The sequence below is a fragment of the Sorex araneus genome, chromosome X (assembly GCF_027595985.1).
Source record: "Sorex araneus isolate mSorAra2 chromosome X, mSorAra2.pri, whole genome shotgun sequence".
NCBI classification, from domain to species: domain Eukaryota; kingdom Metazoa; phylum Chordata; class Mammalia; order Eulipotyphla; family Soricidae; genus Sorex; species Sorex araneus.
Window position 1 is genome coordinate 299,983,065 of NC_073313.1, and position 72,089 is coordinate 300,055,153.

Below are 72,089 nucleotides of genomic sequence, written 5' to 3' on the forward strand. Positions count from 1 at the left end.
ATATCTTAGAGTCAATTTGTTTTTCTTCTCTTAAGTGTCACTGAGTTTAAATTGTTTTCTGCCCATCCAGAAGATTTCTCTCCTTTAATGTTATAGGGGAAGATGAACTACTCATTGAGCTGACAGGAGTAAGAGTAGTCGGATTAGTTTGGTTTCGGAAATGATATACAGCTGCAGGGTATAAAATCAACAGAGATTCATATCCTGGAAGACTAGTTAGTCGATCACAGCTGCTGCCATTATTTTTCAGTCTACAAATCTGCAGGAAAACCATCAAGGTCAGCTACACCGATTTTTGAATCCTCTGGTTTTGTTATCTGCAAAATTGATTAGCACTGCATTACTTGCATGCTATTTTGAAAGAAAGTAGAGATAAGCAATGGTTAAGCAGAAAGATTTAAGGAGTTCAACTGATGTTAGGTGATGCCAATGAATAATAAAAGTATGTCTTATTATTTTGCCTAATTAGCCTCAAAGATATTCTGACACCTGGCCAAATAGAAAATTATTTTAAAAATGTTTCTTCTTCCAACTATTCTTGTTTTGTTTTGTTAGTCTTGTTTTTCTCTTCACAACAAGGCTTTACAACTCTAGAAATAATTTTAAGCCTCAAATATTTTATACTAACCTTCCTTCCTTTCTTTAATTGTAAGCAAAAAATCTATCTGGTGAGTAATTTGATGAACTGATGACTCTATTTGCCAGTAGTGGTGAAAATGTAATTTTAGTCATAAGCATTTTCTACCTCTCTATAAATGTTATACAAGAGCACATGGCTGAGGGAATGTGGAACCATTCTAGTGTCCTACAATATTCAGGATTCCATGAATTTTACTCTGCTTCATCAAAGATTGTGCTGTTTTGTTTAAGCATTGATCAAATTCAGACTAATAAGTTATCTCTTCTTCAGAGCATACAATTTTCTCTAGAATCATAATTGAAATAGTGTTATTCTCATTCTAATGAATCGGTATAAACATCACACCCTAAAGGTTAATGGTAATTGCATAATGGGTAAACCTTTAAATAATTCAAGGGTTCTGAATCAGATTATAAAATATCACAACAATTATTTCCGAAGATCTCTATAGCTCTTTAAGGATTATAAAGGGCTGCAAAAGTACATGATATTATTTAAAGTTCACCACAGACCTTGAAGATGAGAACAATGATATATTTTTCATAATACTATGAACTAGAACTACTAAATCCCAGTCCAATTCCTCTTCATTGCATCACTCTTATCATGGTCTCTATAATAGTAGGAAATTTTATTTCAACCACTGCAATGTTTAGGAATACCAAAGTTAAATGTATGTAATTCTGAGTAAAAATTCCTTACCAAGAACTTCTATGATTGCTGGTGATGACTACTTCAATTTTACATTGAAGATTACAACACACCCAAAACCTTAAAGACTGGTACTTTATTGTTTCTTATAACACTGCTATTGAGAATTCAAGCAGAATTCAGTGAAGGTCTTCTACAGCCTTTGAATTGTCAGGGTCTTTATCTTTGCTGCATTAATTCACAGTATGTTAGGGATGGAAGGTCCAAGGAAAATTTTCTGATACTTTTGCTACTTCAATACTTGTCCATATGGTCCTTGCCTCTACCTTCATGTTTTGTTTGCTGCAGTTTCTTATCATTTAATGATCGTTCCTCATTTTATCCTTTTATATTATACTAGTTCCCAGGGAGCACAAGAGGATGATGCTAGATTTTTTACATTTTTGAAAGAAACACATATCACTTCCACAATATTTTCATTGACTAAATCAAATCATAAGACTCATCCAGATTCAAGTGAAAGGAAAACAGATTCCATCTTTTGATGGTAGGATCAGAAGACATATAAAGATATGGGAGATCATGCTTGGTGGCACTCATCTTTGGAATGCACACAATGGTCCTCTTTAAAATACTACTCAGATCTAAAATTGTGTTTTATTTATTTGTCTCTCCATATATTTATGTTGGCTTAAAAGACAACACATATTATTTGAGCAGAAATTTACTTGTATTCCTCTACAAAATACACATTAATCCATCACACTCACTACCAGTATTCGTCTCTTGCAGTCTATTGATCCTCTATTCCAACTCTACTCTTTAATTATTTAATTAAGTCTTTGTTTTTTGGCTTTGGGGACACATCCAGTAGTGATCATAGCTTACCCCTGGCTCTGTGCTTAGGAATTGATCTTGACACTGTTCTAGAAGTAAAATGTGGTGCCCTGGATTGAACCCAAGTTGTCAGCTTGCAAGGCAAGCACCAGACCAGCTGCACCATCCCTCTGACCCCTCCTACCTTTAATCATTCTCTTTTTCTGTCTCTGATAATCTTAGTTTTTTGATCAGAGTCCAAGATACATTGAACTTTGTTTCCATTTGACTTTGGGAGTGCTACATTGTATTTTTCAGACACATAAACATTAGATACCTATTACAGAAGAATTTTTGTATGCTGTACATGTGTAGTTATAGATGAACAGATGTTTTCTGACTGTGGCAGTATATATAGCAGGTACCAACTAACTATAAATAAGTATCCCTTTAATTATGAATCATTATAAATTGATCCAGAACAGTGAAGATAACCGCAATGTACAAGAGCACAATATCCTACCTTAAATTTAGGTACTTGGAAAAGCATGTGAGCAAAAGATATTTATGTTGAGTGCTTTAACCTGCGTTGAAGTCAATCATTGAAAAGGGCTGGGGTAAAGGAGAAAAACAGTCCAGAAGCCACAACACATATGATGGCACTAAGATGTGTTACCAGCATAGAAATATCAGAGTGTTTGGGACATAAGGGCCCAGGGAGTACAACATACAAAAATCTAGAAGTAGATAGGAAGCATTTCTATTTTATTGTGGACATTCCTACTTCATCTGGATAGTAAAAAGACAGATCAATCCCCATGACTAGCCTCTGTTTATGCAATCTTTTTTACTCCTTCAGACACTAGATCTCTTTCAACCCTTTTGTTTTATTATTTTATCAAGTTGTTGTTTCCACAGTGCCTGCATGAATACATATATGTAGTAGTTGATCAATAATACACAGGTGAATGAATAAAGATAGGTCAAGGAAAATTAAAAAAAAAAAAAGATATTCATGCAACATGGACAAAGGTATCTGGTTATGTATGAGTGCTCAAAGATGTTCTACCATTTCTTTCTTCTTGTTAAGTTTTCACAGCCACAAACAGATTAGTTTAGATAGAAAAGGAAAGAGAAATATCAACTAGAATCAGAAATTTGTTTTTTTTTAAACAGTGTATTTCCCCCATCCCTAGCATCTGTAATTCCTAATGTTATTACTCTATGGCTTCTACCTGATTAAGTAAATCTGTGATCTTACCTGCAAATGCAATCTACAATAGGTCTACAAATACAGAATTATACAAATTAATATTTTAATTAAGTTGACAAAGTCCAAATGTAAATGACTACCTCTGAAATTTTAATTATGCATGCAGCACAAAGAGTTTATTCCAAATGTAATTTTTTTCTTTTAAAAGCAAAGCCCAAAAGTAAATGATAAATTCAAAGTCAAACAATTTGAACAGGCTCTAAATCACTGCAGATCTTGGATATCTCTGCTTAATACAGAAAGAAAAAAAATTGAAAAAGATATACTGCTTCCTGATAGAGGAAAGTAATCTCCTTGATAGTAATTTACACCAATTCACCACACATTTGCCACATATTTATTATGTATCTACTCCCATGCATTGCATGTGCAAATGAAACAAAAGATGTAGGATGCTATAGAACTCAGACTATCACTGATTGGACAGGAACAACCTAATCACAAAAGGAAAATGGCTAAATAACCTGACATGCAGAATGCAAAAACAAATATAATTATGAAATGGCCTAAAGTTATGTATAAAGACAAGTATAAATAACAAGATCCATTAAGGCATGATGAGTAGTCACTACAACCAGGCATTGTGATATCTGCCTTCCCAGCATCTACTCCTCTCTCCTCTCTTCCATTTATAGTTATGGGTATATACCCTAGGAAAAAATCAATCTGTACCTTATATTTTCATGGGTCAGTGATTAGAATGACTTTCAGCACATAGAACTGAAATGGAAATGTATATATTCAATCATGTAGGAATATAAGTGGAGAGGAAAGGGTAGGGAAGGGAAAGGAACAGAAGATGAAGGGAGGGAGAGGAGGGAAGGGAAATGAAGGGAAGAGGAAGGAAAGGAAGAGGGTGGAAGGGAAGGGAAGAGAAGGGAGGAGAAAGGAACAAAATGGAGGGAGGGGCAGGCCCTGAGATGTAATCCTGGGGGCTGCACGTGTGTGGCCTCTCTGCCGCTGCACAAGCATGACTCCAGAGGCCAACTAAACTACTTTTAGTATCGGCAGCTCCTCGCAGAATGTCTCCAGACTGAGAACTAAGCCTCGGCCCCATGCCTGCCCAAGAGAAAAAGGTATTTCTCTCTCTCGCCTCTTCTTTGCCAGGGATGAAGGCGTGGCGACCGCCATATTATGATGACTACAGATGAGAGTTACAAGCTTGCAATGATCCAATATCTGGAAGAAATCTCGCTAGACTTAGTTGCTAAAATACAGAAATCCCAAATCTCATATCTCTTCACAGCAGGTCTAACTCTAGTGGGGAACTCCTAACAATAATAGTGAGGTTTTTGTTGAAATATTGAATGTAACCAAAGTAAAGAGAAAGTATAGTGAAATTTATCAGTTGCAGGGTGGGGGGGGTGAATGGGAGGTGTACTGGGTTTTTTTTTTGGTGGTGGAATATGGGCACTGGTGAAAGGATGATTGTTTCAGCATTGTATACCTGAGACTTAAGCCTAAAAACATTGAAATTTTCCACATGGTGATTCAATAAAATAAAATTTTTATTAAAAAAAATGGAGGTCGGGTTCAAATCCCAGCATCCCATATGGTCCCCTGAGCACAGCCAGGGGTAATTCCTGAGTGCAGAGCCAGGAGTAACCCCTGTGCATCGCCAGGTGTGACCCAAAAAGCAAAAAAAAAAAAAAAAAAATGGAGGGAGGGTGAGGGGTGGGAGGGGCAGAAGAGGAAGGAAGGGGAGGGAAAGGAGTGAGGCACAGGAAAGGAAGGGTGGGGAAGTGAGAAGGAAGGAAAGGGGACGTAGGGAAAGAAAGGTGAGGTAGGGGAGTAAGGGGAGGGAAGCAGAAGGAAAAGAGATGAGGGGATGGGGGGGAAGAGAAGAATGGGAGGGGAGGGAAGGAAAGGGGAAGGAGTGTGAGAGAGGGGAAGGAATGTGAAGGAACATAAGGGCAGGGAAAGGGAAAAAGGGAAAGAAGGAAGGATGGAAATAAGGAAGGAAGGAAGGAAGGAAGGAAGGAAGGAAGGAAGGAAGGAAGGAAGGAAGGAAGGAAGGAAGGAAGGAAGGAAGGAAGGAAGGAAGGAAGGAAGGAAGGAAGGAAGGAAAGAAGGAAGGAAGGAAGGAGGGAAGGAAGGAAGGAAGGAAGGGAGGAGGGAGGGAGGAGGGAGGAAGGAAGAAGGAAGGAAGGAAGTTAATTTACTGGTTACATAATAAAGAACACTTACATACTCTCCCTTTCAATGTATTTATATAGACCCTAAAAAGTGTAACGAACAATGTATATATTATTACAATTCCTTAAAATAAACTGTACTTTGTTATTAATAGATTGCTCTTTGAAAGCAGAGTTAACATCATAGTTAACTGTGTATTGTCAAAGTCTACTGGTTCTAGTTAGAGAATTTTCTTAACATGTTATAAGTAAGTAGGCAATGGATGTCATTAACCTGTGTTTACTTTGATAAAAAGTCACAACATGCCCAATGGACATAAAATAAAATATATAATGCAAAAAGAATTGCTCTCATATAATAAGAGACAAAATACTATAACCTATTTCTTAAAAATATATCAGATAAACCTGGCTATTTCTATGGGGGAGTTAGTAACTATTAACATGTTCAAAAGTAATATTTCCCTTACTTTTGAAATTTTTTATTATCACAGTTGTTTTTTATTATTCTCTTGAGAGTCAAAATCAATTTAACAGTCAACTACATGACACTGCTATGATGCTCTCTATAAACTAACAGGGCTTCATGCAGCCTGGAAGATATTAAAACATATTTTTAAATACTTTCTAAAAAGTCATAGTTAAGTACTCTCTAAAAATGGTTTAAAAACTCATTTAAGTGCTACATTTGTCACACAATATTTTAAAATTAATGTATCACTTCACAGGTTACAAAGCACTATAAATGTTAATTATACTCACCACAAGGAAATGCCTCTAGTCACAATCTCTGCCGATGAGAAATATTCTGGGAGAACATGAACTCATTTGAGGCCAGCGTTTCTCAGTCAGGGAACATGTGGCCTTTTATGGACCCACAGTTTATTCTAAGGAGGCCATAGGTTAAAACTATATAAATAGGATGGGCACAGCACAAGATTATGGGGTGTGCTGGTAGGGTAGAGAAGGGAATAAGGTCAGAAGGGGGTCATGTAACAGTTTGGGGGTACACTGTTCAAGACAAGTAAGAATAATCATCTGTGTCCCTAAATTAGAACCAATTAAAATAACTGAATTGGTTGACATGATGAATTATTGTAATGGACACTTGACTCGAGGACTTCTAATTTATAAACTTGAGTTATCAACAAACTCAGCACCCTGTCAGTCTAACGACAAGCTAAATCTTAGTGCATGCGAAAATATGCCCCAAACAAATGGTAAAGTTTCTCTCTAGGAGTGAAACAACCAAATATAAACTCAGAATGAAACATCAATAAACCAAGTGAAAGCATACCCATGGAGAACAGAATGGTTAGGGGAGTGGAACATACTGAAAAGTAATTAATATGACAAGAATATATATATCCAACCTGGATGACACAAAAGCAGGTGGTAATTTAATCAATGTAATTCAAGTTTCCCTTGCCATAATTTGGTAATATGTTTCCATTGTTTACATTTTAATTGACAGACATCACAATGTTAGAAGCAAGAGACATAAAATTAATTCACATATGGCTGAGACTTTAGGAAAGTTGAAAGAAAGAAAGTGCAAATATATACACATATAATTATAGTTACCATGGTAAAAGAGTCATTGAAAAGTATATATAACATAGAGATAGAAACTCCCTCTACAACCAAAGACAGTCAAGAAGGGACATATTGGGGCGGGAGCAATAGCACAGTGGGTAGGGAGCTTGCCTTGCATGCAGTGGGTCTGGGTTTGATCCCCTGCACCCCTTTGTTCTTTTGAGTTGCAGAGCCAGGAGTAAGCTCTGAACATAGTCAACCAAGTGCGGCCAAAATAGAAAAGAGAAAATGACAGGAGTTTAGAGAATGTTCTGTTTGGGCTAGTTCTTCAAGCTGACTGTTGCAGGGTTCGCTAGAGTACTACCGTAATTATCAGGAATTTTGGTATACTTGTAGTGCCAAATTTATTTTATGAGTGAGGGGGGCATGCGTTGAGGTTTATAGGGCTTACTTCTGGCTCTGTGCTCAAAGGTCATTCCTGGGTGTTGCTTAGGAAACCAGATTCAGTGCTAAAGATAGAACCTGAGTCAATCACATACAAAGCAATCACCTTAACCTCTGTATTTACTCTCAGGTTCCATCTTTTAAAACCAAATTTCTTAACTGCACTCATTTTTAACATAAGGGTAACTTAGAGGTGATACTGCTGTCCAATCACACAGGAGGTCTCAGAGGTGTTGATTAGGTACAAAAAGTCCATATGATCGAAAAGAATCAAAAATAGTGAATTCTAATTTGGGTGGGAAGGATGATTGATTAAAGAGGAACATGAGCTACAGACTGCTAAATGACTGGGGGAGGCAATGGGCTGTTGCTATGCAAAAAAATCATAGTTGAGATGAAAATATGAGTGAAATATAGCAGAAAAATGAAATAGCAATCACTGGAGAAGATATAATGTTTGGAAAGTTGTAAGAAACAAGCTTGGTGTGTTGTTCTGCTGGAAGGTGAGTGGTATTTTGTTAAGTTGTTTGATGTTTTGCTAGTCAGGGATCCTGTTGTTCACAGAGGTATACCGGATATTAATATTATCCCTCCAAATATATTGTACCATATGTCTTGGCAGTTCTGAAAAGTCAAGATTTGGCAGTTTGAAATAGAATAATAGTGAGTCCTTTTATGGATGAGTAAAATAGAGAAAGAGGTACTTTACAAAGAAAGGATATAATGGGCTTGAAAGAATTTAAAATGCTTTTTTGATATCAAAGTTAAATAAATCTGTAATTCAAAGAAAAACATACTTGGGGCTGGAGTGATAGCACAGCGGGTAGGGCATTTGCCTTGCACGCGGCCGACCCGGGTTCAAATCCCAACATCCCATATGGTCCCCTGAGCACCGCCAGGGGTGATTCCTGAGTGCATGAGCCAGGAGTGACCTCTATGCATTGCTGGGTGTGACCCAAAAAGCAAAAAAAAAAAAAAAAAGAAGAAAATACTTTAAATATTTTGGGATGGTGGGAGACATTATGCAAGATCAAGATAGAACAAAGAAAGATCATAAAGTTTATAAAGAGAGTACTAATACAGCAGATGGTACACAAGAACAGACTAGTATATCTCTGGATGGTAAATTAAGGAGGAGAGATGAGTCAAGGGAAGGTTTTAATGAAACTAATATTTACATAAATATTTAAGTTAATCTAGATATGGAAATAGAAAGACATAGTGAAGATGACAGAGACAACTCTCACTGTCCACTGGAAGAGAAAAGAGAAAAAATAGTCGTGTAGGATTTTAATGAGAGAAGGAGCCATCATAGAGAAAATGCTTATCACAGAATTGGTAATGCTGGTGATATTAGACACCAAAATTTGGAGAAAATTGAAATAGAATGTCCTGATCTTTCTTCCTACTGGGAGTCAAGAATTGGCCCCTCCTACTGACTGTGATCAATTAATAGCTAACTAGAAGGGATGATCAGGAATATCATTCCAGATGGATGAGACCCTGGAGCACAAACCTAAGGATTCGATTAGCCAATACATGTCTTTCGGACACAAGTACAATTTATCTCCTACTGTCAATAGTATATCAGCAACTGACTCATCCATTAATCTTCTGTAAAATTGGTTACCAAGCATCATTCTTTAAGAGCTCGGTCACCACATGCAATGTAATTGCTGTAACCTCTGTATTATCTCTGTCCCCAAAGATTATTTTATATTTACCTTATTATTATTTTCTTTTTGGTTGTGTAGGGGGCACACCTGGTTGTGCTTATAGCATACTCCTGGCTCTGTGCTCAGGAATCATTCTTGGCAGTGCTCAAGGGACCCTCTATTGTGCTGGCAATCAAGGTTGGGTCACCCATGTGCAAGGCAAACAACTTACCCTTTGTATTATCTTTCTAGCCATTAAAAATACATTTTATCTTAAAAGATCTACCTTTTGTAAGGGTTATCAATATTTTTAAATTTACCGGAAGCAGCTTTCTTTATCAAATTAGTCCTTCAACTTTAGCAACAGAGAATGTCAATGAATTTATAGCTGTTCATTGTCAATAGTTGCATTAATAGTAAAGATGCTACCTTGAGTATCCCCATAGTCTCTTTAACTTACAAATTAAATAGTGTAGTTTGCTTCCTTAGATGCTGGGATAACATTTTGGAGAGCTTTCCTCTATTTCACCTTCTTAGTCATTTTGCCCTGTTAGATCTAGAGTTTCTGCTGGAAGGCAGCTTGCTAATTTTTAATTTAAGTACACATAAAATAAAAATCATTCCGTATTTCTTATACAGTGCCATCTGTGTTCAGAGTAGATATTGTTTTTACTTATTTGAGACAAATCTAGCATGGTTAGGATAAAAGGACATTTCCTGAGTTTGTATTGCCTAAAGTAATTATGTATCACCTTTATAACCATTAAATCTTCACCAAGAAAGTCAATTATGACTAAGTATTATTTTAAATTGCATAAAAGCCAGCTCAAATTAACTTTATTCCCGGTAAAAGACTCTAGTTGCTGAATCACAATAATGGGATCTCAGCAAGTTAGTCAAAGAAACTCCTATTACTGCTTGCCAAGAATTGCCCTATAGCTAGTAGAGGTCAAACCATAAAACTATCTTCTAAACACACCGCAGCATTCTTATACTTCATGTAGATCATTTCTCTGTGAAAAGGAGATTCAGACAGTGTTTGGATCCTGGGAACTTGAATGAACAATGGACTGGGATAAGGACTGGGATAAGTTTTATCATTGAACAAAAAAGTTCTATTTTGAAAGTTTGAAAGTTTTAACTTTTTTAAAAGTTCTCCCTTTTTAAAGAGTTTTATAGAACAGCGGGTAGGGTGTTTGCCTTGCATATGCCCAACCCGGGTTCGATTTCCCCATCCCTCTCGGAGAGCCCAGCAAGCTACCAAGAGTATCCTGCCTGCATGGCAGAGCCTGGCAAGTTACCTGTGGCGTATTCAATATGCCAAAAACAGTAACAACAAATCTCACAATGGAGACATTACTGGTGCCTGCTTGAGCAAATCGATGAGCAATGGGAAGACAATGCTACAGTGCTACAGATGTATCCTAAATTTTTCTCCCCTTTAATTTAATATTATTTTGATAGCTATATTTATTGTAATGTGAGTCAAACTTTACTGCATATTTTCTGACCTCTATTCTATGGAATCTATTTTAGCCTCCTCATCAAATCCTTCAGAGAACTAAGAAAGAAAGTTCAGACAGATGAGGTGTCCCGCTACATGTGTGCTCTGGAAAGAATTCAGAATCGCTGCTATTGCTATCTAGGTCAGGAGGGAGCCCCACCCGTGGGGAGGGGAATGCTGCCGAATCTGATGCTGCCCCACACAGCCTGAGGTCCCTGAGAACTAAGCAAGAAAGGCTACATAGGCCAGGTGGAACATGTAGCATCAGAAGTGCTGGAGCAAACTCATCACATCATTCAAGTCATAATTTAGGAATTCCTTAGGAGTGCTTTACTTAGGAGTCCTCCACTTTGATAACAGATTTGTTTGTTGGTTTATATTGGGGCTCCTGATTCTGTGCTCAGGGATCATTCCTGGTAGGGTGTAAGGAACCATAAGGGGTTCTGGGATCAAGGGCAGGCTGGCAGTTTTGGAAGCAGCCTACTGGTGGTACTATCTCTACAGTCCCTGGTTTCCAATTATTAACTAATAAATTTCATAATCAACTATTAATTTCCTGGCACAAAATTTTTAGCAGCGCCATTATTTAAATAAATATTATGCAATTCAGTATTCAGTGTCTCTTTCTGACAGACCTTAGTCATTTAACTCCTGCAGCTATGAAGACTAGCATGTTACATGACTCAGGACACATTCAGTGTTTGTGAATTTGCCTGTTCTCTATAAAATCAATATTAATTCTATCAACAGTTGAATTGATAGTCATTTACAATCAAACATAAAGTGGCAAAATTAAGTCATGCTATACGTTGCCCATACATTACCAACTAAGGATGAACAAAGCAAAACTGCATTTGTTTGGGTTTCTGAAACAATGCTGATCGTCCAGCCCATGGAGACCTTAAAGATCAGAGCTGATGGAACCAGACAGTCTGGCTCCTGGCCACTTGAATTGGGATTGAGTCACAGCACTGGCATGTGATGGCGGGGTGTCTCAGATGAGTCAGTGAACACTTTTGGACCTTATGTTCCTCGTTTGAACAGTTGTAAAGTAAGAATCTGCCTAGGTGAGATGTTCCTAAGATTGCTATTATAATTGCAGTAAGGTACCCTTGTTTTGTTCTGTCTACCCAATCTCTCCCTTAGGATCGATGGCTTGATACTAAATGAAATGCCATGTTGACAGTTACTTTGAAGTGCATAACTACTATAAATTATAAAAACATACTGGACTTTTATCTACATGAAATCTAATCAAAACTAGTAAAGACTATTTTCAACCTGGAGAAGAGTGTCATCTCAGCAACAGGGATGAGAAAAGTCAGTATTTTAGGATACTAAATATATTGATGAGGTGGTTAGGTAAAATACTATTAATATACAAAATGAACATTCCATATAAACACCAATAGTATATTCTAAAATGTGTCTAGTCAGTAATTATCAGGTTAGTTCAGAAAACAACAGTAGCTCTGAATGAGTAGAGGCATTTCTCTTGCGTGAAAGAAGCCAGTCATCGACACCCTGAAACCTACCCAGCAATTCTTACAAATTTAAATGATAAATAATAAGAAGCTTTTAGATTTAGTCATATGAACACTAAAAACTAGTAACAAAGGTCACTGTCACCTACCATGGTTCATTGATCTGTTCGAGCAGACACCAGTAACGTTTCCATTGTGAGACTTGTTGTTACTGTTTTTGGTATATCAAATATGCCATGGGTAGCTTGCCAGGCTCTGCCGTGCGGGCGGGATACTCTCGGTAGTTTGCTGGGCTCTCCAAGTGGGGAAGAGCAATTGAACCCAGGTCGACCGCGTGTAAGGTGAATGCCTTACCCGCTGCGCTATTGCTCCAGCCTAATAACAAAGGTATGAACAAAAACAGTAATGTGTCTCTTGTCCACCAAGACCAAGAGCAAAGAAACAGATGATAACAGCATGTAGTGGCTGGGATTGCCAGTTCCTGAGGAACTTTAGCTCACAAGATTTATAGTTTGTGCAGCTGCTCTATAAAAATTAGTATAAAGGAAAACAATCTTCGTATATCACCAGAACCCAGAAGTGGATGAAAGGCCTATGAGACCATCTCTAAGAAACAGGTAAGTAAGAAATGGCCTCAACTGCTTGCAAGAATCCAGTTCTCTTGAAAGACATGCAGCAGAGGTCAGCTGCGGTTAAGCCTTCCTTACACCAACCGTCAGAGCAGTGGAAGATATCAGGGCCTGGGTCTGGAGAGATCCTGTTATCGTATTAACTACATGGTGTTGAACAATGAAATTAGGCCTTAGAACAAGTTTTGGCATACATACAAATATTAACTAGCAATTCAAAAAAACCTTTTATGTTTCTACTTTTATTTGGTCAAAGCGAAGACAGACTTTGCCTATTTGACTCAAAAGTTTCTCACTGATGTAGCACTGTAGCACTGTCATCCCGTTGTTCATTGATTTACTCGAGTGGGCACCAGTAATGTCTCCATTGTGAGACTTGTTGTTACTGTTTTTGGCATACTGAGTACAGCACGGTAGGTAGCTTGACAGGCTCTCCCGTGCAGGAGGGATACTCTCAGTAGCTTGCCAGACTTTCCAAGAGGGACAGAGGAATTGAACTCGGGTCAGCTGCGTGTAAGGCAAATGCCTTACCTGTTGTACTATCATTCCAGCCCTTACTATAAAATGAAATATTCATGAAAGTGTCAGCCTTTGGATGTTCCACAGAGAGCTATTTCCATTAAGGTAAAACATCACAAAGTGAACAGAGCTTCTCATCTCAGATACTGTTATACTGTTATAAAGCTTTGAGAAACTTGACTTGCTATATTTAGAATTTTTTTGTATCACTTGTATTAAGACAGTGGGTCCATTTGAATTGTAAATACTAATAAGCCACTGACAACTGAAGATTCAATTTAACTACATCAAACCTTTCCTCCACCATTTATTTTGTGTGGGAGAAGGGACACACCCTGAGGGTGCAGAATCAATTTAACTGCACCACACCATCTCCAAGGTCTCTACATAAGTTTCCTTTTAGGGAACCACACCACAAGGTGCTCAGGGTTATATGTGGCTCTTCACTCAGGGATCAACTCCTGGCAAAGCTTGGGGAACCATTTGGGGTACCAGGGGTCAAACTGGGGTTGGCCACGTGCAAGGCAAGTGTCTTGTACCCTATGTACTATCTCTCCTGCCCTACACATTTCTACTTGAATATGCTAACAGAAAAGAATGATAATAATAGAAAGACAATGTGAAAGTAAAGATATCATTTAGCATGTCAGTCTTAAAAAAATGAACAAACTACCCATGAATGTACTTTGAAAAAGTGGACAAGTCCTAAGTAAAGAAACATATTCAGATAATGTTGAAGGACTTAAGCAGAGTCTTGAAAAAAAAATGTATAACGATTTATTTTGAAGTTAATTTTATCTACTTTTATCAACACATAATTTCATTTTTGTGTGTTTTAACATTTCAAAAATCATCAAACCAGAATTTCTTTTCCTTTAAAGGTAAATTATGTCTTTTTGTTAACACGATTAATGGATAGTCTCAAATTCAGGAGTGGTACCAAAGCTCAGAAATAGAAGCAAAGGAAATTGCAATTTTGTATATAATAAAACTGATATTTGAATTTTTAATGTCACAGATTAAAAAGTAGATGATTAATTGGAGCAAGTGGTTAACCAAGTAGAAATGCCTTTTCTTAATATATACAAAAACAAATTCCATACACATTGAATATTCAAATGTGAAAAATATAACCTAAAATGCAAGAAGAAATTGGGAAAACCTGTTTTATGTTGGAATGGGAAAATTCATTATAATTATGGAGAAAAAGAAAATTAAAAGAGAAGATTATGATTTTAAATATATAATTTAAAAAATTCACATAAAGCACTACAAAAGTAAGAAGCATAGTAAAAAATATAATTGGAACAACAGGGGATGCACTGATTTTCTTTTTTGTGGCTATGTCATACTATTTCCTTTTATTTATGTTTTAAGACAAGGTACCAATTTTATTTATTTATTATTATTTTATTTTATGTTTATAATGTTCACAATGATTGATGACATTTAATATTAAAACACCAATCTGACCACCACTACACCTTCCCACCACCACAATTTGTATGTTTCCATCCCGAACCCCAAACGCTGTCCCCAAAGCAGAATCAAAATAATTTATTGTATTGCTAGCATTGATTTTCTTTACAGTTTCCATCTTCCATAAGACAGTAATCATAAATAATGGCAACAAAAGTTAAAATGAGAAAATTATCTACATAGGATAATTTTTATTTGTGCAGAATATACAAAGAAATGTGAATATCAATGAATCTTAAGCATCTGTAAATGTTTCCAAACTCAAGTTCAATGTGTGGTAAGAGAAATGAAAATTATGATAAAATAATTTTATTTCTATTAGCAAATATTAAAATGTTTGTAAATGCATTGTGCTGGTAAGGGTATGGTAAATAGGCACCCATTTTTTTTTCTGGGAATACAGAGACGTTTTGGCAATATCTATGGAAATTTTATGCAGAAACAGCAATTCCACTTCTAGGAATTTATTCTAAGGACGTGCTTGCATAAATATGCACATAAATTCATTGCAGCATTGTCTGTAATAGCACAACACAGATGACATACTAAAGATTAGGGCTGAGTAAGAGATGGTATTTCTATATAATAGAAAAGTTTGCTATAAAAAAGAATGAGGGAGATCATTATCTATACATATAGAACAACCTTCAGAAAATACACCGAGTGACAAAAGCAAAGTACAAAGAAATGTACTGTATACTTTTCACAAAGGGAAAATGAAGTACACGTGAATATCTACTTGTCTACGTGTAGAATAGATTCTGCAGAAGAGCATGTGTATTAGACTCTAGTGGCGCCTCCCAAAGAAGGAAACTTGATGCACTTGAGAGGACGTATGATGATGTAGCTGTGGGTGATGATATAGACAGAAATATGATCTAGATTTACCTTAAAATCTAGATATAAACATAGAGATCAGCATAGTTAGTGAGACAGAGTAAGAAATAGAAGTATAGTTGAAGAATCAGGGCTGTTCTGGAAGGCACCACAAGCCAGAGATTGCCCCGGACCCCAGACCAGGCCAACAACACCGGGGAGCCAGACAGAGAAGGTACAGCCAGCACACCTTCTCCAGACGGAGCCCCAGCGACACTGAACTTCTACACCCACAGCTCCGGTATGCGGGACTGGGACATTTACAAACTGCGCCACCACTTAAGCCTTTCCTGATATACAAAATATATGCTCAGGAATGGCTCCGCCACCCCTGAGCGTCCATTATCCCAGAGGCACAGAAATCAATCTCAGAATGCAGCGGCTGCTGGCAGATATACTCCTGGACTCTGAACTAAGCTATGGCTCCGTGCAGCCCCTGGAGGGGAAGGTTTTCTGTCCCTCGGCCTTTTCCCCTCTGGACAGCAAGGCGACTGCCACCATTCAGAAACAACTGGACAGAGAGGTAGGAGTTTGCAGTGATGGGATGGGATGCATGGGGAATCTTGCAATGGGGGAGGCAGAACCAGCCCTGCCTCCTGCCCAAATGAGACCCCGAGTGGTCGCCCATGGACAGCAACTCTGCTCCTGAACAGCCATGATCCCAGCTCCACAGAAACCAATTCGGAATGCAGCAGCTGCTGGCAGAAGTACCTCTGGACTTAATACCAGAATTCCAAATCTGGGTGGCCTCTTCCCCAACCGTGCAACATCATATGCTCTTTGTTACCAACAATAGAAAACATACAATCTAATGATGTCATTCTGACAGGTCTGACTGTTGGGGGAAAAACTCCAAATAATGATAGTGAGTTTCCTGTTGAAAATTGAGTGTAACCAAAGTAAGAAAAGAGTAAAGTGAAAATCATCTGCCACACAGGCAGAAGGGGAATAGGAATAGGAGGGGGTATGCTAGGGTTATTGGTGGTGGAACATGTGCACTGATGAAGGGATGGGTGTTTGAGCATAGTGTGACTGAGACTCGATCAGAAAAGCCCTATAACTGTTTTCACAGTGACTCAATTAAAAAATAATTTAAAAAAAAGGAAAAGGAGAGAGAGCGAGAGCAAGAAGGAAAGTGCCTTCTGTAGTTCCATAGAGGGATGCTGGGGTGGGGGTTGTTGGGAGATGGTGGGAGGGAAACAGGGGACATTGGTGGTGGGAAGTGTGCACTGGTGGAGGGATGGGTGCTGGATCATTGTGTGACTGAAACTCAGTTATGAACAACTTTGTAATGGTCCATCTCATGGATATTCAATTAAAAAATTTAATAAAAATAAGAAATAGAGGTATAGATACATTCTTTGGTATATACATACGTATAGACATATAGAGATGCAGATGTCATCATCCATTGATTATCAAATTTCTCGAGCCGTCTCAGTAATGTCTCCATTTGTCCTAGCCCTGAGATTTTAGAAGGCTCTCTTTACTCATCCTTCTCAACGATGCTGCGTTGGAGGCTCTTTCAGGGTCAGAAAAATGAGACCCAGCATTGTTACTGGTTTTGGCATATAAATACACCATGGGGAGTTAGTGAGGCTTTCCCATGTGGACAGGGAATTCTCAGTAGCTTTCCAGGCTCTCCCAGAGGGAGAGTAGGCTACAAGACCAGGCTTGGAGGTCTCAGCCCTGGTTCCCACACACATGGGTTCCTCTGCCGGTACCATCATGCGTGAGGCTCTTCTGAACATGTGGAGAGGGGCCTTGAGCATGGCTGTGGCTAGGTTCCAGAGGTCTTTGGCCGTGGGAGCTCTGCTCCAGGTGGGGAGGGAAGCTGGAGCCCATACCCTCCGAGGGGCCCCAGGAAAGACAGCCAGGCATGCAGGCAAGAGACTCTCAGCATCACTCTCTTCCGGGAGCTTGGTTTTAAGTCTCTGGATGTTGGCCATTGGTGGGATTACACGGTGCCGGGGGCAGTCCCTGGGTGTGACTGCCTAGCTACTAAAAAGTGGGAAATCTGGGTGGAAAGAGGCCCAGTTCCAATCTGAGCAGGCTTGGAGGTCTCAGCCCTGGGTCCCACACACCTGGATTCCTCTGCCGGTACCTTCATGCATGAGGCTCATCTGAACGTGTGGAGAGAGGCCTTGAGCATGGCTGTGGCTAGGCTCCGGAGGTGATGCAGATGTATAGTTATGATTTAAATCATGTTTTTGTTATAATACATGCAGTCAGTAATAAGAACATTTATTTTAGAGATATTCATATAATTTCTGAAGATTTGTTAGGCTTTTGTAATGGAAACAAGGTGCCAGGAGTGTTGGAATATAGCTCTAAAAGATTTAGGCTTAACATTGGTTTGTCCTTTCTCCCTTGCCATAGGGAGTTTAGGTTTATTGGGTTACACCCATCACAGTGCCCCCGAGTCACTCCCATTCCTCTGTGCTTATCTGTAACTTCTCTGTGCTCTCTTCCCCAACCAGTTTATCACCATTTTCCCCTAATCAGATTCTGTTAACTTGTAAGGTCAGATCCTTCTAAGGACACTGAACATGTATTGTAAGGTATATATTGCCTTTCTCCTCTCCTTATGTCTTTTGAATAGTTTACTTTAAAGCAGTGTCCTTTTTGTATAGACATAGTAAGACAGTTAATATTATGCTTTTGTAACTTGGAAGTCAATTGACTCTGAATAATATTCACTCCTGGATGTCTGCTTTCTCGACATAAGCCTCAGTAGTCCTTAGTTCCCAGCACCCCCAAAGCAGGATCCCAACAAGGGATTTAATGAACCCAGTACAAGTTGTGAGCTACCCTGGCATCAAAAAGTGCTACAGTACTTAACTATAAGTTAAAAACATGGTCATGGACAAATTCTGTCCTGATCCAAAAAGTAACGACGAGACTAGGATCCTGCTAGCGTTAAAAAAGACTGATCTTGCCTGAGCACTGTAGTTCGAGATCTATAGTGAGATGATCCCGGAAGAGCAATCCTATAAGCTTAATGCATCTCTTACTGTAGTACTGTGGCACTGTCCTCCCATTGTTCATCAATTTGCTTGAGCGGGCACCAGTAACGTCTCCATTGTGAGACTTGTGCGATAGCACAGCCTTACCCGTGGCTGACCCGGGTTTGGTTCCTCCATCCCTCTCGGAGAGCCTGGTAAGCTACTGAGAGTATCCCGCCAGCACGGCAGAGCCTGGCAAGCTACCATGGTGTATTGAATATGCCAAAAACAGTAACAACAAGTCTCTCACAAAACCTTACTGTATCCATCCAGAATGACTAATATTATAAATATATAATATATAACATATACATAACTTATACAGTTTGTTGGACTAAGGGAAGGAGAATCACACCCATAATTAAAATTTCACTTTTGGGAGTGTCCTCTTACTGAACGAGAATTTGTCCTAGAAGAAGCTTCCCCTGAGGGTAGGACTTTCTCTCTGTTGATTATGTGACCACACCTATGTGTAAACCCCAACCCCTTAAGCTTTCGGATTTAACTAAGACTGTAAGAGTGGGCTGGGGGGTCTTAGAAGGAGAATGAAATAGAGGGGGGAAGGGGCGAGACAGTAACAGGAAGGAGAAATATGATGAAGCAGGATGATGAAGGGGCTCGTGGGAGGCAGAAGAAAAAGAGGATCAGAGAATGGATATGAGATTGGAATAAACTGCATTTGATACCAACCAGCCTGGTCCTTGTTCCCCCCTTCTTTTGCCCATTGCCATTGGCCACCCTAGGGTGGGGGAAACGGTTCTAGATTGCTGAATGCAGGCAGTGAGAGAGAGAGACACCGCGGTCCTTTTGTATTTTATTTTTTGAATACACACAGGGGAAAGAACTACATTTGAAATTGAGAGAAACAAGGTGTTTAGCGAAGTAACTACCAATCAGGAGTAGAGCCAGAATACTGAGCAAAAAAAGAAAGTTTAAGAGCTAAATCAAGGAATACCAACTGTCTACTCCAGCATCAGGCAGTCGTATTTTTGGGAACATATATGGCTGTCTCCAGAGTGTGACTCAGCCTTCTTGTCAATTCAAAAATTATCTTAATAATCTCCTTAAAATTTAAGCGCTAAAATCAATCGTGTTTACTGTATCTGATTAATCCATTTTCACTCACCATCCACTAGCACAGATGTTTTAAAACTAATTTTAGCATTAGACCTTTTTCAAAAAAACAAATATTGTATGGCATCTCAATATCTATATAAAAAAAGAAACAAGTTTGCTTGAGTAAGGGAATAACGGTGTAGGCAATCAATGTATTTGTTCAAACATCCTTGTCCAAATACACTTTGTAGCAGTCCACAGGTATTTATCTCATTGGATTCAGCTTAAAATCTAATATATGCAGTGAAATTAAGAAAAGTGAAATATATCAATAGATAATGTTGATATTGGTAAAATAAGTAACTTCTAGTAAACTTGTTTTTAAAGGTAACTAGTGGGGCCATGGATGGTTTTGGTTTAGCTAGTAGAGAAGTGACAAATAGGACCAAGTTGCTAAGCTCTAGAGGTTCTTCTTGAAACTATCTCTATTCTGAAGTGCCTAATTAGCATACCGAGAGATTATGCACTCTGGTTTAACACTGAAAACTAGAGAATTATGTTGTCTCACCCATTATTGGCAGACATGGTTTGCTCTCCACACTCCCTCCCACACATTATTTGCAACATGCTTTTTCACACATCCCCCATACTCTTCCCTTCAGTATTAACAAACCATTAACCTAAACATTAGATTTCCAAGCTCTCTTAAATATCTTCCCTGATACCCAACCTGTGTTTGTGTGTGTTTATAGATATATGTATAAATTCATACACAAATGTCTTCCTAGTTATTAGTCTTCACAGATTGTGTTAATATTCCTAAATAATATACCCATTCCATTTCTGTGTCAGAAGTTTATAGTATGAGCTCCCATGGTTAGATATCGGGGTAAAGGAGTCTCAAGGAACTTCCATTTTCTACTACACTGGAAAATTTGAGCATGTGATTTGAACTTCAGAAACCAATCTCAAAAAAGTGGAATGTACACGTTCTTACTTAGTAGTGTTTCTATGAATGTACTGTAAATTCATATATTAAGGACACTCGCATATAGAAACTATTCACTAACATATAAACTAGATGCTGATTAAAGAATGTCAACTAAATTAGGGAACATAAAACATTGTGTTTTTCAACAGAAAGCGGATACTGGTATCATTTAGTGTTCGGCTAACAAATGAAAATGAGAGAAAAAATCAAATATATAAAGGTGATCAACATCAAATCTATTAGTTATTTGTATTTTTAGGGAGTCATACATACTTCACTGCCAGTTTAACAGCTGATTTGTTATATCACACGTGTCATTTAATTATTTAGTATATGTTTTTTAAATGCTACTTATTTTCCTGGTTTTTTTTTGGGGGGGGCACACCTAGAAATAGTAAGGGTTACTCCTAGCTCTGCACTCAGGATTTCTCCTCATGGTGCTCAGGGACTATATGGGATGCCCAAGACCAAACTCAGATTGTCCGTGTGTGAGGCAAATGCCCAACCGATTGTACTATAGCTCTGGTCTCATATTACTTTTTCTTATCAGAAAGTAAGCACTGAACACACATAGTGACAGACCACATTGTATGATATTTTATTAGCTTCACTGACTTTTTCCAACACAGCCTAGATTTTCAATGTCCCTTCCCACCTTTGACCTTTCTTTTTATTTTTAAGTCAAATATTTAATCTTGCCTACAATTCAGTTACCTCACATCTATTTTATCTAATGAAATTTGGGCAGGAGTGAGGGGAAAGGTATAGAAGAATGGAGGGCTAATTAGTGCCAAGGACTATGCAATTAGAATCATGAAAGGTCATGTTCATTACCATATTCCAGCCTAGTAGTATTTTTACTGTTACTTCTTCTTTTTTTTTTTTTGAGGGGGTGTCTCCCACGTAGGGCTCAGAAGACCTGTGGGCTACTTCTGACAATATTCAGCCCAGCTGTGTGTGCTTGGTCATTTAGATCTTGGATCTGGAATAGTGATGCTACATAGGTCCTAGGATTCTGGGGAAAATAAGTGCCATATTCCATAGCCATGCTCTGGGGACCATGGGATACTGACGATAGAACTTAGAAACTAGTACTTGCAAGGTATCTGCTATGGCCCTTTGAGCAACCCCTTGCCCTCCAGAATTGTTAGTCTTATCATGTGGGACTTATGACTGGCACATTGGTTGCATCCTATTTGGCCTGGTAAGAAGAGTTTCCATACAACATTCTGAATAAATGGATTTTGATTGTATTTACCTAAGTGGTTGCTTAATTTTGTTATAGTCATGTTTTTATATACTTTTAAAGTTGGGTTTTCTATCTTTCTAACAGGAATTCTCAATACTTTCCATTAGGACTTTAGCGACAAACTATGCGGTCAGTTCAGGGATTTTAAAAAGGTTCATCATACATATAGATGTTCTTAGAATCACATTTAAATAACACAATTTCTTTTCTTTTCTGTAGTGTAGTGTAATAGATACCCTGGGTGGCATTTTTGGTGAAAATAAACTGCCGTCTGGGATGTGGCTCAAATGACAAGCACAGGCTTTGCATTTCCAACACTCTATTTTTTATCCCTCACTACATGATTCTCTGAGTGCTGCTAGGTAGAGTCACCACAACAAAAAGTGAAATATCACTGTATCACTGCCATCTTGTTGTTCGAGAGGACGCCAGTAACGTCTCCACTCATCCTAGCCCTGATATTTTAGCAGCTTCTCTTTACTCGTTCTTCCCAATGGTACTGCATTGGAGGCTCTTTCAGGGTCAGGGAAATGAGACCCATCATTGTTACTGTTTTTGGCATATCTAATAATCCACAGGGAGCTTGCCAGGCTTTGCCATGCAGTCAGGATGCTCTTGGTAGCTTGCCGGGCTCTCTGAGAGGGAGTACTAGACAATAAGAGGTTATGCAGCCACAAGTGTGGCTGCATGCTTGGGAGCTTTGTTTTAATCTCTGGATCTTGGCCGCTGATGGGATTACATGGCGCTAGAGGCAGTTTGTGGGTGTGGCTGCCAAACTACTGGAAGAAGGGGGCTCTGGGTGGAGGCGGCCCAGAGCAGGCTTGGAGATCTCAGCCCTAGATTCTGCACACCTGGGTTCCTCTGTGGGTTCCTTCATGCTTGAGGCTTGCCCTAGTGTGTGTAGAGTTATCTTGAGCATGGTAAAATAAAGTAAGCAATAGACATTCATCCTGTTTAGCAGACTCAATTAAAAAATGAGTTATATAGTTTGTGTCACATATTTACTATAGTGTTATGGTTTTGGTGTGAATAGTTATCTAATCTTTACATCACTAACATGTCCAAGGCTGTTGAACAGTGCCCTTAGGTTATTATCTGATTGATTCATCATTCCCCCACCTCACCCTTCTTTCTTGGAACTTAAATTCAAGGCCAAAGTTTTGCCATTGTAGAAGTCTAGATGAAATAAATACAAGAGTATGAGAAAGCCAGATTTTGTGTAATAACCCAGAACATCTACTTCTTTTGTTATTTCAATAGCTACTTGATGTACAAGAGTCTAAAGATAAATAATAATGATGTAAATCTGGTAAGATAATTGGAAAAACTAAATTTAAGGTACAAAATTAAAATTTCAAGTATTAAGTACACAGCAAAAACATAGCTTTTCTTGTGCTTGAAGAACTGAAGGGGCTATAAAAGGTGGAATCTCTTTTATGTAGATTTATAGTCTGAACATAGCATGACAAGTGAATGTAATTTAAAAAGAAGTTCAATAATATTATTTATTGAAAGTGATAAGTTGGTGACTGCAGATAACTAGTAAAATTCATGTTAGCAAATAGAAATCCTCTTAGATAGACACAATATTGTTTAAAAGTTACCACAATTGTCAAAGAATGTGAGTACAGAGTTAAAAAAATAAAACAAGACAGAAAAACAACATTCACAGCATGGAAACCAATGGGGAATGATGACTGGAAGGCAGTGGGGGAGGGGAAAAGCAGTATGATCACTTATATCACTTGTCATCTCGTTGATCTTTGATTTGCTTGAGAGGGCGCCAGTCATATCTCCATTTGTCCCTGTCGCGTTCAAGTGTAGCCCAATGATATCTGCTCCCACCAGGAACAGGAAGAGTCTCAAATCATTCATTCAGGGTTTTGATGAAGAAGTCTGACCATCTCATTGGTGGGCGGCCACGATGTCTTTTGATGTTCCGTAGAATCCAGTCAGTAACAGCTCTAGTTCAGCGGTCGCCTCTGAATCGCATTATGTGTCCAGTCCATCTGATTTTTGACGCAAATGAGACAGTATCCCTGATTCTTGACCATTGACGAAGATCGGAACTCCAGATTCCTTCTCTCACTTGAGTGAAATGTGACACTCCTAGCATAGCTGTTTTGATTCCTCTTTGGGATACCTGAATAGCGTTCTCATCCTGTTTGCGTAGGGCCCAGGTCTCTGAGAAGTATGTTAGTGCAGGAAGAATGGTGGGGTTGAAAAGATGTGCCCGGAGCCAGAGGTTCTTCATCCTCTTAACCACTTCTTCAATGCTCTTGTAGGCATTCCACACTGCTCTCTTTCTCCTGCGCAGTTCTGGCACCAAGTTGTTCCTCATGCTGATTTCTTGACCCAGGTACACATAGATGCTGCATTCGGAGATGATCGTTCCATTGAGAGCAAATGGAACATCAGGGACAAGTTTGTTTTTCATAAACATTGTTTGGCTGAGATTCAGCTGCAGTCCAACCTTTACACACTTGTGGACGAAGTCAGTCAACACTTGTGCCAGTTGGCTAATGTTTGTTGTTATGAGAAGGATGTCATCAGCGAAGCGGAGGTGGTGTAGTTGCCAACCATGTATCTTCACTCCCATTCCTTCCCATTCCAGTCATCGCATGATGTTCTTGAGGATGGCACTGAAGAGTTTCAGTGAAATGGTATCACCCTGCTGAAACCCTCTCTTTACATCAATGATCACTTCCTTGTAGAATGGTGAGATCTGGGTGATGAATCCATAATACAGCTCTGGGAGGATCTTAATGTATTGAGTTTGAATGCCCTGTTTAGCTAGGGCTTCAATGACCGCTTCAGTCTCAACAGAATCGAAGGCCTTCTTTAAATTGATAAAGAAATCAAATGTTTGGTGGAAATACTTTATATTTTAATTTTGGTGGAGACACATGACTGAATATATTTGTTAAAAACTTACTGAATTCTAAGCCTATCTATATGAGTAAATTTATAAAGTGGATCTCAAACAAGTCAATGAATGAATTCCATAAAAATATTTAAAAGAATAAGAAAAACTGTGTGAAACAATTAATCGATAAAAGGATATTCATAGTTTTAAACGCTTTTAGTTTTAAAGAAGGAAATCCCAAAGTAAAAGCACAGTATTTAGACAATAGTAAATAAATAAAATCTAAAGTGCATAGTAGTGAGAAATAATCAAATATATGCTTATATTAATAAAACAGAAAATATTCAGTAATGAGTTGAGACTAGAAGACAAAGTTTATTTTTGGAAAAATAATTCAGTTCTCCCAGGAAAAATTTCATCTTTGAACTCTGTGAAACACCATCCAATGAATGACAACTGCTTTACTTACTATACTTCCTAATATCTATGCACTAGCAATACCTACACCACGCTAATACTAGCCTACCACAAGACCTTTGCACTGCATTGATGGTAGCAATCTTGCCACTCTCTCTGCTTGTCAAGCCTTTTATAAATGTTCTCTGTTTGCTCAGAGAAATTTTTATAAAATAACCATTTTAGGCACTCTTTTGTAATGCTTTCACTTGTTATTACATGCCTCTAGAAGGTTTTCAGTGAGTTCAAGTCTTCACAAATATATATATATATATATATATATATATATATATATATATATATATAGTAGTTCTTTTGCCTAGAGAAGGCCCTATCACTATATAACAGACCCTGTTTTGCTGTTCTGCTTTTTCCATTAACTGCTGACTGGAGATTTCAGAGATAATCATTTGAAATCTGATCTCACTGTAACCCCCTATAATCTTTATCTGTATCCGCTATCTAGTACAAATACTCAGTCTCACAGGTGGGAAACTGGGTTTCTTTCTTTTCTTTCTTTTCTTTTTTTACTGAATCACTGTGAGATACAGTTACAAAGCTTTCATATTTGAGTTTCAGTCAAACAATGATCAAACACCCATCCCTCCACCAGTGCACATTTTCTACCACCAATATCCCGAGTGAGTATTCCCCCACACATCCCAACAATTCCCCTGCCTCCATGGCAGACAATTTTACCCGTACTCTTTCTCTACTTTTGGGCATTATGGTTTGATAGAATTTTCCCACCACCATTTAAGCCTGCCTGCCAAAGGCAGATGCTAGATAATTTATTTTCTATTGCTTATTATGAATAACATGAGAGGTCTCACAGCTGCTTTTGTGGTTGTGCACTCTGGAATTCTAAAATTGTAAATGGTTCAGGTAGAGAGTCATCTCTGTAGGGCATTAATCCATTTTGAGATTCGTTTGGGAGTCTCTGGATCAAGGCCATTGATGGGCTGAGATGGTGCCCGGAGGCAGATCATGGGCATGATAGCCAGAACTCCAAGGGGGCCAGGAGACAGGAAGGGCAGATTCACCTCCGCTGCCTGCGCCTTGTGGCCTGGAGTTTTTATCCATGAACCTGCATGTAAAAAACTAAAGAGCGCCGAGGGGTCACGTGCACTCGCGGGCTCTCAGGGCGGCTCTGTCTCACCGCCTGTGTCCAGTGCCCCAGAACCGCTGTGTGTGCCGTCAGTCGAGGGCAGGCGACGGAAGGAAGAAGGAAGAAGGCCAAACTGGTTGCTCGATCCGTTTATTTCATTCTCTCCCTCCGCTTCTCTCCCGCTCTCCTGGATCTTTCCCCGTGGATCTGCCCCGTGGATCTGGCTCGTGGATCTGGCCCCCCAACCCACTCTCACAGCCTAGTTAAATCTCCACAGCATCAGGGGGTTGGGGCCTACACGTAGGTGTGGTCACCATCAATAGGGTAAGGTTCCTTTTCCTTAGGGGATGCTTCTCCTAGGACTTAATTCTCTTTCAGCAAGAGGATCCACCCAAGGGCGGAGTCCCATGAATGTGTTTCTCTTCTCCTCAGCCAGCAAACATATAAGAATTCATAATATTAATTATTTTGTATGGACACAATAAGAGATGCATTAAAGCTTATAGAATTGCTCTCCTGGGGCCATCTCAATCTCAGACTACAGTGCTCAGGCCAGATCAGTCTTTCCTATCCCTGGCAGGGTCCCAGTCTCATAATTACTACTGGATCATGACAGCATTTGTCTATGATCAAGCTCTTAACTTATAGTTAAGAATTAGGCACTCTGGCCAGGCCCATCTCGATGCCAGGGTAGCACATAACTCACCGCTTGCCCTGGATCCTTCCTGTCCCACGTCGGGGACCCTACTTTGGGGTGCTAGGAACTGAGGGCAACTGAGGCTTAAGTGGAGAAAGCAGAGGCCCGGGAGGGAATATTCGAGGCCAATTAATTCCCAAGTTATAAAAACATAATATTGTCTTCTTGTGTCCATACAAAACAGTCATTGCTTTAAAGTAAATTATTCAAAAGGCACAAGAAGAAGAGAAAGGCAATATTAACTTATATAATATAAATTCAGTATCCTAGGAAGGTCTGACCTTGCAAATTAGCAGTCAGATTAAGGGAAAGCCGAGGATTAACTCTTTTGGGGAAGAGAGCATGGAGAAGTGATTATAGCTAAACAAAGGGATGGGAAAGATTCGGGAACACCTTGATGGGTGTGACTGGGGTAAGCCTAAACTCTGGGTAAAACCGGGACAAGCTACTTGTGGCAAGGAGGGAAAGGACAAAGTAATGTCATCCTACATCTGCACACCTGGGTTTTGCTTCTGGAAGCCCATGGCCTCCAGGGCAGAAACTGCATTTCATCCTTAACATCTGTCTCTGGGATGTCCTATACCAATCACACAAATATGCAAATTTTACTTTCTCAAGGAGTCTCTTTTCTAGAGTTCACAACTTTGGTTTGCACACAGGAGTACAGAATACAGCTTTTAAAACAACTGAGGCTTCATCTTAAATTTTGTTTAAGGGGCCAGAGCGATAGCACAGTGGGTAGGGCATTTGCCTTGCACACGGCTGACCTGGGTTCAATCCCCAGCATCCCATATGGTTCCCCAAGCACTGCCAGGAGTAATTCCTGAGTGCACAGCCAGGAGTAACCCCTGAGCATCACTGGGTGTGACCCACAGAGCAAAAAAATAAAATAAAATAAAATTTGTTTAAATAGTCTGAAGTAATGATTCTTGGGTTGGGCAGTTACAAGTCAAACCTCAACCTCTAGACACCATAGGCTTCTGATCAGTCTTTTTATTTCTTGGACTGTTACCACTCTAGCACCCCAAACTGGTTGAAGAGAGAGCTCCTAGTCACTATATGATGCCTGAGTGTCAGAACGAATACTTTTTAATGAAATCCTCACCATCAGAATTAAATTATGGTTGTATCCAAAGACTTCTAGTACAGTTCTATAGGTCAACAGGATCTTGAGTTGACAATGAGTGTAGATCCTCAACCTTTAAAGGTTAAGTCCAGGAGCTGGAGCTATAGTGGGTAGGGTGTTTGCCTTGCACATGGCTGACCCGGGTTCGATTGCCAGGATCCCATATGGTCCCCTGAGCACTGCCAGCGATAACTCCTGAGTGCAGATGCACGGAGTGACCCCTTTGCATCACCAGGTGTGACCCCCAAAAAGCAAAAATATAATGATAATAATAATTAATAATAAAGGTTACATCCACATGAAAACCTATATCCCTGGCCATATTGAGCAACAAGACCATATTTTCCACCTTTCAACCCTTACATTATAGAAGTTCTTGTACCACTACACTATGCTGATTCTTGAGTTGTATGTTTCTGTTTGGAGAAAAAAAAATTAGCCCAAATAATACCAGAAATTTCTACTCTTAAGGCAACACCCAAGGCCATTACTCTATGGACTGTTGCCTCAGGGCTGAGAAGGGAAGCTGTTTTGTCCACTTTACAGAAGCAAACAGAGAGCACTAACCATAATTAGGAGACAAAGGAATTCTCCCCAACTGATGGATTCTTACAAAAATTCTAGGAAAAATCCCTACTGTAAAAGAACTATGTAGCTTACTTGAAAATTTCAACAAGACAACACTAATTATGCTCATAAATGAGTATATCAATGGGAAATAATTTTAACACGATCAAATGAGAGATATATATAAATAAAAATATATGGTAGAAATAAAAGAGGCTCAAACACAGAATGGAGAAAACAGAGCGTCAAATTATAGATATTCAAAGAAAGAATAGAAAGCATTCAGAAAGACCTGATTTGAAAGTTGGGAAACTTTCAGTTTTTCAACATTGAGTATGGTATCAGCTGTAAGTTTATTTTATTGGACTTTTCATATTTTAAGGTGTGTTGTTTCTATTCGTGTTTTGCCAGAAAGTTCATTATAAATCAAACTTGAAGCTTTCAAATGTTTCTTGCATATGTCAATATAATCAAGTAATTTCTATTTTTTCTTTTGTCCATGTTATATATTACATTAAATGCTTTTCATATATCAAAAAAATTCTTTTGTCTCTGGAATAAATCCCACTTGTTCAAATGTATGATCCATTTAACATATTGTTGAATTCAGTTGACTTAGGTTTTGACTGAGAATGTTCATCATTAAAGATAATCATTATTTGTGTCTGACATGATATTACACTTAGAAAATCCTAAAGACTCCACTAACAGTAGGTTTGTATAGTAAAGTGCTGGGTACAAAATCAAGACCCAAAAGTACATGGATTTCCTATACACAAATAATGAAAGAGAAGAAAGAGATACTTAAAAAGAAAAAATCCCATTCACAATAGTGCCTCAGAAAATCAAGTATCTTGGAGTCAGCTTAACAAAAGAGATGAAGGAACTATACAAAGAAGAGGACACTAGGAAATGGAGACACCTCCCCTGCTCATGGATCGGGAAGATCAACATTGTCAAAATGGTAATACTTGGTAATACTCCCCAAAGCATTATACAGATTCAATTCAGTCCCTATAAGGAGACCCATGACATTTTCCCAAGAAATAGACAAAGCACTCCTGAAATTCTTATGGAACAATAAATCCCCATGGATATTTAAAGCAATCCTTGGGAAACATAAGGTAAGTGGGATCACCCTCCCCAACTTCAAACTGTAATACAAAGCAGTAGTAATTAAAACATCATGGTATTGGGCTAGAAACAGACCTGTAGACCAATGGAGCAGAGTTGAACATTCTGTCACAGACTCTGAAATATGTGATCACTTAATCTTTGATAAGACATTTTATTATAAATTTTAAACTTATATTTAACTTATCACTACAATTTTTTTTTTGTTTTGACCACACCTAGCAGTGTTTGGAAACCTCTGTAGTCTCCATGCTTGGGTGACCACACAGTACTGGGATCAAGCCTTACACATGCAAAACATGTGTTCCAGACCTTTGAGCTATCTTCATGGAACAGTTTTCATTTTTAAAAAGTAGGAGACACATTCAGTGATTCTTGGGGAATATAGGGTTATTCCCAATGATGTGAATCTGCCATGTCCAGTGGAACACCAGAGCCATACTCAGAAGTACTCACCGGCCACGTGGGCTAGACCTCGGCCTTCTGTTTGGGGGCATCAATCCACAGCCTCTAAAATGGTAGTCATGTGCTTGCCATTTAAATATATCCTCAACTCACTGCTTTAATTTTTATTATTTTACTGATTTTAGATTCTTTTTAAAAAAAATTACCAGTTTCATTCAATTTAATGTTAGAGCATTATTTGATATTTTTCTTGTTTCAGTTGTAGGTTTATATTGCTGAGAATTTCCCTTGCTACTGCCTATGCTCTGCCTCTTTACAAGCAGAGACCCTGCTATGAAAAGTAAAGTAGTCAGTTTATGGGAAGGATACTTGGTTGAAATATCTTGTGTGTAAAAATTCTCCATAATGTTTGTAACTTCTCTAGTTACCACTTACTTAATGAACATAAAACTATGAATAATAATCATTGACTCTAAACTATAATATGAGCAGATAGGGGAGAATGGCATTTTTGCAATTATTTTTTTCTTCTTGTTTTGGTGAAATGATATTGCCCTGCCGAACACCTCTCTTTATGTTGATGATCACTTCCTTATAGAAGGGTGAGATTCTGGTGGTGAATCCGTAATACAGCTCACAGAGGATCCTGATGAGTTTGAATGCCCTGATTACCTAGGGCTTCAATGACCACTTCAGTCTCAACAGATTTAAAGGACTTCTTTAAATTGATGAACGTTAGACAGAGCAGCATCTTGAACTATTGCAAAACCTCAATGAGCTTGGTCACAGTGTGGATATGGTCGATCGTTCTGAATCCTTTTTGGAACCTGGTTTGTTCGCATAGTTGTCCATCTAGTGTTCTGTCATTTCTATTCATGACTTGAGTGAACAACTTGTAGACGATGGACAACAGGCAGATTGGGCAATAGTTGCCAATGTTGTGGATGTTTCCCTTCTTGTGCAACAGGATGGCCCTGCTGGCTTTCCATTGGGATGAAAACTTGCATTTAGACAGGTAGTGTGTGAAGAGCTGAGCCAGTGTATTGATGAGTACTGGTGGCAGATTCTTCAGGTGTTCAGGTCTGACCTTGTCTGAACAAGGTGCTGTACACTTCTTTACCAACAAAATTGCATGGCTGACTTCAGAAGGGAGAATGCTGGGAATGACATACCCATCCCGTGGAGTTTGGTATGTGGGCAGGTGGATGTGGCTGTCAAAGAGATCTGAGTAGAAGTCATAGATAACCTTTTCCATTGCCCCTCTGGAAGATGTACTAGATCCATCAGGACATTGGAGGGCAGTCATCTTGGTTTTGTAGTTGGCGAAGGACAGGTGGGTGTTGCTAATACTTTTCCCGGCATCTGTTGCATCGACCAACACTGCAGCTGTTCTCTCTTTGAGGTCTTCCTTTATCGCTTCCTTGCACAGCTTTGCAAGCTCAGACATTACCTTGTGATTACCTGAGGCTTGCACCAAAACATGTTGGCAAATGAGCTCAAGAGTTTCTGAAGACAGGCATCTTTTTGTGACTTTATCTCTCTTGGCATTCCATGGAGGTGCTGAACCAGTAAATCATATTCCTCATTGATGTTGTCGAAGACAGCATCTTCCAAGATTGCAGCAATAGTGCCAAAGAGCTCCAAGTTGATAGTCATTCTGGGAATTTTTTCTTAACTTTGCAGCCTTTACTCCCCATTCTTGAAGTAGAATTTCGCAGGAAGGAGACAGTGGTCTGATGTCCTTTGGGATTTTGGGACAACAGTGATATCGGTCAGGCAAAACTGTTGATTGAATATGATATGGTTAGTCACATTGTGGAACTGTCCACCGGGGGACTCCCATGTACAACATTCAGATTCAGCCTTCTGGTACTGTGATTTACCATGCACTTTCACCAAAACTCTTCAGTGCCATCCAGGAGAACGTCATGCGATGACTGGAATGGGAAGGAATGGGAATGAAGATACACAAGTGGCACGAATGCTGGCTGACTTCAACCATGAGTGTGGAAATGTTTGACTACAGCTGAATCTTACAAACACAATGTTGATGAGAAATAGACTAGATCCTGACGTTCCATTTGCTTTCAATGGAACAATCATCTCCAAATGCAGCAGTTATGTGTACCTAGGTCAAGAACTCAACATGATGAAAGACCTGGCATCTGAACTGTGCAGGAGGAAGATAGAGGCATGGAACACCTTCAAGAGTGTTGAAGAAGTTGTTAAGAGGATGAAGAACCTCTGGCTCCAGGCACATCTTTTCAACTCCACTATTCTTCCTGCACTAACGTATGCCTCAGGATCCCTATGAAAACAGGATGAGAACACTATTCGGGTCTCCCAAAGAGGAATCAAAAGAGTTATGCTTAAAGTATCACGGTTTACTCAAGTGAGAGAAGGAATCCGGAGTTTCGACCTCCATCAATGATTGAGAATCAGGGATGCTGTCTCGTTTGTCAAGGTCTTAAAAATTAGATGGGCTGGACACATAATGCAATGTGGAGATGACCGCTGGACTAGAGCTGTTACTGACTCGATTCCACGGGACATCAAAAGAATGTATGGCTTCCCATCTACGAGATGGTCAGACTTCTTCATTAAGACCCTAAACAAACATTTTGAGGCTCTTCTTTTTCCTGGGGTAAGCAAACACCACTGGGCTACACTAGCATGAGACAGGGATAAATGGAGATGTTACTGGTGCCCACTCAAGTAAATCAATGAGAAAAGTGATGACAAGTGATACAAGTGATTTTTTCTGGTTATTGTTCTGCTCAGATTGGTATTGCGTCTCCTCTACGCAGATCCCTCATTTTCCAGTAGCTAGGCAGTCACACTCACAAAGTGCCCCTGGCGCCATGTATAACCATCAACTGCCAAGACCTAGATACTATAAAACCAAGCTCCTGGAAGAGAGCAACGCAGAGTCTCCTGCCCCCGAGCCAGGCTTTCTTCACTGGGGCCCCTCGGAAGGGGGCAGGTTGAGTTTCCCTCCCTGCCTTGAGCAGAGCCCCAGCAGCCAAAGACCTCTGGAACCCATCCACAACCATGCTCAAGGTCCCTCTCCACACTCTTGGATGAGCCTCATGCATGAAGACACCGGCAGAGGAACCCTGATGTGCAGGACCCAGGGCTGAGATCTCCCTGCCTGTTTGGATTAGGTCTGGGCCTCCTCCACCCAGATCCCCAATTTTCCAGTAGCTAGGCAGTCACACCCACAAACTGCCCCCGTGCCATGTAATCCCATCAATGGCCAAGATCCAGAGACTATAAAACCAAGCTCCTGGAAGCGCAAGGCTGTATTTTTGGCCTTACGAACTCTTATAGTCTAGTTCATCCCTCTTGGAGAGCCCAGAAGCCACCAAGTGCATCCTGTCCTCAAGGGAGAGCCTGGCAAGCTTCCTGTGGCATTTTCGATATGCCAAAAACAGTAACAATGATGGGTTTCACTTCCCTGATCCTGAAACAGCCTCCAATGTGGCACCGTTGGGAAGAATGAGAAAAGCGATGCTGCTCAAATCTCAGGGCTAGGACGAATGGACACATTACTGGTGCCAGCTTGAGCTAATCGATGAACAACAGGATGGCAGTGATGCAGTCATACAGTGATCACCCTGCTAATTGTTTGCAATTATTGCTAAAATTTCCCTTTATATTATACATTGATAAAAATCTTCAAGCATCCCAGCCACTGACGACCTGCAATTTCAAAGTTCTGAACAAAATTACCAAGTCAGAGTATTCAATAAATTTGGAGATAAACTGATAACAGTCATTTGTGCTTAACCAATTCAGATTTCTACTTCAACAAATCTTTTTCTTAAATATCCTGTAATTGGCAGAATTGTAGGTTTAGTATACTGGAAATAGTGTATAGAAAAAATTTATTATCACAAAATTAAAAAAAATAATTTGGCTGACTGATGTTTTTTATATAACATAAATCGTGAAAAAAATCAAAACATGAAGTATATGATACTGTATTTTCAGAGAAAATTTACTTAAAATTATTTTCTTGAGTATAATTTGATATTTAAAGTTAGCATTAACTCTTTCAGGATTCAACAATACATTAATAATATAGGGCAAGATTTAGTGCACTGAGCAGTTATCATATCATGCATTTTTCCTCTCAAATGTTTTTGCCTAATGTGTCATGTAATCTTACATAATCTTTGTTAATGTGTACTGTGAGATATTTTGGCATGAAAATATTTCACTATTTTTTTGCATTGTACAAATCAAACATTTCTTGATGATTAATCATACAGAACTGTATTTTAAAAACAAATTTTTACAAAGATATGATACCCCATAAATTTGGAGAGGTCTTGACTTAAGAAATTAGGCTCTATAATAAGTGTAAATGCAGATGTATTCAAATAAGCACATGACAGGACTTTCCCAAAATAACAGAATTATTATGAAATGAACATATACATAGAATTAGAGGGCTTTAGCTTAGACAATATTGAAGAATGCATTCTGTGTGAGAAAACTCAAGTTAGAAATGTTAAATTACCCAATTTTGACTATGTGGAAAAATCACAATAATCTCAAATGTAACTCCCTCCAAAGTTTCACACTTGATTAAAAAAATGATTTTCTAAAATGGTTAACCGAATTGTTCCATTGGCATTTTTGTCTCAGCTTTAAGAACTGCTAACCAAATTAATTTAATTGGCCCTGTCTTAATTTCATTTTATTTCTTCCTGGGAATCTTCTAAGACTGTTTCCTTTCCTTTCCTTGCCGATGAGGATGTAGAACAAAGGGAACTATGTAAGTACACTGGAGATGTAAACTGGTTCAGCTTCTCTTTTAAGAAATACTTTGTTTTCTTCCTCAACACCTTTACCTTTTAATGTAATAAAGCTTCCAAAGGGAGGGGAAAAAACCCAAGTCCCCTATTCTGACCCATTAGTCTAATAATAACATAGTTATACTACAATTATATTCAGAAATATAATGTTAGTCAAGACAGGAACAGTTTTTCCTCTGTGATGAAATTTATATTTATCTATCTGCTCTCTATATCTCATCATTTTTGTTACTCTTTGTACATACACTCCTAAGACTATCAATTTCAGAATTGGTTTATTATTTTCTTATTAAACATTCCACAGATTACAATACTTCTTATAGATGAAAAAATCCAAGAAATGAAAACAGTCCTGAGCATTTAGCACAGAATTCTTGGGGATAAGCACTATCTTCCAGGGGATTACACTTTGAAACCTGTTCATATCACCAGAGGCTCACACCTGAATGTGGTTTAATCAATACAAGTTGTACAGTTGGTGTCAATATGTTAAAAACAGAAATAAATACATATGTGTAACTCCATGTAGTAGTATAGAAGCATAAACTAACTCACAAGAAGATTGTTTCTCAAACCAATGAGATTGTCCTTTACTAAAACATGTTAGAGTCCTGGGTATTTTTGGTAATGTCAATAAGTCAATATTTATAAACTTTAGCACCATTATATCAGCTATACTTAAAAACAATAAAGACCGGAAGCAGTAAGTGCCGATGAGGATGTAGAGCAAAGGGAACTCAGTAAGTACACTGGAGATGTAAACTGGTTCAGCTTCTCTAGAAAACAGTTTGGAGGTTCCTTGACAAACTGAAAACAGACTTTGGGAATAACCAGAGTAAGAGAGCTAATGTCTGATATGTGCCAAGCCCTGAATCTGATACTTGGAGCAACATGAATCCCCTACCATACTGAGTATGTCCACTATTAAAAAAAAAATACAAATAACCATATAATTCAGTACCATCATTCCTATGAAAAGAATATTAAAACAACATTATATATTCAGTCCTCACTCATTAACATTCAGCTCCACATTTATACACAACTGCTAAGATATGGAAACAACCTAAAGACCCATCCACAGATGAAGAAGTTATGCCATATACCCTCAACTGAAGTTGTGCTTTTTATAAAAACACAGACAGTTTTCACTTGGAGTGATTAAGCCAAATGAAATGAGACCAAAGTGAAAGACAATTGCTGATTTCTTTTTCTCACAGTAGCACATAAATAGCCAAGGCAAGTAAAGTAACAAAATAGAAAAAATAACTTTCATATTCTGTTAAAATATAATAAGTATTAGAGGGAAGTGGAAAGTTGGAGGTGGCCAGGGTAATGGGAATCAATTTATGTTAATGTCTCTATAGCTTCGGTGGTGAATATAGTCAGGTTTAAATGCATATAAAGGTATAAAATTGCACTCCCTACACTTATATTGCATTGTAAATGAATGCTAAATACAAAAAATTTTATTTTGAAAATGAAAGAGGACCTGGAAAGATTGTATAGAGGGTAAGGTCTTACTTGAAGCTGATCCACGTTGTTTGATTCCCACTATCTTCTGTGGTCTACCAGATATTGCCAGGAGTGACTCATGAACACAGATCAGAGGATAAGCCCTGAGAACCACTGGGTTTGACTCAGAAACCACCCGCCCCCCAAAAAAGGGGGGGAAACAAGTAAATTAAAAATCTCCAGATCCCAGATTAGCGGAATATCTTAAGTGCACAAGTATAATTTATTTCTTTTATTTTCTTAATAGTGATAAAAAGAAAATAACTGTTATGTTTTGTATTTTGTCTTTTATAAGACATTACTTTATAACTTCTTCAAATCAATTGTATCAAAATTTTAATACTTGGTAGCTAAGAGTTGATTATTTTTCTTAATAGAACAGGAATGAAATGTAGAAGTATTTGGTACATAATCTGTGATACTTCCCAGGGCTTAAAATTTGCCCCTCTGTCTTCAATTGTTTACTATGAACTTAAATTGTGTAACATCTTCAGAACTCTGAGTTTAGATACAATTCTAGTGCATTGAGGAGTGTTGTGGATTATAATTCAAGTATATTGTAGTTACATTGCAAGCTACTTTTATTTACTTTTTCACCATGATTCCCTCAAATATTTTATTACACTGGCTTGATGGGTGGGGTTTCAAATTTTCTCAGGATAGTAATAGAAACAGTGTGTTGTCAAACTTAAGTTCCCTCTTGAAGTCTTTACATATGTATCACATTTATTCAAAAGCTACTTTGGAAGACATGGAACACTTGAGGCCAAAAGGAAATATATGTAAACATTTCATGCATTTAATAAGTGCAGTACTACATTTTAAAGTCATGAGTTCCTATTTTTAAATCCAACATGCTCTTAGGAAAAGCTTCAATACTGGTTCTGTTATTTACCAGTTGACCTAATGTTTGTTAACATTGTCCTCTTTATTCTGCAGTGTCAGTACAATGTTGTTGGTGATGCTAAAGACAATATAGAATTCTGAAAAATACAAGCACTTCCCAAACCATATGTCTATTTAATTTTATCTTCTATTAACTTAGCCATTAATTTGAGTTGGGGGTAAGGGAAGAAAACTGAACAAAGTGCAAATTTTGCTAAGACTTGCATGCACTTAATGATGTACCCTAAGAGAAAGTAGAAGGTAGAGAGCAAAAACATGAATAATACATTCATTGAGGATGAATTCTCAAGTACTCAAAATGTTGATCTGTAAGTGTGAATAGTATTCCAAGTACTGTTTATCCTTCACAAGTGACTGTCTAGTTTTTTAACTTCTATGAACAATTATGTAAAATTTTCATGTGTTGTAAAGACACATTAGAGGGGCTACAGAGATATTACAACAGGTAGGGCACTTGCTTTTACCACAGCCAAATTGTATTTAATCCCTGACACCCCTTATGGTACTCCAAGCTCTGCCATGAGTGATCTTTGAACTGAGAGCCAGGTGTAAACTTTGAGCACCACAATTCCAGGGAAAAAAATAAAATTAGGAGATGCATTAATAGCTTAATAGATGGAGCATATGCATTGTACAAGAGAACTTTGGGTTTGAGCAGAGTTGGAAGTAGCACTAAAGCATCACTGGGTATGAGCAAAGAACAAAACACCTAATAAATAAAGTCATGCTATTTATAATTTGCCACAATGTAAATTTTACAATTTGATGTTAATTAGACAAAATATTACTTTTTTTTCTAGATTAATTTCTTCCTCACATCTATTTTGTGCTTTCTTCTTATTTTATGGAAATGAGAAACCTCCAGTATACTTTTATATTGAGTTCAATTCCTGACTTTCTTAATGAAAGCTAATTGAACTAAAAAATGAAGATAACTTTGGTCATATAATGAGTGTTGCCTGAGTTACATCAGTATCCTCAATTTGGTGAGCAAAAAGAAGCAGAGATGGGAAGTGATAAGTTTAATAAACACACTTTGATAAAACTGCAGTATTCAGCTTTACTGTGAAACCACGGGGTTGTGAGGGGCAAAGGAAGATACGAAAAGGAACTCTTGTCATACAGATATTGCATAAAGACTCCACCAGGATGAACTTGTCAGTTCCTATGCTTTGAAAACACAAGCACAAGAGCAAATTTTTCAGAATCCCCTGTTCTAGGCAATTTTATTGATCCAGTATAATTTTAAATCAGTGTTTATTGATGAACAGTGACCAAGTGTTTTCATCTTTTTTGAATTGCCCTTCATCATGAGGAAGATAAGCATCTGCCTTTATTATCACTGTATTGCTGAATTTTACTACAAAGCAATCTCTCTATGGGTTTTAGTGCACTAAAATAAAGGTCTTTAGATATTTGGAACTTTGTTACATCAGTGGATAAAGAAGAAGTCAAGAAAGTTTTCCTACTTTAGGGAATGGAGCAATAGCACAGTGGGTAGGGCATTTGCCTTGCATGCAGCCAACCCGGGTTCAATTCCCAGCATCCCATATGGTCCCCTGAGCACTGCCAGGAGTAATTTCTGAGTGCATGAGTAACCAGGAGTAAGCCCTGTGAATCCCTGGGTGTGACACTCCCCCTCAAAAAAAAAAATAAAGAGAAAGTTTTCCTACTTTTAAAAGGGGAAAAAATCAATAGAAAAAGGAGTTAGCCTTTCAAAAATTCAGATATGCCATAGATGTAGCATTATCTGACATAATTTTATATATCAATGCTAAATGTCATAAGGAATGTAGTGGAAAATTTTGTTTATATGTATGAGCAAATAGAAACATCATAAAAGAGATTAAAAAACTCCAAAAAAAGAAATTCTAGAAATAAAAGACAGTATCATAAATGGAAAATGCATTTCAAGATTCATCAGTAGCCTTGGTACAACTGAACAAGTAATCAAATATTTTGATGTTGTACCAATAATTACATAAAAAATGAAAACTTGAAGAAGCAAATGGTAGAGGAGGAAACAGATTAGAACATCTAAAAGCCATGAGCAATATAAAAACATCCAAAATCCACATCAAAATATCATCAGAAGAGACAAAAGTACAAAATGAAATGTGAAAATAACCTGAATATTCCCAAAAGAAAGAAAGTCTCCAAATAGATCCTAGAAAATTTCAGAAACCAAACTGAATGAAACTCAGGAAAAAAATTACATTGGCATATTGTATTCAAATTGATTACAATGATAAGGAAAATCTTGAAGTAAGCTAGAGAGCAAAATAATAAGGAAATACAGGTACTTTTCTCTGTAATTTGAATGAACCTCAAAAGCATTAGACTAAGTGAAGTAAGGCAGACTTGAATTGATTCTTGATTCTATTTATCTTCAATGTGATTCTATTTATATGGATCTTTGCAATTTATGCAAAACTTTAGTACAGAAAATATATCAGTGGTTTCTAGAGTCTAGAATAGAGAATAGTATTGAGTAGAAAGGGTCCCAGTGGAATTTATGTGTTGATGGACTTGGCATATATATAAATTGTAGTGATGATTGCCTAACAATACATACTTATGGAAAGTTGCATAAGTGTACACTGTCACTGTTATCCCATTGCTCATCGATTTGCTTGAGTGGGCACCAGTAACGTCTCCAGTGTGAGACATGTTACTGTTTTTGGCATATTGAATAGGGCATGCCAGTAGCTTGCCAGGCTATGCCGTGCAGGTGAGATACTCTCAGTAGTTTGCCAGGCTCTCCGAGAGGGGGGGAGGAATCGAACCCGGGTTGGCACGTACAAGAGGAACACTCTACCCAGTTCGCTATTCCTCTAGCCCAACTGTACATTGGTCACTGTCACTGTCATCCCATTGCTCATCGATTTGTTCGAGCGGGCACCAGTAACGTCTCTCACTGTGAGACTTCTTGTTACTGGTTTTGGCATATCCAATATGCCACAGGTAGCTTGCCAGGCTCTGCCATGCAGGCACAATTCTCTTGGTAGTTTGCTGGGCTATCTAAGAGTGGCAGAGGAATAGAACACGGGTCGGCCATGTGAAAGGCGAACACCCTACTCCTGTGCTATTACTCCAGCCCCAACTTTACACTAAGAAAGATAATATTATTAAATGTATAAACTATACTTCAATAAACAGTAGGTGTATTTGAAAAAACTATATGGTTAATATAAGTTCTTTGACTTTTTTTAAAGAAGGAATTCGGAATTCTGACCTCCGTCGACAGTCAAAAATCAGGGATGCTGTCTCGTTTGCCAAGGCATCAAAAATCAGATGGGCCGGTCATGTAATGCGATTCAGAGACGACTACTGGACTTGATCTGTTACAGACTGGATTCCACGGGACATCAGAAGTTCTCATGGCCGCCCACCAACTAGATGGTCAGATTTCTTCGTCAAATCTCTAAATGAATGATTTGAGGCTCTTCCTGTTCCTGCAGGAAGCAGATGTCATTGGGCTGCACTAGCTTGCGACAGGGACAAATGGAAATGTTACTGGCACCCGCTCGAGCAAATAGAAGATCAACGGGACTACAAGTGATACAAGTGACATTTTTTATTTATCCATGACTTACAATTGGTTTAAATGTTATAGAATATCAAATATTTTGCTTAATACCTCTATAAGTGTGTCATTGTCCAATTCCGTCCACTAAACATTCATTGTCATCTCACCACTATAAAGAGTCCTCCCTTCCCACTTTCTCCTTTCTTTGGCAATTATCATAGTTTTGTCACTCTTGGAGTTAGTTTTGTCATTCCCTGCAAGTTTATATTTTTTAGAGGTGGTATGCAGAGTACTTAGAGATGACTTTAATAAAATCTCACTATTTTTACTTAAATATCTGTAAATGAGTAACAATAAAAAGTCAAGGAATTTCAAATTATTATTTTGAAGAAAGAGAGAGAGAAGTTATGAAGAGTTTAAAGGACTTCCTTAGTAAATGTATAAGTGGAGATCAAGAGCTAAAATTCCACCTTGAAATTTTTTACTTCATCATCATCGAATTGATTGTTGATTTTCTCAAGCAGTCTCAGAAATGTCTCCATTTGTCCTAGCCCTGAGATTTTAGAAAACTCTCTTTACATATCCTTCCCAATGGTGCTGCATTGGAGGCTCTTTCAGGGTCAGGGGAATGAGACCCATCATTGTTACGGGTTTTGGCATATGAATACACCACTGGGAGCTTGCCCGGCTCTCCTATGTGGGCAGGAAATTCTCGGTAGCTTGCCAGGTTTTCTGAGAAGGAGAACTAGGCTATATAATGTCGTCTGGGAGCTTGGTTTTATAGTCTCTGGATGTTGGCTATTGGTGGGATTACACAGCTCTGGGGGCAGTTTCTGGGTGTGAACGCCTAGCTACTGAGTGCATGAGCGTGAGGCTCATCGGAACATGTGGAGATGGGCCTTGAGCATGGCTGTTGCTGGGTCCCAGAGGTCTTTGGTTACCGGGGCTCTGCTCTGGGTGGGGAGGAAAACTCAACTCACCCCGTCTGAGAGGCCTCGGTGAAGACAGCCAGGCTCAGGGGCAAGAGACTCTGCATTGCTCTCAGGAGCTTGGTTTTATAGTCTCTGAATGTTGGCCATTGATGGGATTGTACAGTGCTGAGGGCAGTTTCTGACTTCATCATGTTAAATTAAGTAGTTAAATTTTATATACAAGACTTCTAAATATAAAGAATATAAAGTCCTAGATTTTTTTTAAAATTTTGGTTTCTACATTTGTCATCTACCTCTTTTAAGAATATGGCATTTATAATTCTAATGCAGATATGCCTAGGAAGTAGTCAAAGCAAGAACTAAAGCGCTTCATTTATGATAGTCATGCTTTTGACTTACTTTAATGTAATTAGCAATATAAATGCAGATTTTGATAGATTCTTCACGTAAAATCACTAGAGCTTAGCACACTGTCAGTAGAAAGTAGAAATTTACCTTGCATAGTAGTGGAATGGTTTAGCATTCTAAACCTCATATGATTCTTTTCATTATGAGTAGAGGAAACAGAAAAAAATACATATGAAGATTTGAAAGGAATGGAAATCTATTTGATTGTTTTAATAGTATCTTTGAAATCCATCCCAGGCACTCACTGTACTTCTAAGAATGAGAGTGCTCTGTGAATAATGTTTGTGTCAATGTTATTTGCTTTCTTCACAGGAGGATGCAGAATCTCCTGCCCCTGCACAAAGCTGTCTTCACCAGGGCCCCCATGGAGGGGGGCAGGCTGAGTTTCCCTCCCCACCCCAAGCAGAGCCCAGCAGCCAAAATCCCCCAGAACCCTGCCACAGCCATGCTTAAGGCCACTCTCCACATGCTCAGATAAGAATTACCCATGAAGGAACTGACAGAGGAACCCAGGTATGCGGAGCCTGTAGCTGAGATCCCCAAGCCTGCTCGGATTGGGACTGGACCTCCTTCACCCGGATCCCCAGTTTTCCAGTAGCTTGGCAGTCACACTCACAAACTCTCCCTGGCGCTATATAATCTCATCAATGGCCAAGATCCAGAGACTATTAAAAAAAAAAAAAGCTCCCAGAAGAGAACAACACAATTTAGCCTGGAGCGACCTTTTTAATTTTATTTTAATTAATTTATTTATTTTCCCGCATGGCAGAGCCTAGCAAACTATCCGTGACATATTTCATATGCCAAAAACAGTAACAACAGCAAGCAGATGCCATTGGGCTACACTAGCACACAACAGTAACAAATGAAGATACTACTGGTGCCCACTCGAGCAAATGGATGCACAACGGGATGATAGTGATACAGTGATAGAGGAAGATGATGATAAATAATTTTTGTCATCTTTTCTACTTTTTCTTTCATTCTAGAGTTGGTGAGTCCTAAAAATCTAAGTTGCTTTCTGGACACTTGATTTTCAATTTGTTCTGAATGCCAGTTACCTGATGTTCTCTGAGTCTAGCTCACTCCCTTCTATTTGAACAAAAGAGTGACTTTAAAAGCTGTTTAAACCTCACTTTATGTTGTTACATGGATAAAATATTAAAATGGTGTGAAATGGGATAGTTGTATTGATAAAACTACATTGAGGGTTTATTATATAAGAATGCAGTCATTTAACATGGAGTAGGATCTCTAGATGTTATATGTCTTGTTTTGAGTTTATACACTTAGACTACCTTTGTATTTCTGGTTCTGTATTCATGTTCTAAACATCTTCCATTTGCTCCTCTGGTCAGTTGCTACACTTGTCTACCATGCTGCAGATTCTAGGACATTCACTAAAAAGTCATTTTGTACTTCCACTCTGCATCCATTTTCCAGTGGGAGACTATAGTAGTGGACTGGAGGTTTGGAATGAATAGAAGGTCAGATTTTTGTCCCTCAGCCTTTTTCTTAAAAAATCACAGTTAATTAATTGAATGTGTTTTGATAAAGGACAGAATTCTTATTAAAAGACTCTCAGACCACAAAATGGAATACTGTGCAGCTGTTAGGAGAGATGAAGTAATGAAATTTGCTTGTAAATGGGTAGACATGGAGACTATCATCCTAAGTGAAATGAATCAGAAAGACAGGGACAGACTTAGAAGGACTGCACTCATTTGTGGAGTATAGAATAACATCACATGGGGCTGACACTCAAGGACAGTAGATAGATACAAGGGCCAGCAGCATTGCCCCATAGCTGGAAGCCTGCTTTATAAGCGGAGGGGAGAAGACAGATATAATAGAGAAGAGATCACTAAGAAAATGATGGGTGGAAGAATCAGTCTGGGTGGGAGATGCGTGATGATAGTAGATAATGGGCCAAACATGATGATCTCTCACTGTCTGTTGCAAGCCATACTGCCCAAAAGTAGAGAGAGAGTATGGGGAATATTGTCTGCCATGGAGACAGGGGGAGGGTGCGAAAGGTGGGGTATACCCAGGATATCGGTGGTGGGGAATGTGTACTGGTGGAGGGATGGGTGTTTCATAATTGTGTGATTGTAACCCAAACATGAAAGCTTGTAACTGTCTCATGGTGATTCAATAAAATTTTTAAAAAAGGCTCGCAGACCAAAGATGACAACTCTGTTCTTAGGTAGCCTTGAACTTCTGCACATTTCCTTGATGCTTCCCTTTATAATCATGTGCATAATTTGCTTTTAAAACTCATCTCTAAATATATGTTTTATCTATTCAATTTCTGCCTGATATAGCAGCATTATTTCTGAATAACTTAAACATGTCTATATGCTCAAATCAACCCTTATTCTCATTATAGCATTAGGAACTTATAACAAGAGAAAATAGAAAACTGGAAAAGAGGAAGAAATTCTACTGCCCAGCTTTGTGTTTTTTTTAATTGGAATCAGTTCTTCTTGAGAGAAGTGTCAGGGGCATAAATGAGGGAAAAACTAGAACTATAATTTATGGAAAATTCATAAGTAAGCAAATATAAAATAATGTGTTTAAAAGAAAATAATAGACAATCTCACTTTAGGAAATTTGAAAGATATAAAAAAGGGTGTTGTAACTTATTGTAATAAAGCTGAGATGACAAGAAATTATGATAGTTATTTCTAGGTGATTTCAAAAATAGATTTATTAATGACAATCTTCCACCTGCAGAGAGAAAGATGATTGTATATTTCAGGGGGAATTTTTCTCCCTAAATGTAACTAAGAATATTTAAAATGATGTCTGTAACAGCATGTGCCACAGATTTCCAGAAGAAATCCCACCAACATACTAGGGAAATATATAAAACTTAATAGTTAACCATTAGTGATCACAGGAGAAATACTTCATTATCACTGGTGGAAAATATTTAAGCAATTTATAGCCAGGGATATGTAAGAGAGGATTAAATAACTTTAATCATTCTGTAGATAGACTCAACCTGTTCCTATAATTTTATTTGATAATATCTAATATTAACAAAAGATTTTCACAGATATATGGTGCCAGTATCACATATTAAAATGAGGAAAATTAAAATCAATAAGTGGATAATTCATACCTACCTAATATTCAATCTGAAAATAATATTTTAGACTGAGTAGAGATACAAATATAGATAAGACTATTTGACAACCATTTTGTCACTTTACCTTTGTCACTTCACTCGGCCCTGTCTTGCCCCTAAATGGTGAACATGTGGGGGGAAAATAATATTTTTCTCCTTCTTTGGTTGTATGATTTGATTAGTTTAAAGGTTCATATGTGTTAATAAGAGACAAAATGTTTTATTGATTTAAGAAACAGATAAAGTTCATTTGCTGTTGAAGTGTCCAGGGTATTTGCTAAAAATTAATCAATCAACCAATGGCACAACAATATGAAAGTTATTGCCTAAATATCACCAAAGTATCACCATTTTAATCTACTACTCAAGTTCCTTTGAAAAAATAATTTTTGGTCTTACTGCAGCCACCATCTAAGTTTACCTACCAACCTTGTGCCAGAAACTCATAAATAAATCTTGAGTTCAACTAGCCACAAACAATTTCTTGGACATCCATTTTCAGCTGAGACCCCAGTGTGATCTCAGGAGGGGGATGGGCCAATTCTCCAGGCCCTGCCCCAACAACGCCCTCGCAGAGACCCCCACAACCTAAAGCCACCACTGTGTCTCCAGATGGACTGCACAGTTAAATATTCTGGATTTTTTTGACACCTCCAGACTGTAGAACACTGACATCTCACGAGTAGCACACCAGATTGGATGGTATATAAAGTAGAGGTCAACACACCCCGAGTAACAAAAACATTAACACAGAAAGGTTACCTTGCAGCAACAACTAAGTGAAGACTCAGACAAGGACTTAACACTCTCATGGGGAGGTACAACACTTTCAACAAATTTTATTGTATGGAGATAGTTTCTGATCATTCCATTAGTCATTCACTGGCAACGAACAATGCAAAATCAATATTTCTAGCCTGCTAGAGGCTTGAGAGGTGGTTGGGGATATGGAGAGAAGGGCGGAAGGAAGGTGACAGTGGTTGTGGCATTGCTGTTGGAATATTGAATGCCTGGGACACATCCTCATGAACAACTTTGAAAATCATGGATAAATGAATGGAACAAGTAAAATAAAATGAAATAACACATAATGTGGCAGAGGTGAGCACATGCATGGGAGAGAGCACAGCCAGCAAGGAACTTGCCTTGCATACCACTGACCTGGGATGATTCTCTGGCACCATCTCCTATCCCCCAGCTCCCCAGGAAGGATTCCTGAGTGCAAAGCCAGGTGTGATCCCTGTGCACACCTGGCTGTGGTCCAAAACAAATAAAATAAAATAAAATAATGACTGGGCCTATATCTCACCCTTAAGTTCACTATAGTGAAAGAATATCTCTTTTACAACATCACCTCTTTCAATAAAGCCAAATGCCTCCTTCATGGCAAGCTACCCGTGACGTATTTCATCAAAACAGTAACAATAATGTGCTCTTCATGTTCCTGGAGCGAGCAGATGCCATTGGGCTACACAAGGACTCGGCAGGGATGAATGGAGATGTTGCTGGTGTCCGCTCGAGCAATCGATGAGCAACAGAATGACAGTGACAGTGATATCTCAGTGTTGTGTGCTTTGCATGAGCAAGATTTTCAAGCAGAACACTGGTCCCACAGGACCCCAGGACACTGCAGGTGGAACCTGGAGACCCCAAAGTGCTTTCAGTTTCAAGCAGCACCGAATCACTGGGCCCAAGTACAGACCCATCAGTTCTAATTGGCTCCAAGAAGTATGACTCTCTAAGCATTTGGGGGAATCGAAAATAAAATGAAAGTAAAACAAAATACCATAAAAAATACCTTTCTTGTGTATAAAATTTGACATGTACAAGAACTAAAAAATAGGATGGTTATCTCTTTCATTCTTTGTGACCAAAATTTTTTTGAGTTTTTATTGACTTTATAATTTCTTCTTGATATTTTCTTCTAGAATGACCTCAACTTACATTCTTAGTCTTTATAACAAGTTCATATGCTCTGCATTATTCCAGAAAATCACTTCAGACTAATCAGCCTCTGCTTTCAGAAAATCACTTCAAAGACTGCCCACGCAAACCTTCTAGATCATCTGCCTAGACTCATCTTTAATTAGTCACTATTGGTATTTCATAGGTCGCCATGTGAATGTTGTCCCACCTTAGTTTCAAGTAGAGTTTCCAAATTATTTTATTTTCAAAATACAAATGAACTTCTCAACAAAATAATTTCCTTAGAAGGTAACATTTGTGTTGACTCTTGAAGGAAAAGGTCTATTTAAGTGGAGGCTATAATTCTAATAATAACAGAAGTAGCCCTAATATGACATTAGAAAGTCTTCTTTTTAAAGGAGAACAAAAAAGTAATGCTGACAATCTATTGCCAGTGAAAAATCATGACAAGCAATCAATGAGCAAATGTTATTTGCTATTTTTTTAAATATTTTTTATTGAATCACTGTGAGATACAGTTACAAAGTTTTCATATTTGATCCACCACCAAAAACCCCTGAATACCCCCCTCCCACTCCCCCTCTGCCTGTGGCAGACAATTTCCACTTTACTCTTTCCTTACTTTGATTACATTCAATTTTCAACAGGAATCTCACTATCATTATTTGAAGGTTTTCCTCCAACAGTCAGACATGTTGGATGGCATCATTAGATTGTATGTTTTCATTTTTCAGGAAAGGTTGCGCGGCCGCATAAGCGGCCGCGTGGTTTGGAGATGTCCCAGTCCTGCATCCCAGAGCCGTGTTAGTAGAAGCTCAGTGTCGCCGGAGCTCCATCTGGAGAAGGCGTGCTGGCTGTACCTCCTCTGTCTGGCTCCCTGGTAACAAACAAAGGCACTTTATTAGGTAACAAACAAAGAAAAATATTGTGAAAGATATGTGATCTAGTCTGTAGATGATTATGTGATATAATATTTACTTCAGGCAGTGGAGAAGGATTTGCACTAATCCATCTACATTCTCTCCCAAGAGATGAAGCCAGTATGTTTTCATATCAGCTGGCTTGGATGCTGTGATGGAGGAACAAGGGACAATGCTCTTATTCCTCTTGACCATTTTTTTCCATATTTTGAATAACTCAGTGGTCATGAGTTTTTGTTGATCACTGAACATACTCACTAATTGTCTCTGCACTGTGGAACTCTTCATTAAAAAATTTAGAATAACTTTTTAAGTCAACTCTCATATTATTAGGCTAGTGATTGACTGTTCAGTGAGCTTTTTTTTTCTCACTGAATTTATCTGAAAGGCATATTAAAATATAGATCCCCAAGGTGGAATTGTGTAGAGCAATGAGAATACTCATATTAATTGGTAGATGATCTAGAATTGCAGATTAAGGATTTGAACTGTTTATAGAGCTGTCATAAATACTTAAATATGTTATTCTTGTTAACATGTTTGTCAGTTCTACTCAAAATTTTATTTTTGTTTTTTGTTTTGTTTTCTATTTTTTAAATTTTAATTTTTATTAATGAGTCACTGTGAGGGTGCAGTTACAGAGTTTCGTGCATGTGTTACAGTCATACAATACTGAGTGCCCATCCCTCCACCAGTGCCCATTCTCCTCCATCGATGGCCCCAGGGTCTCTCCCTCCTCCCCGCCCCGTGCTGTCCACCCACTCCCCGCCTCATGACAGGGAATTCCTTAATGTTCTCTCTCTCCTTTTGGGAGTTATGGTTTGAATGGAGATACTCAGTAGCTATCATGTTCAATCTGTAGTCTGGTTTTAACCCTCCTCTCCTATCTGAGTGGATCCTCAAAATTTCATTTTTGACAAAAATTTTCTGATGTTTTTCTTGAGTGACTAGTGTTTTTATAACGTAGCTCACCAAGGCACTCTAAATGTGTCCTCACCTGTTCAATTTTCCAGAAGCTCAGTATGCAGAGTTGGACTTATTATTTTATAATTATCAAGCTAAACCATTCTGTTCATTTCAAAACACCTCTATACTAATTTAATATTACCTACTAATGACATTTCATTTCGTAAATATTATAGAGAAACTGTCTCATCAAACTTGAGATGCCCAGATAAATGGAATAAGTCTATGTGCTTATTTCTCACCCAATTTTATTTATTATTCACATGATCTCCAATTCCACCATTCTGAATTAGAAGTTATTTTCTAAGTGCCACATAAGTAATTCTGACTGCACTTTTCTGGGTGTTAGTGGTCCTACCTGGTATTAGACTTTTATTGGTTGTTCCAGAAACTCTCTCCGTGGACAACAATAAGAACAGTAGCAATGTAACTGCTTATAACAATAAAGAAGCTGTGTACATAGCAGAAGATAACTAAAACTGGTATCAGTCATATTCCCAGTTGTTTTTTTGGAAATGGAAACCATAGGAGAGTTGTTGTGAACTGATCCTAAGAATTAAAAAGTAAGTTAGATTTTATATGAATTTCTAAATGCTATGCTGCTTAATTAAATTAATAAATAAATGTTTAAAACTTACCTGACTCACCACAGTTTTCTTATCTATGGATATGAGCTTACTGACCTTCTAAAGTTTTCTGATCCTATGAGATATTTCAAAGACCTTTGACTATAATCTTAGTATGATTATAAATTAGTATTTAATTTTTAGGTGTAGTATTTTTTCTTTGCTTGATAGTTAGTTCCTTGTAGGGCTTAATTTTGAAATGTTTATTTAAGAAATGTTTTTCCTTTCTGGCTCTGAAATTCATACGGTTCTGCCCAGCTAGAATTCTTCACACTTAATGTGTTCATTTTGTTTGAATGCTAAATTTTCTAATGTCCTAAAGTGTGGTAAAATATTCTGTTTCAATATACACATCACACATAATTTATAACCACATAAGTTTTTGTGGATACCTCCCAAGCAGAATTCAGGAGGCTGTGTGAGATATTTGGTCCTGCTATGTGGGCAAATTTTAACATTTAAGCCCAGCATTGCCACCAGGCTACTGCCCTGTACACAGGGGACTATGCAGCATTAGGAATCAAACTTGGAGCTGGAACTATAGTACAGCAGCGTTTAGTATAGTATAGTAGGGCGTTTGCCTTGCACGTGGCCAGCCCAGGTTCGACTCCCAGCATCCCATATAGTCCCCCGAGCACCACCAGGAGTAATTCCTGAGTGCAGAGCCAAGAGTAAACCCTGTGCATTGCCGGATGTGACCCAAAAAGCAAAAAAAGCAAAAAAAAAATTTAAAAAAAGAAGAAGAAGAATCAAACCCGGAGTTTCCACATGTCAGCACATACTTTAGCTCTTTGAGCTTTCTCCTCAGCCTCACAGTATATTTTTTTCTTCCATATTAATTGTCCTGTATTTATCGTTGTTGGCTGAATCTCTTCTTGTCATTTCACTTATTGTGTCCTGATATTTCATTAATTCACTGTCACTGTCATCCTGTTGCTCATCGATTTGTTCGAGCGGGCACCAGTAATGTCTCTCATTGAGAGACTTATTGTTACTGTTTTTGGCATCTCCAATATGCACGGGTAGCTTGCCAGGCTCTGCCATGTGGTCTCCATACTCTCAGTAGCTTGCCGGGATCTCCGAGAGGGGCAGAGGAATCAAACATGGGCCGAGTGAAAGGCGAAAGCCCAACCACTGTGCTATCACTCCAGCCCATTTCATTAATAATGCTGTTCAATAGCTAGTTTTTATTATTAGTTTTTATTCTTAGACTAAAACTCTTTCCTGTTAGTGCATAGATGCCTGGATTCTTATCTTTCTTGAAAATAAAAAGGTGTACCTCCACAGGATAAAATAATATTATGAATAGAAGTTGTTAAAATCATTGTAAATTTTATTGACAGTCTCCAGGACAAAGATTTTTATCTTTCACATCTGGACCAATGCTATAGTGCGCAGAGCACTAGCCTTGCAGTTGGCACACTTGGGTTCAATTCCTGGCACCCTATATAGTCCTCTGAAACTTCCAGGCAAGATCCCTGATCCCTGAGAAAAATAAATAAGCTCTGAGTTCCACTGGGTGTGGCCAAAAAGAATTAAAACCATTTTTTTTATCTTGTTGGCATACACCCAACTTGTTTTATTCTATACCTTCATTAGAATCCTTATGCCTTACTTTTCTTCAAAGGTGACTGATCTAGTTTTGTGGTAACATGCAAAGTTCAAGGCAAGAAAGGGTGCATTTGTTACATGACTTCTAAGAAGACTTTATTCATTGATTCCCTCCTCTCTCCATCTCCTTCCCCTTCCCCATCCCCTGCCTCTGCCTTCCTTGAGCACCACCTGAAGTAATTCCTGAGTGCAGAGCCAGGAAAAAAATAACCACTGAGCATTGTCAAGTGTGGCCCCTGAATACACACACACACACACACACACACACACACATAATGTGTTTGTGAAAGTTCTTTTTGGGAAGTCTTCTTGCCAAAAATTAAAAAAAAATTGGTAATATGGAGTTCTTGGTGATTCTCGCCAACCTGCCTGTGCTTCAGTTCTAAGGCCCAAGGCTGATGGGGATCATCAGAATATCCTGATGAAGTTTGGGGCCTACAGAGTTATACCAGAAGTTTGGAAAGTTATGTGGTATCAGATATCCAACCTGGGTTGTGCCCATCCTTATTTTATTATCTCCTAGGCCCCAGATGAAAATTCCTGCAAAGGAAATAGTACCCAGAAACATGTAGCTATTCATCAAAGAGTCCATTCCCTTTGTCATGTGAGTGCAAAGACTGCAAAAGCATTTCCCTACACTTGGCACACGACTTCTGAGAAATATCAATGTGAACTATCACCCTATTCTATTTGATCGCATATCTATTATTTATATACCATAGCCCACTGCTTAGAAAGTATTTCTTTTTTTAAAGTTTTTTCTCTAACAGATTATATATAATACTAAAAGAAATAGTGTACTATTTATCTCATTAGTAGAATTTTCTGATCCATCAATGAAATTATCCTCTATGCTTAAAAGCTATTGACAGAAAGAAAAAAAATCATTAAAATTATTAAATTTCTATATGTGAGTTGAAAGAAAATTAGCGTGGAAATGAATGGAAATTTTTCTGGAGATAAACTTTCCTTTTTTTCACCGTTTTCTCCAGAGTCAAAATAAAATGACACTATTTATCCATTTTCTAATGTGGGAATTGCCACGCATTAAATCAGAGAGGTTCTAGTTTTAGTAGAGGTAACTCAGTGTTTTTTTTTTTTTTTTTTTGCTTTTATGGTCACACCCAGCAATGCACAGGGGTTACTCCTAGCTCTGCACTCAGGAATTATTCCTGTTGGTGCTTAGTTTTCCTGAAGAGAGAACAATGATGCTGATTCTACTGTATTAGAAAGCTGTAAACTGACCTATCAACAAACAAAGGCCTAGGTTTTAATAATTTACCTGAAAACTATACACAATATTTTGAAGAGGAGCCAAAGAGATAGTACTGGGCGTAAATTGCTTGCTTTGAAATTAGTCAACTTGGTTCAATCCCATGGACCACATGTGGGTCTTTGAGCTCTGCTAGGAATGATGCCTGATCACAAGCTAGGAGCAACACCAGTGTGGCCCCAAAACAAAATTAAAGAAATATGCAAATATTTCTAATAATATTTTAAATAACTAAAGAGAAAACACTTCCAAACTCATTTTAAAAACCCATCATTACTGTTATACTACAGCAATACAAGAAACTAGAAAAATAACATTATAGTAAGTTTCATTGACGAACACAAATACAAAAATATTCATAAAAATACTGGCAAACCTATCAACAGCATATTATTATAAGTACAATATGATCAAACAGTATTTGTCCTGGAGACACATGAATATTTTAGCATATGCAAGCCAATAGATGTTATACACTAAATTTTAGAATGAAAGTTCTAATAATATCAATATTTAAAAATTGACATCATTAAATACAATTTAATAATAAAAGTTATCAACAAACTAAGTATAAAAATTGCCTCAATATAATAAAGTATTATTGTCACCCCTTTGCTCATCTATTTGCTCGAGCGGGCACCAGTAGTATCTCCATTTGTCCCTGTTGCATTCAGGGTCAGGGGAATGAGGCCCATTATTGTTACTGTTTTTGGCATATTGAATATGCCACAAGTAGCTTGCCAGGCTCTGCCATGTAAAATTCTGCATCGCTCTCTTCTGGGAGCCTTGCTTTATAGTCTCTGAATCTTGGCCATTGATGAGATTACATGGCGCTGGGGGTCAGTTTGTGAGTGTGACTGCCAAGCTACTGGAAAACTGGGGATCTTGGTGGAGGAAGCCCAGTTCTCATCTGAGCAGGCTTGGAGATCTCAGCAACGGGTCCCGCATACCTGGGTTCCTCTGCCGGTTCCTTCATCCAATATGATTAATTAATAGGTAACCTCATACGCAATAGTGGGAATGATAAAAACTTTTCCTTGAAGGTTAAAGATGATAAAAGAATGTCCACTATCAATATTTGTGTCAAAATTCTGAAAGTACTAGTCAGTGTAATTAGCTCCCACCCTACCAAAAAAGCAAAAGAAATACAAGACACCCAAACAAACTAGAAAGGAAAAAAAATAATAGTTTTTCAGTTCTAATAACAAGATATATATAAGATATACTTGATAACTAATTAATCAGGAAGTTGATGGTCTATGCACACAATTCTAAAACAATAATGAAAGAGAATTCAAAAGATAATAGAGCTGATAAGACATTTTGTTTTGCATGAATCTGACCTGGGTTCAATACCTGGCCTGTGTGTGTCCCCCCAAGTACTGTCAGGAATGAGTCCTGAGCATAGAGCCAGGTAGAATCCAAATACACATCTTAAATACACTGCAAGATATCAGCATAATTAAACAGTATGGCATTAGCATTAAAACAGATACTTAGGTAAATGGAATATAATTAAGAGTTCAGAAATAAAGCTATACACTAATGGTTAATTAATCCTTTATAAATTTTACAGAAAGAAATTGGAAAAGAACTCTTTAATAAGCGATGTCAGAAAAACTGAGTCTTTTCAATATATATATAAAAATTTAATCTTTACTTATGCTATAAACTAAAGTAATTAAAGGTTAAGTTGGGAGAGATGTACCCATGAAACTACTAGGGAAAAAAATATAAGGGAAAAGCTCATAAACATTGATTTGGGGGATAAAATTTGAGATCACAGTAAAAGCATAGACAATAAAAATTAAAATATTCAAAGGGGATTATATTGGTCTAAAAATATTCCGCACAAAAAGATAAGCAAACAAAATTCAAGAGGAACAATATATTATTGGAAAATATTAGCAAACAATACATCTGATAACTGGCTGGTATCTAAAACACTTGCAAGTGAAAGCAAATAATCCACTTGAAAAATGTGAAAAAGAAATTGAATAGAAGTGTTTCCAAAGAAGACATATTAAGGGTCAATACATGCATGAAACATTGTTCACCATAACTAATCATTGAGTAAATGTAATTCAAAACCATAATGTGATATCAGTTATTGACTATTAGAATGGCTGCTCTCAAACAATAATAGATAAGTTTCTTTGAAGATGTGGAGTGTGGAAATCCTTACACACTTCTGATGGGAATAGAAATTTAAAGACCCTTATGAAAACATTATGGTGATCCCTCAAATTAGTAAAAACAAAATTATCTTATGATCCAATAATTCCACTTCTGTGTATACACTTAAAGGAAACAATACCATTATCTTAAAGGTCCATCTGCACTTTTATATTCAGTGCAGCATTACTTTTAGTTACTGACACATAGAAGCAACCTGTCCATTAAAGAAGACTAAAGAAGATATTTATGTGTTTTCTTTGTATAGCTTTTATTTTTATATATCTCCTTACTTCTCATGGATTAAAATTTTTGTGGGGAAAATGAATGAACCCGGAACACATTACATTACATTGCTGTAATTGTGCCAGCAATTACATGGCAAAATTTATGTGTAGAATCTAAAATTCTACATATAATAGAAAATTGTCAGTTTCAGGGCATACAAATACATGACAGATGGTCATCAGAGGCTGGGGGATTACTGAGGGAATGGGCCCACGATGGTCAAAGGGGGCACTGATATTAAGTAGGGGAATAAGTCTAGTGATCTAATTTCCACACACAATGACTACTTATTGATCATTGAATTCTGAAAATATTTTAAGAGTATATTTCAGGTGCATTTATAACAAAAGGTATCTATATAAAATGACAATATATTAATTATCTAGTTACTAATCATTTCACTATGTACATATATAATCACTTTGCAACTTAAGCATATAATTTTAATTAAAATCACTAATAAATGAAATATTAGAAAACAACTTGGCAGTCTGTGTTCATTTTCATGGATAAAAAGGAACTAGTATTATTAGTGCTCATAAACATTGCTGGAGTAAACTGACAGGTGCAGAAAGAAAAACACAAAACAAAACAAAATAAGAGCAAGTCTCTTCTCCTCTGCCCGCCTTGAGCTTCCCTCTACCTCCACTGTTGGGATAGTCTAACAGGAAATCTGCTGTTGATGCAGAAATCTGGTTGCAGCATTCTAGATAAGAGAAAACAAAGGTCATCACTTAGCATTATTGACCCACACAGGATCAATTCCCGAGCATTTGACTTTCTCACAATTTACTTACCAAGACCTAATGCAGACAATCAGGATGTAAAAAATGATATGATTGTAATTAAGGCACATATCTGTAAGAATATTATTAACAGTGAGCTTATATACTCTCCTTTATTCTAAAATGAAACGTTACACACACGGTTTCAGTGAGATTCAAGGTGAACTCAAGAACTATCCATTTACATGTACAAAAGATTAAATTTTGCATAGCTTGTAGTAAGCCCTGCAGTACTGAACTGCATTTATTAATTATGCACCATAGGATAGATGTTCAGAAGAAAATACCTGGGAGAGAATATGCTGGATTAACACCATAAAAAAATGACTATAATATGGAAGTCAGGGTTCATTTCAAAGACATTCTGCACAGTAGATTTGTTTTCACACATAGTATTATATTGAATTTCTTTGGCTTTATGCTATAAGCCGCCTTAGAGAGAGGAATAGAGATGGAATGACCTTTTTGGTTTTCATCAAGCTCAATAGTTATTTTCTATACCTATTGCACACCTAGGAAATGCTTCTAAGTAATCCCATACCCTACCATTGCCTTAAGTCATTATCAAATCCTTAGAAATTCTATTTCACCTTTGCTCAAACAAATATGAATCAAGGGATCGAGGACAAAGCCTAACACTGACAGGTGATCAATAAGATTTTGTAAGTAATATAAACTCAGATAGATGGATGTTGAAAGAATAAAGAAATATTAAATTTTTTCTATCATTCTGAGTGGAACTATTACTATTTTTATTTATAAATTGTGAGATTATGTTGTGCCTAATTTTTTTGTTTTTTCATTTGTAGCTCACACGTGGCTGTGCTTAGGGTTTATTCCTGGCTCTGTGGCTCAGAGATTATCACAGGTCATGCTGATCAATGTGTAGAGTTTGATGCTCATGTGCCATGCTAGAAATCAAAATTTATGCCTGTACTATTTCTCTGGCCCAGTGTGATGGTTAATTTTAAACTTAACAACTTGGCTGGGCCATAGGAGGTTCCTATCAAATATATTATTAAGCATTATTCTAGTTGTTTCAGTGATGTTATCTTTGAATAAAATTAACTTTTAAATCATCCTACTAAATTAAAAATAATTGTGTTTGCTATGTAAGTGTGTCTCATCTACTCCAGCTAAGGCCTAAATTCAAGAAAATTATGACACTTTCCCAGGTCAGAGAGAATCTCCTTGCCTCCATCCACCCTCCACCCCCAACTATGACCTGGGACATTATTTTTTCCCTGCCTTTGGACTTCAATGAAAATATTTGGTTTCTATGTCCCAAAACTGTTGATTTTCAGAGAGAAACTAGTCCATTAGCTTTCCTATTTCTAATCTCTTTGAACAGAATCTGGAACTACATAACTGAATCTTCTGATCCCATACTGATCCCAATGCATCTGTAGGCCTCTGGAATGTTCAATATACAAACTTTGGGATGAGTCCTTATAATCTTTCTCTCTGTGTGTATGTGTGTGTTTGAGGATTTACTCCTGTTGGTGCTCAGAAGACCATACAGGATGCCAAAAATTGAACTTGAGTCAGGTAGGAGCAAGGCAAATGCCCTACCCACTGCTATCTCTGGCCCTGATGTTACCTATTCTTTTTAATAATCACATTCATTGATTTTGAAAAATATTGAAGCTGCCTTCATAAACACCGCCTGAGCTAACAGGGGGGAAATACAGAAATCCCTATTTTCATACATTTCCCTCTGATTGTTTTTTGGGCTTCAACAACAACTCTCATTGACTGTCCTCAAATATTTTCCCTTTTTCCGCTTCCTTATTTTTTTAAAGATCAGGTATTGAACTGGATGACTTTTTCTGGCTCCATCCAGTGGCAGAGAGAACAATCTATGCTTTTTTTTTGTCATTCTAAAGTGATAGATAGAAGGAATTTGGTAATGCAAACAGATGGGGTCAAAGGCCAGCACAAATACAGCAATTTCTGCACCTTCACAGTGCTGTAAGTGAGTTGAAGGATCCTCTTATAGAGCTAGCTGTTTGACTAAGCTTAAATTACCTAAACAGATTACATTGGTTTTCCTTTTAGTGTTTCCACCCCCACCCCACCCCCCATCTCTTTATTTTATTTCTCATCACTTTATTTTTCCTTTCTGATATTCCACAGTTTGTTCATATCCTTTTCAGTATCTGGGTCTATTATTGCATCCCCATCCCTGTCTCAAGATCTCAATATGCTGGATATTGCCCCCAGGTGTTTTTGTCATTACTGCAGTACTTTGATTTACACAACAGTTTCTAATCAGTAATTAATTAATTAATTAATTTTTAGTGAAGTCACAGGGTTTTATTGAAAGAGATTTAAATAGAAAGCTGTGAGGGGAAAGAGGGATATTTGTTCAAGAGATCATGAGCTTAAAAGAGCAAGCTCTGTATAAGTAATTCTTATTTATCTTTATTATCTTTTATTCCACCAGTGGGGAGTGGGTAGTGGTCACATTCATTGGTGCTTCAAGCTTATTGCACTCAGGGATCATTTTTGGTGGATTTCCGAGAATCTTATGGAGTGCCAGGGATTGAACGTGGCTCTACCTCATGTAAGGCAGGCACCCTACTCTCTGTACTCTTTTCAACCTCATGGTCAGGTTTCATAAATTGCATGTAAAGCAGATTAACAAGAGAACAGGTTTATCAGCAGATGACTGTAGAAAAAAAATCAAACACATTTGCACTAGTTTCTTTAGTATGGAAGTCCTCTTAGTATGTTGTCAAATGTTCAATTAAATTTTAGGAGGTTTGTGCGACAGATATAATATTTTATTAAAGTTCCATAGTATACATTTTTGGAAAATAGCAAATAAAGGTGTTCCCAGAACAATACACAAATAACTAGGTGCAATCATATTTCTATAATACATATCTAAAAGAAGCCAATTTCTTGTGTAATACCTGAATTTTGTAGATCATTGATTTAGGTACTTTTTATACATGGGAAGAGTGGGGAGCAAAAAAACCAACTTGAGTAGCCTTAGGGAGTCCTAATTATTTTAGAATGAGCTAATGAAGTATTATATTTTAATTTATTTATTTATTCATTGAATCACTGTAAGATACAGTTACAAAGCTTTCATGATCAGATTTCAGTCATAAAATGTTCCAACACCCATCCCACAACCAGTGTACATTTCCCAGCATCAATATGCCACCTTTCCCTAATACCAACCCCTGCCTCTCCAGTCTGCCTCCTTGGCAAGCTCTTTTCTTTCTCCTCTGTCTCTCTGTCTCTCTGTCTCTGTCTCTGTCTCTGTCTCTGTCTCTCTCTCTCTCTCTCTCTCTCTCTCTCTCTTTGGGCATTATAGTTTGTAGTGCAGATACTTAGTGGTCATCATATTTGGTCCTTGACCCACTTTCAGCTCACATCTTTCATCCAGAGTAATCCCTTCCAAACATCATTGTCATAATGGTCCCTTATCTGTCCCAACTACCCTCTACCCTAGCATTTGAATTAGGCTTCCAACCATGGACCATTTATCCTGGTCCTTGTTTCTACTATCTTTGGATGTTCATCTCATACTATGTGTGTGTGTGTGTGTGTGTGTGTGTGTGTTATATCACAAATGAATGCAGTCATTCTATGTCTGTCCTTCTCCTTCTGACTTATTTCACTCAGCATGATACTCTCCATGTCTATCCATCACTATATAGGAAATTGAAATGTAATCAAAAGTCTCCCTCCAAAGCAAAATCCCTACCCAGATGGATTCATCAATGAATTCTTCCAAGTATTATGTTTGTTTGAATCAAGGAAAATATTTAAAATATTCAAGCAAATTGTTAGTTTACTAACTCTCAAAAAATACTATATTTAATTTTTTCTGTGGAAAATCAAGTTTAAAGAATTTAGTCACACATTAAAAAAATCACAGGGCCTAATCTTCACCATATGTTGTTTTTTTAAATATTATAAATAAGACAGTAATAATCTGATTATAATGTAATTGGTATAGCTATCTCTATATACATGTCATTTGTAATATATTATAAGGTAAGGAATTATATATCAAGTAAATTATATTGACTCATATTTTTAGTATTTATATGTTGCTGAACGATTCTCCATCATGTCTACTCAACTGGACATTATCATTTTCAGTTTGAGTGCATTGCTTCATAATACTTCATCATGAGTATTAGGCAATTTTAACTTTGACAATATAAGCACTGTAGCACTGTCATCCCATTGTTCATCGATTTGCTCGAGCGGGCACCAGTAACGTCTTCATTGTGACACTTGTTGTTACTGTTTTTGGTATATCGAATACACCATGGATAGCTTGCCAGGCTCTGCCATGTGGGCGGGATACTCTCACTAGCTTGCTGGGCTTTCTGAGAGGGACAGAGGAATCAAACCCACGTCTGCGATGTGCAAAGCAAACTCCCTACTCACTCTGCTATCACTCTAGTCCTTTGATGAAAAACTAAGAGAATCCTTTTAGTATTTTTACTAAGGGGAAGAATATCTTTAATTTAGAGTTCATTTTTTCTGTGTGATTTAGTCATCTTACCTGTTTCCTCTATTATTGAAATTCTGATTACTTTGAGATTCAGTGCAGAACCTATAAGCATATATATGATATTTTTCAAATAAATTGATCAAACACTCCTAAAATTCACATGGGACAATAAAACCCCATGAATAGCTAAAGCAATCCTTGGGGAAAAAGCAGATGGGAGTCATCACTTTCCCCAACTTCAAATTGTACTACAAATCTATAGTAATTAAAAGAACATGCTACTAGAAGAAAGACAGACCCATATACCAATTGTATATAGTTGAATATCCTGATAAACCTATGATCATTTAATCTCTGATGAAGGAGTAAGAAATAGAAAGCAGAAGAAGGAAATCCTCTTCAACAAGTGGTGCTGACAAAACTGGACAGCTGCATGCAAAAAAATTAACTCAGACCTCTTTCTAGTGCTATGCACAAAAGTCAGACCAAAATGGATTAAAGACCTCAAAACTAGACCTGAATCCATAAGGTTCATGGAGTAAAATAGAGGCAGAACTCTCCAGGACATTAAAGCTAAAGGCATCTTCAAAGATGAGACACTACTCCAAGAAAGTGCAAGCAAAAATAAACAAATGGGACTACAATAAACTAAGAAGCTTCTGTACCTCAAAAGAAATGGTGACCAAAATAAAGAGAGAAACTACCAAAAGAGAAAATACATTTTCCCAATACCCATCAGATAAGGGGTTAATATTCAAGATATATAAGGCACTGATAAAAATTTACAAGAAAAAATCATTATGCTCCATCAAAAAATGAAGAGAAGAAAAATGAACAGAAACTTCCTCAAAGTAAAAATGCAAATGGCCAAAAGGCACATAAAAATGCTCTAATTGCTAACATCAGAGAGATGCAAATTAAAACAACAATGAGACATCATGTAATACCACAGAGACTGGCATACATCACATAGAACAAGAACAACCAGTGCTGGTGGGGAAGCAGGGAGAAAGAGACTCTCATTCATTGTTGGTGGGGATGCTGATTGGTCCAGCCATTTTGGAAAACAATATGGACATTTCTCTGAAAACTAGAAATTGAGTTTCCATCTGACCCAGTGTTACCATTTCTGGGAATCTACCCTGTGGGTCCAAAAACAAACAGCAGAAATACCATCTGCACTTCTATATTCATTGGAGCACTATTCACAATAGCCAGAATCTAGACATAACATGAGTGGCCAAGAAATTATTGTGCATAGACCACGGTAGGATGCAGTTGGTTGGAAAAATGAAGTCATGAAATTTGCTTATAAATGCATGGACAGTGGAGAGTATCATGCTGAGTGAAATAAGTGAGAAGGAGAGGGACAGACAGAATGATTGCACTCATTTTTGAGATATGTAAAACATAGTATGAAACTATTACATATGAACAATAGAAATGATAACCAGAAGGACTGCCCCATAGTTTGAAGTTTGTCACAGTAAGGGAAATAGAGATAAGGCAGTTAGAACAGAGAAGGAACCAAAATGACAATGACCGTTGGAAATGATCACCCTGAACAAGAAAATTGAGTGCTAAAAGTAGGTCAAGGGATATACACGATAAGCTTACAGTACCTGTACCGCAAATCGTAATGACTGAAAGGAAAGAGAGAGTGCTGTAGAGGCAGAGTGGAAGTGAGCAGGAAAGGTGGGAAATTGGGAACATTGGTGGTGGGAAATGTACACTGGTAAACAGACTGATGTTAGAACATTGTGTGACTAAAATTCAATCATGACAACTTTGTAACTATCTTACTGTGATCTTGTAAAAAGAAAAATTCATTGCTTTGCTACTATTTTGTTCACTTCACTCTAGAATTTGCTTAGAATTTATTTTAATTTTTGGATAAAAAATAACAATCTATATTTCTTAATAACTTCCAAATTATCTCAATAAAATAACTGAGATAAACAATTATTTTCACTATATCTTCACTACATCTTCACTACAACCCTATATTTTGGAGGTAATACATACAGATCTTCAAGGAATAATATATCAAGTAAATATTTTTTTTAAATCTTCAAACAGCAACTTAATATATAAGCATTACTTAAGTCCTATATAAATGTTCTGCAAATTGTTTATTACTAGTAAAAAAGATCATACAGATTTTAAACTATAATTGTTTAAATTAAAGCTACCATTTAACACAATTTTTAGATTACTGAGAGCTATTTTTTTTAACCCAAACTTTATTTTTAAGCTTTCTTTTTAAGCTTCATTATACAACTACCATTAGATTATTTACTATAAGCTATTACTACTACTACAATAATTTGCTTAAATGGAAGATGAATCTTAGTAAAAGAGCTGAGTATGAAAACTTGCCTATAAATGTTAAATTAAAATTATTAAGAATAAAACAATTTAAAGATGCTTGAATATAATGCTTTTTGACTTGTGAAAATGTACATCTCTAAAACCAGAATATATTTGTACAGTTTTTGTATTTTCAAATTTTGATTAATATCTCTTGATTATGCATGGTACAGGCAAAACTTAGAACTAGCTCAAATTAAACCAACTCTAAAAACAAATCTATATAAACTGTCTATATTAAGTTAGAACTAAACTTTAATAGATGGCTATGGTTCCAAATAGTTTCTTGACATTCTCTAAGATTGACTTGATAACTGTAAAGGCAAACTAATTAGAATATAATTTGTCTAAAATTTTATTTTACATTTGAGTCATGCTGTAATGAAGAATAACAGAGAATTCTTAATTACTGAGATATTGGGAAATGAGACTAAATTAAACACAGGAGCAGAATTTAGTGTTTGTAAATTTAACTCCCTCCACTATTTCATACACTTAGTATTTATATGTTTGCTCACTCAAGACATGCCTAAAGGTATGTATAGTAGTCTTTAATATCAGATTTCTTAATGACTGTTATACCTTTATGTCACATCTAATGTTGGAATTAAAAAATAGTTTGGGTTCCTTTTACCTATTCTCTTTCTGTATTCGGAATGCATTTGAAGAAAAATAAGTAGAGCAGCTAACAGATTAAATATTCGCTTTATTCTTTAGACAGGACAAGACAGAGCATCTTAGAATAAAAATCAAATGGACCGTTACTTGAAACCAGGGAGGAGAGCGATTTATCAAAAAATGGACAAAAAAAAGTTATTATGTCAACTTTAATCCTACTTTAAACTATATTTAGAAAAATTACCTACTTGATCTCCAGGCCAAAGAAATGCAGGTTAAACAGTGTAGCAAGAAAAAATTAGAAGACATTTTTTATCCTAAATTTTCTACATTATTTGATGATTATAATGGTAAACTGAGATGTTTACTTTGGATATCCATCATGGATGAAACAAAATCAGCCAATCCTAGAATTTTCCTGAAGAGTGAAATTCAATCAAGAGCTGACTTTGCCTTATCTTCATTTTTGATTAATAAAAAAACTACTGTTCCTCTTTAAATGAAAAAAAATGATCAAAATTTATTTTCATAAGACATCCTTTTAGGTCTTCTATGAATATATGACATTGAAACTGTCAAAACCATCAAATTTAGCTTGTAGAATAAATAATTCTTTCTGTATTAGACACTGGTTTAGACATTATCTACTTGAGTATATTCTGAGATGCAAATTTTTATCTAAAACTATGGGTCAAATGGCAGTCTAAAGCTATTATACTTTGGGGAAAAATATTCTTTTATGGAAGAGAACATTGAGTTTTTTCCATTATATCTTGCCTATAATATATTGGTTATATTCACTGAGGACTTCAAAATTTTGACAGAAGATTTTAGGATACATGCCAGAATGCATTTAGAGCGTGATGATTTTAGACAGGTTTATAACTTTTTAGTGCAAAGACAACATCTCTTAATGAGACAGTCTATGTTTCTATCATGGTACCTACTTATGCTAACAATGCATAATTAGGTTCCATGGAAGGGGTCATGGAAAGGTCAGTACTCAATCCTACCACTGCCACATCTGACTGTGTGGAACAAGTAGAATCCAATCTCTTTAAGCCCACTATAATTTATCTCATTACAGAACTTCAAAGTAATAGATTGAAATCCAAAAAGAGAGAAAATACCCAGGAGGTTATAATTAATTAAAAAACATTTATGTGTTGAGAATGTTGTCAAATCATATACTGCAGTAGCTATCTTGTTTTACCTTGAAAAACATTGGTATTAACTAAAAATTAACTGTAATTTTAAGAGCTTCACAGAATCCACGTAAAAGCTTTCTTTTACCCTTGATGATGACACCAATATCCTCTTTCTAAAAAATTGAAACAGTACTGGGTAATTCTGGCATGTAAAAAAGAAACCAATACCTACCACTTAGCCATCAATGTTCTCATTAAAATAGAGGTCAAACTAGTCTTGTTATTAAGAGATACCTGTGAGAATACAGAGAATGGGATCAAAAGGCAACCTTGATTTTGTTGGCTGTTTATAGTATCACTGAAGAAATACATTATAGTCAAATATAAGAGCACTGAAGCCAGAGTCTCACCAAAGGCAGCTTTTATGACTGGAAAAAGTTTGCCTAATGAAAGGGTTGCTCTGTGGTTGTTTGTTAAGAATGTTAATAATTCATGGATAAATTCAACAATGTAAGTTCTTTCTGAATAGACATATAAGTCAGAGTTTCAAAAGCAAACATACACATACACAGACACACACACACCACAACCATTACCACAGCCATCACCACCACCACCAGTAAAAACAGCATTCACATTTTTGGAGTAAAAAATTTAAATCAGCTTTAAGATAGGCTCAAGGGGGCAGAGAGATAGATAGTGGGTCGGGTACTTGCTTTTTGCATATGACTGACCCGGTTCTCTCTTGGCATCAGACATGGTTCATCAAAAACTGTCAGAACTGAATGATGGCAATTCAATACCTCTAATGCAAACCACAACACCCATAAGGAGAGAGAGACAGCAAAAGGAAATTCTCTGCCACAGAGGCAGGATGTGTCGGGGGGAAAGGGGTGGAAGTGGTGGAGGTATACCAGGACCATTGGTGGTGGAGAATGGGCACTGGCAAGGGGATGGGTACTTGATCATTGTATGACTGAAACGTAAGCACAAAAGTTTGTAAAAATCACCCCATGGTGATTCATAAAAATAAATAAATTAATTAATTTTTAAAAAACTGTCAGGAGTGATCCCTGAGCACAGAACCCAGGAGTAAACCCTGAGTTTAGCCAGGTGTGACCCCAAACCAACAAACAAGCTAAATAACCAAAATAATATAGGTACAATAGTAATAGAAAGCCAAGCTGTGTTCAGAATAAACTATGAAATGATCAACTGTTGGGAAGCTGCCACTAATCATTCATCAGAATAGCTAAGAGAGTCGTCTGAGATGATGATTTCTGAGAGCAGGGGGTAGACTGCACGGAGGGCATCACTGGATACAGAGAGCAAAGGTGAAGTACCGGATTCTCCACCTCTCACACTGCTCGATCTGCAGCACTGCCTTCCATTCTAAATTGGTGCCTACCTGGAAATCAGAAGGGCATGTGGTCGTGGAAGTATAGGGATTTTTTTCTATTTTTTTTTTTATTGAATCAATGTGAGACAATTACAAAGCTCTTCATGATTGGGTTTCAGTCATCCAATATTCCAACGTCCATCCTTCCACCAGTGAACATTTTTCCATCACCAATGTCCCCAGTTTTTCTTCCACCATCCCCCAAGACTCCCTCCCCCACCCACACACACACATACAACCTGCCTTTATGGTAAACACCTTTCTTCTTTCTCTCTCCCTCTTCTTTTGTGCATTGTTTGTTCAGGGCATTCAGCAATTTTACTGGGATGGTGTAACTGGGTAGCTTTTTATAACTGGTGGCCACTTTGGGGGTAGACATGACTACTGGGGCTTATAGAAGTATAGAGGTAGCCCATCTCACGCTAAGAAAGCCTGGAGATTTCCATCATGAAACCCACATACCCTGGGGCTGGAGCGATAGCACAGCGGGTAGGGCATTTGCCTTGCACGCAGCCAACCCAGGTTGGATTTCCAGCATCCCATATGGTCTTCTGAGCACCGCCAGGAGTAACCCCTGCGCATTGCCGGGTGTGGCCCAAAAAGCAAAAAAAAAAAAAAAAAAAAACCCTAATTTTCAGCAGATTAATATCTCAGTGAAGTCCGTCCTGAGACAGTGGAGTGTAGATTAATATCCCGGTGAGTTCCATCCTGAGCTGGTGTAGTTTGGCCAAGGGCATGGCAGTTATCTTGAATTGTGGGCGCGAGCAGCTGCCGGGACTCTATTTCAATGGGCACTGGGCTAACCTGTTCCCCTCTGATGTACTGGTACTGGTCAGCCACACATGGATCTGAGATTTATTTGTGGGTCTCTGGAGCAGGGCTGATAACTGAGCCTATAAACTGAGCATGAGGTGGTTTGTGGGCAGGGCTTCCACATACCTAACTTTTGGTGGTTCAGTTTCTCGAAACTCTTGGCCCTGAGTTGTTGGAGTGGGGCCAGAGGCATAACGGCGATTTGGGGGTGCCAGGAAGGTCGAGGGCACCATCAGGCAGCTGATGCCCTAGCCCTGTGGCTCCTGGTTGATCCCCCGTTGCCACGATACCCTCTGCGCCCCAGGGGTGATGACAGCAGCAGCCCAGCAGGGACCAAGACTGTTCACAACCGGGTGCTGTGAGTGAGCTGTAGCCCTCTGTCCAGGAGAACCTGCCCAGGGGTACACGCCCTGTCCTCAGTCCCCAGATGATTGGTACTCAGAGAGGTTTTCCTCCATATGTACAGGTGGCGCTGGAGGCATGGGCTAGTCCGGGAGAGTTACTGCAGAGGGGATACCCTGCTGGCAGCTGGTTGTCTGACTTGGCTTCCCGTGGTGGGAACCCGGGACGCCCCTCAACTCCAGGACCCGCACTTCACTGGTGGAATGATGGATGTTGGAAAACTGGATGACGGTGCCAAGTTGGATCCACAGAGCCGTACTCATTCACACTAAGCTTCTGCTGCTGCAGGGGCCTGCTGCTCCCCGCAACGCGGGGATTTGTAGGGGCTCCATCAGCTTTCCCACGTGGGTGCCGTTTCCATCTTCCTAAATCCCACTCAGGCTGGCACTCCACCAGGGGCACCAGTATGGTTTCACTTAAAGGCGCTCCTTTGAGAGAAAATATTTAAAAGGCACTTGCACTCATTCAAATGGAAATTTTAGGACCCTGTTGGCCCCACTGTTCAGAGCACTGAGAGCCCCCCCACTCTCCATATGAACTTTTTTTTTTCTTTTTGGGTCACACCTGGGAATGCACAGGGGTTACTCCTCATTCATGTACTCAGGAATTACCTCTGGCGGTGTGAGTTACCTCAGGGGACCATATGGGATGCTGGGAATCGAACCTGGGTCGGCAGCGTGCAAGGCAAACGCTCTACCCGCTGTGTTATTGCCCAGTCCATATGAACTTTTAAAAGTCACAGAATAGTGTTGTCAACTGCATTCCTGCTCTGACTCAAAAGCACAACTGTGATACACAGTTGAGCAGAGGAAGGGAGGGGACAAAAGAGCACAGTGACATATGTATAAAAGAGTGAACAACTTCATAGTTAAATATATATTTTTCTCACTGTATCACTGTTATCTAGTTGTTTATCGATTTGCTCAAGTGGGTGCCAGTAATGTCTCCATTAATCCCTGTCACGTGTTAGTGTAGTCTGATGGCGTATTGGGGGCTCTTTTAGGGTCAGGGGAATGAGGACCATTGTTGTTAATGTTTTTGTCATATCCAGTATGCAACAGGTAGCTTGCCAGGCTCTGCCTATATATATATATATATATACATATATATATGTATATATATGTACATACATATGTACATATATATGAAGAAAATTACTCTGGTGAACCAGAAAATAATCTTCCAAAGACAGCAATCTCCTATTCTGCAGAACCTCTACATATATCATCTTAAATAACAAAAATAACTTGGAAGTATAAATAAGATAAGGAGCTTGAAAGGGGAGGATTATCCTGATTTAGCCATGTGTGCTCAATAGACTCACAAATGTCCTTTTAAGAGAAAAGCAGGAGTTTCATGTCTAAGAGAAGATTAGAGGAAGGCAGCAGAGTTTGGAGCGCTGAGCTTTCAAGGTAAAGGAGAGAGCCACAATCAAAGGAATATAAGTGCTCTCTAGCAGCTGGGAACAGCAGGGAAACAGTTTACCCTATAATTTTCAGAAATCTTATACCTCTGTCCATGTCCTAATTTGGACTCATAAGTCCCTCTTAGGCTTTCTGACCTGTCAAACCATAAAATAATAAATCTGTCTCTTTTGGGGAGATGGGGGAGGGGATTATATGAGGCTATTCTTTTAAAACTATATGGTATATATTAATTTTTCATAGCAGCAATAGAATACAAGTAAATTCAGTCACTTATAAAAATTCTAAAAAGTTCTAGAAATCAAAAGGAAAGACAATTCTTGAAGTTTAAGTAAAATGTATCTATCAGCCTAGTGATAGTTTATTTATTCCATCCACATACACGAGCTTATTCCATAATACTGATTTCCAATTCTAGTCCCAGTCAAACATCCTTAAAAGAGTCTGAACATCCAACCCATATGCCTATTTTTCATTCCCCAGTAGGTATGAATGAAGGGCGAAGAAACTCTCACTTCTGCTTATTTCATAAATGAATATTGATGTCAAGTATTAATTGACTTGACTTATTTTTTATTTCACCCTGTAATTGAAGTGCATTTATCCTTCCCCCCATCAATATAAAATAAAATAATTGCCCAATTAGCAAGAAATTATTTTGGGAATGACTAATTTGAGGATCTATTAAGTCTGTTTCTACTACTTTGTTCTGTCAACTCTGGTGAGAAAAAAAAAAATCAAATAAAGCTTTGAGAAGGACTTGCCTTAACAAGGTCAATGTTTCTAAAACAGGTTAAAAGTAGGAGGAAAACAACACTTAGCTTTGTCAAGACTGGCATGACAAATGGAAAGGGACAAGGGTTCCAATTTGGACAACAAAGGATCCAAGATGAATCAGAGGAACGTCACTATATTTCACTTTGCAAGGCAGGGCTTTGAAGCCATGTCATGTGGTGAAGACACGAAACAGATGCTTTTCCCTGTTCCGGTCAGTGTCAGAGGTCTCGGCTTCCTTCCTACAACCCTAGTGACTATGATCACAACTGACAGCTCCTGTTACTTTTCCTGTCAGCCTCAGCATTGTGATTAGGTGTGGAAAGTAGTTATGCCTTGTTCTCATTTCCTTCAGCTTCTGGGAAAAGAACAGTGCCTAGAATTTCCAACTGTGAAAATATAAATGCACTGCATTCTTTGGTTGCTTGCTGGTGCTAGAATAGGGATTCTTGTCTACTTATTTTCTAAGGGCAAATGACCTTTCTGATCCTTCTTTCCATCCCTGGATCTTTATTTTGTTTGGGGGTCTCACCTAACTGTGATAAGGGCTTACTCCTGACTCTGCACTCAGGGATCATTCCTGTTTATGCAGGGATCAAACAAGGGTTACAGTCTAATGCTCTGGCCCTGTATCATTCTATCTCATTTATCATCAGGACTCTGAACAATAATAAAACCTCTTTGTTTTCTGTTTCTGAGGTCTGAATCTTTTATTTCATCGAGACTTTTAATCTTATGATAGTGATGATTCCTTAACTTCAATATGGATCTTAGCGTCTATGGTAGGATTATAGGGTAATATTATTAGCATTAGCTTAGTAGGGACTAAAAGCACTAGATATATGTACAGGCTCCTAGTCTTTATATCTTGGTCCACAGCTGAAAATTTACATCAGTCTCAGGTTTCTCATCAAAATAAGTGATAATGTTTCCACCTAATTCATAGAATTCATAGGACTACTCTATGAAATAAGTACTTAATTGAATAGAAAGCACTTTAAATATTATATGCATATAATAAATTATTTATACTTTCAATTAGATTCAATATTCTCATTCTTAAAAGGCAAAAATCAATCAGAAGGGATAAAATGTGGATACGAGGTCTATGTTAACTTTAAATCTTGATGAGGGAGAAGTGTCTTAAGTTCCTTTGTCATAAGGACTGTTCTTTCTCCTTAGTCATTTCTTAAAGAGCAAGGTTCTCTGTTTACTACCAAGAATGAAGTTCAAAAAGCAGAAGCATTGTCAATACTGTTACTTTGTATGCTACAACTATTTTGAATACCGTTTGGAGTATTCATTATGGCTATTACTAAACATTTAAAAATTAATACTTCTGACTATGGTTTTTGCTTATAGAATGAAGCTTACTGTGTATAAGAACAAAATTTAAAACCATATATGGCTGCATAAAGAAGGCAGATTAGTATACAATAATATTTCTAATCATGTATTCATGCTGTTAGACCCCTTATTTAATAATCAAATATGTTATAAAAAGTCTCAGAGAATTCCTTGACTTGAAATACAGTTACCTAAATGTACTATAGACTTTAAGATTCCCTACAGAAAGGTTGAACATTTTAATGCTGTGTTTCTTGAGCTAGCAGAAAATCTGTAGTGGGTGAGTAGAGTTTTGAGTCTAGACAGTTCCAACTATCGTATTATACATCATACAGGTTGATAAAATTTGAGCAAATAACTTCTTGGACTAACACATATTGACAGTCAGTCCTATTATTTATTAATTACATATTATTAAATATATATTATTGAATTACATCATTGACTGATTTTTTTATCACTAGAAGGCCAATACTAGTGATTTCATTCATTTCTACTATAATTGGTTATCTAGGAAAATGTCTCCAGATTAGGTAGGGTTCTGGATCGGTAGAAATAATATCAATGACACAAAGTATGAAAAAATAATTGATAATCTAGATATTATTAAAATAAAAAGCTTCTCTGTGAAAGACAATGTCTAGTGAATGAGAAATATTTATGGACTGAGAGAAAAAATGTGCAAAATTACTCTCAAATTGCAACAATAAGAAAACAGACAACCTAAATGAAAAATGAAGCAGAGACCTTACTTATATATTACCAACAATGATATATGAAAAGATGTTCCACATCACAGGTAATGAAGGAGATGCAAATTAAAACAATGAGATACCAGGACACACATATTAGAATGGCCAAAATCTAGACTACAGAGACTACACTAAATTCTATAGAGGACATAAAAGAACAGGAACTTCCATATATTGCTGGCAAAAAAAAATCAAAATGGTTCAGCCATTTTTCAAGATAATTTGACAATTTCTTGCAAAATTAAGCATGGTCTCATCATGAGATGAGCAATCATCCTCCTTTTTTTGTCAGCCCAAAGGAACGGAAAATTTTGTTCCATGCAAAAACCTTCACACACAGATGTTTAAAGCAGCAGTATTCATAATTGCCAAAACTTAGAAGAAACCAAAATATCCTTACTTGGTGAATGGGCAAATAGAGAAAGATATATCCATATCACTG